At 43.1% G+C, this 72,089-nt stretch overlaps 1 protein-coding gene across 1 annotated transcript; it reads right to left on the bottom strand.

Annotated features, from left to right (window-relative positions):
• Nucleotides 1-39,107: 39,107 nt before the first annotated feature.
• Nucleotides 39,108-70,416, bottom strand: LOC118096324 (gamma-aminobutyric acid receptor subunit pi-like). Its single transcript, XM_035137989.2, has 9 exons — nucleotides 70,361-70,416; nucleotides 67,416-67,519; nucleotides 62,080-62,147; nucleotides 61,116-61,333; nucleotides 59,204-59,286; nucleotides 46,736-46,873; nucleotides 43,356-43,508; nucleotides 42,871-43,064; nucleotides 39,108-39,565 (listed from the first exon to the last, which is right to left on the bottom strand). The coding sequence occupies exons 1-9, from the start codon at nucleotides 70,414-70,416 to the stop codon at nucleotides 39,257-39,259; spliced, it is 1,323 nt and encodes a 440-aa protein (XP_034993880.1). The 3' UTR covers nucleotides 39,108-39,256.
• Nucleotides 70,417-72,089: the final 1,673 nt, after the last annotated feature.

Genomic DNA, 72,089 nt, shown 5'->3' with positions numbered 1-72,089 from the left:
ATGGTATCCATAATTTCAAATCTGAAGCTTAGCTGATTGTGCGATTATTGTGAACATGTGGTTGGGCTCAAAATTATCATTGTAATGGCATGAAAATGTCCTATGTGGGTCACACAAACATTTACTTTACATTCAGAAACACTCACTGCATTTTAACTCGCATGTGTCTCTCCTGGGAGAAATTAAAAATGAGGATGGTGAAAGCTGAAGGGCTTCTCTTTACAACGGAAGTGTTATTTAAGGTATTTCATGGGCTGCCAGAAGAAGTGTGCATAAAGGTGTGTCCGATATTTAGCTGCATTTGAAACATGGGGAAAAAGAAAGATGAATATTTCCACATTCGAATTGACAGTAAAAATAAAGGGACAGGAATAATCATACTAGCATAATGCGATAGGACTGTTCAGTCATTCAAGCTTTTATCCATTTCATTTTCTTTTCTCATTTTCTCTGTAGTGGCTGCAAGGCTCCAGTTGAAAGGACCAGGAAACAGGTGACCTCTGTCTAAGACAGTAAGAGTAGGCAGTACTGGCCTCACTGGATAAATATCCTAACCTGGTACAATGCAGCTTCCTATGTCCCTGTACAGTTTGGCTTGACATATCTACCTTCATATTTTAAAACAAACATTACTGAAACATGCTACGTCGTCCAAAGGAAACCAAAACCAGGTGGCGTTACTACACCTCCTTCCTACTTGAGGAAGTGGGGAGTTAATATTTTGAAATCTTTAGAAGTTAACCCCCGCCCGAAATCTTTCCAGCGCAGGGTTGGAATCACAATTCGGCATCATGTCCTTGGAATAGCCTATATGTGATGCAGATCCTCTTAGTTCTTTTCTCTCTCCTCATTTCCCTGCTGAAGGTCTATTGTTCTGTTCATTTATAGATCCTGTTTCTGTTCCATAACAACACAGTAGCGGCATTTAAAGAAAACGGCACATGCCTACCTTTCAAGTCGAATTTCAAAAAAGCGGGAACAAAAAGTAAGTAGTTCTGAATAATGCATGAAACAGCGCACTTTAAAAGGTTTTTTAAAAACGAGATAGTGATAGTATAGTAAAATATGATGCATAATAGATAATGGAAGGTCTCTTTCCCTTTCTTACATGGTAATTTTCTAACTTACAATGCTGTGGTGTCATAACGTGTTAAATATTAAGAGTGGATGCTACCAAACTGGGCTAAGTTCAAGGTGCTGGTTGCATGCAGCTTGGAGTCTGGATATCTGAAGGGCCATCTCACTCACTCTTATATGCTTAGTTGATTACTGCGATCTCATTGTATCAGGAGGTCTGTCCCACACAATATGGCAACAGGGCCTTTAGAGTTGTGGCACCTACCCTTTGGAATTCCCTCCTACAAAATATTAACCAGAGATGCTGTTTCTTTTGTCTTTCCATCAACTGCTGGAGACGTTTCTCTTTCAAGAACCTCTTTTTAAGTAAAAATCTTTCTCAAAACTAGGTTGGGTCCCACCTTGGTCAAAAAGAGGCACATGCTCAAATGGGGAAGTAGAATGCCAGAGGCAGCATTGGCAGACTGAGAGTTAATATTTGGAAGGTCATCCGTCTCACAGAGAAGTGTGAGAAGAAGCAGCCATCAGTGGTGGTGGTTGATTGCTGCTGAAGTTAACTGTAGTCTCTGGGTCTCAAGTGGTGTTGGTTTCAATGAAGATGTTGACCCAGGGCATGGCAGCTTAAAAAAGGCAAATTCCATGCCAGGGATCATCAGGAAAGGATCTGAAAATAAAGCTGCCAATATTATAACTGTTATACAAATCTGTGGCGCAGCTGTATTTGGAGTATTGTGTACAGTTCTGGTCATGTGATCTCAAAAAGGACATTGTAGAGTTGGAAGAGGTTCGGAAGAGGGAACCTAAAATGGTCAAGAGTATACCTGAAGGAGCGTCTCCACCCCCATCGTTCAGCCTGGACACTGAGGTCCAGCTCTGAGGGCCTTCTGGCTGTTCCCTCACTGTGAGAAATGAGGTTACAGAGAACCAGGCAAAGGGCCTTTACAGTAGTGGCACCCGCCCTGTGGAACGCCCTCCCATCAGATGTCAAGGAAATAAACAACTATCTGACTTTTGGATGACATCTGAAGTCAGCCCTGTTTAGGGAGGTTTTTAATGTTTGATGTTTTATCGTGTTTTTAATTCTATTGGGAGCTACCCAGAGTGACTGGGGAAACCCAGCCAGATAGGCAGGGCGTGAATAATAAATTATTATTATTAGTTATTATAAGAGGATAAAGTGACGCTCCTGACATGAAATGTGGCAGCTTTCAGGACATTTTAGTTCAGAAAAAGGCAAGTAAGAGGAGACATGATAGAAGTTTGTCAAAAATTATACACGGCACCAAGAAAGTGGATAGAGGAAAGTCCCTCTCCCCTCGTAGCACTAGAACTTGTGAAGATCCAATGAAGCTGAATGTTGGAAGATTCGGGACGGACAAAAGGAAGTATTTATGCAGTACATAGTTCAGCTATTGCCTTCTATCCCAATGGTGGCATTGATGGCCTCAGACTTGGGTGCCTTTAAAAGAGTAGACAAATTCATGGAAGATAAGGATATCAATGGCTACTGGTCATGATGGCTATGTGCTCTGTCCACTGGCAGCAGAAGTAGTATGTCTCTGAACACCAGTTGCTTTGGAATTTCAGGTGGGCAGAGAACTGTTGCGCTTAGGCCCTCTTTGTGAGCTTCCCATGGCATCTGGTTGAACTCCTGTGGGAACAGGTTGCTGGAAAAGATGGGCCACTGGCCTGTTTTTGGACTAAGATGACCCTTTGAGTGAGAGATCTACACTGGCTCCCAGTACGTTTCCGAGCACAATTCAATGTGTTGGTACTGACCTTTAAAGCCCTAAACGGCCTCGGTCCTGTATACCTGAAGGAGCGTCTCCACCCCCACCATTCAGCCCGGACACTGAGATCCAGCACCGAGGGCCTTCTGGCGGTTCCCTCATTGCCAGAAGTGAGGTTACAGGGAACCAGACAGAGGGCCTTCTTGGTAGTGGCACCCGCCCTGTGGAACGCCCTCCCAGCAGACGCCAAGGCAATAAGTAACTATTTTACTTTTAGAAGACAACTGAAGGAGGCCCTGTTTAGGGAAGTTTTTTATGTTTGATGCTGTACTGTTTTTAATATTCGGTTGGAAGCTGCCCAGAGTGTCTGGGGAAACCCAGCCAGATGGGCGGGATATAAATAATAAATTATTATTATTATTATTATTATTATTATTATTATTATTATTATTATTATTCCAACTTTACAGTTCTACGATTCTACGATACTATGATCAACACTCAGGAGTATAGACGGGGGCTGATTCATTGCCACTGGAAACAAACAGCAATCCTTTTGCAAATCAGTTGCTGGGAACCAAGCTTTGAATAATGCAGGAGGAACAAGCAGATGTACTACGTCCACAATATTAGCTGTTTTTCACAGAACAAATTCTTAAGAAGCAAACTTCTATTTACCAAAGTCTTTAACTCTTTTGATATTAAAAAAAGCAAAATAACAGGTATTCGATCTTCAATCAGTGGGGGTTAGCAATGCAGCATAAACACTTTCTCCAGAGAAATAGACCAGCTTTTAACAGCTGTAGCTTCTGCTTGATCTACAATATGAATGAAAATATGAAAGAAATATGTTTTTACTCTCCCCCCTCCTACTTTCACTTGGAGCTGGTGAAGAAAAGCCCTTAGAAAATTGCATGGAGATGAATATATACTCCACTTTCCAGGTAGACAGGCTTTATACCAAATATCTCAAAATGATTACCTGAGGAATACTTGAGATCTCATAGTGTCTAACTCTGCAATCTTGCACAAGTTTATCTGAAACCCTTCTTTGATGTGTCTAGATCTAGCCTAGGTCTCTGTTGGTTTGAAAAATTATACTGTTGTCTATTTTCAGAAATGGGCAGATTTTCCTTACAAAGTATTTTCCTCATTTTGAATAGCTATTGACTTTTCTTTCATCAAAGAAAAAAGAATCAACACTGCCATTAATTTTCTTTGATATATTTATGAACCAATAACGTAAATGAATCAAGAACACAACAGATAACATTTCATAGCCGTAATTATTAATTAATTAATTAATTAATTAACACAGTTAATTATTATTAATTGTATAAGCTTGATCCAGAGTATGTTAGTTGCACTTGGACCTCACTGAAATCTCTGTGAAAAGTTAGTTGTGGTTTAAATCCCACTGATTGCATAGGAACTATGCACAGCAAACGTTTTGTTCTTGTCGTCGTTGAAATCATTTATATTCCACCTTTAAATCGTAAGTTACATCGTAAGTTACAAAAGTGGTGTGCAACATAATAAGAAAATAAACAAAAACACATTAAACACCAGTAGGTTATACATTTTCATCTGCTGTATGTACCAGAGGAGCAATAAAATTGGATCAAACTTATCAAAGGCTTAGGACGGTCTGATGGAACAAATGCATTTTTACTAGCCAATGAAATATCAGTACCATTGTGCTTGCCAGATATCCAGGGAAAAACAGTTGCACAAGGTAGGTGTCACCACACAGAAAGTCCACCTTCAAGTGATCCTAGTGGACTGGTAGATCTATTCAGGGGGAGATGCTATTTCAGGTAGCATGATTCCAAGCTGTATAGAGAGCCTTAGCAGCAGTATCTTAAGACCATGGTAGCAAATTGTAGCCAATGAAATTCTTTAAGCATGGTAATATATGTGTGTGCAAGATGGTGTCCCACTTAGGTCTTCAGGTGCAGCCTTTTGCACCAACTGCAGCTTCCGATCCAAAGCAGTGGGTCGTTGCACCTAGAGCTCATTGCAATATGCAGTCTTTAGGCTACCAATACATAGATCATTGGAGCCAAGCTATCTGTGTCCAGGAATGGCTGAAGTTGGCATAGCATCCAAAGCTTGTTAAAGGCCCTTCAAATTACTGGAGCCAGTTACAGTGGGATAGCTCAGTCGGTGGAGCATGAGACTCTTAATCTCAAGGTCATGGGTTGGACAAAAAGATTCTTGCATTGCAGGGGGTTGGAGTAGATGGCCCTTATGGTCTCTTCCAACTCTACAATTCTAGGAATCTATGATTGAGGAGAATCTCCAAACTGCACTGCTTCTTCAAGGGCAATAGAATAGATAAATTGACCCATTCTTAGACCCGAGAGCTATTCACACACAGAGCCTTCATCTTCTCAGAATTCAGCCTGCAGCTTATAGCCTACCCCTGTGACCAGCACACACACAGAGTGCAATTGTATCTAGGGCTCACTCTATCATTACTCAGAGTAGTGACTTTGTCCCATGAACTCAGTACGACCATTGTGAGCTGAACCAGAATGTATGTACTCACCCTTAGTTCCATTTATTACTATGATGCTGTTACAATCAAATATGGCCTAGAGAAGCAAAACAATACTATATGAAGAAAGATTAAACACCAGCCATTTTCGAAGTTATGAATCTACTCAAGGCACAAAAGAAAGGGAGTAGGGAAATGGAGCCTCTTCTCTTTTTTTGCCACCAAAGCACAACTACAGAGTTTGCTCTTTATTTCATGGAATAATTCTGCCATTTGCTGAAAACAGCTTTGCCTTTTCATTCCGTTTTGTACAGATACCGCAAATAATATTTGCACTGCAATTTCTAGGTACTAAACAAACAGAAAAATAATCATCCTTCTAATTGCCTTTCTACTATACATACAGTACATCCTTTCTTCTTAAAATATGTGATGACATTTCATGAATGCCCACAGGAGTGCAAATTTATACCCTCGGTTGTTAATTCTCTTTCACGTTGTGACAACTTGCCAGTAAGTTTATTAATAAGGTGGTGTTTTTTTTTATATAAAAAAAAGATTGTTTGTTTCTTATGACTCAAAAATGTTTTGAGTATTGCAGAAATGTAAAAGCTTACCAGATAGGAAGAAAGAACAAATGAAAATGTACCGATTGTTTTAGACATAGGCATAGGCAACCTCGGCCCTCCAGATGTTTTGGTACTACAACTCCCATGATCCCTAGCTAACAGGACTAGTGGTCAGGGATGATGGGAATTGTAGTCCCAAAACATCTGGAGGGCTGAGGTTGCCTATGTCTGTTTTAGACAGAGGGAGATACAGCAGGAATTTTCCCCACTTGGCTGATTGTCTGGTGCCACTTGGGTTTCGCCTGCCGCATAGCAAATCGTCACAATTTGTAAGGTTGCGGATAGGCTCTAGTTCAGGTGATAAGGATGGGGGAATGCTCTCGCCATCCCTATGTGAAGGGTATCCATTAAAGGAATCCAGGGACATTATTATTATTATTATTATTATTATTATTATTATTATTATTTATTTGTACCCCGCCCATCTGGCTGAGTCTCCCCAGCCACTCTGAGCGGCTCCCAATTGAATATTAAAACAATACAGCATTAAATATTAAAAACTTCCTTAAACAGGGCTGCCTTCAGGTGTCTTAAAAATAGGATAACTGCTTATTTCCTTGACATCTGTTGGAAAGGCGTTCCATAGGGCGGGTGCCACTACCAAGAAGGCCCTCTGTCTGGTTCCCTGTAACCTCACTTCTCACAATGAGGGAACCACCAGAAGCCCTCGGCACTGGATCTCAGTGTCCGAGCTGAATGATTGGGGTGGAGACATAATGGTTTGGTCAACCCTGAGAGGGGTTGTGCCCGTGCCTGAGTCCAGGGGGACATCTGGGTGGTGGACATAGCATGTCCCTGGCTTTCCAACATTCCGGGTGTTCACCCTAGGCTGACCTATGCTGGTGCCCTGGGACAGCGTTACCTGCAACGGTGCAGGGAGCTAGTCGAACCAGAGCCTATGCAACAACTCACCTGATGTAATCAATAAAGTTGTGGCCTAAATTCTGCCAAAAACCAAACCAAAATTTGAGTCTTGTCTGAATTTTTTTAAGAGGGGAGGTTTAAAGGTCTAAACACGCAAAAGATTTGCTACTGCATGTGAAATTAAGGATTCATATTTCTGAGTCTAAAGCTGTTCATGAAATACAATCATGCAGTAACTGAAAGTTCAATATGTTCAACAAATCAATATGTTGAATTTCATAGGAACCATTTAGCAGATGTTGTCACACTACTCTGCCTAATTACTCTCCTCCCCACCCAAAACACAATGGTTTTAGAGGGAGGAAATGAGTGCAAACATATAAATTCAGCTCCCATTCTGTAGAGGGAAAGTGCACTGTTATTTTTGGCATCCAAGCAGGACTAGCTTGTATTTAATCTGGAACAACACAAATGGATATTCGGTGAAGGCTGTTGCTGATACCCTCTGGGTTTAGTCTTCACTTTTTTTTCAAATCAAGAAGAAATGTGCAGCATACTCCATATATACATCCTATTCAGTATATACAGTTGGGGAAGGGCCATCGCTCAGCAGTAGAGAACATGCACTGCAAGCAACAGGTCCCCAATTCAATTCCATGCTTCTCCAGTTTCTGAAGTAACTCCAGTAACTGAGCTAGCTGCTTGACTATTGGTCTGGATCAATAGAAGGTTCCAATTAAGAAATGAGACCTGTTGAAATAATTGAGGCATGCTTCCAATGTCATGTGCTGAGCATCAGAGTATCAACATAGAACATGGAGGCCTTTTTGTCCGGGACGTGGGTGGAGCTGTGGGTTAAACCACAGAGCCTAGGGCTTGCTGATCAGAAGGTCGGCGGTTCGAATCCCCGCGACAGGGTGAGCTCCCGTTGCTCAGTCCCAGCTCCTGCCAATCTAGCAGTTTGAAAGCACATCAAAGTGCAAGTAGATAAATAGGTACTGCTCCAGCGAGAAGGTAAATGGCGTTTTCATGCGCTGCTCTGGTTCGCCAGAAGCGGCTTAGTCATGCTGGCCACATGACCTGGAAGCTGTACGCCGGCTCCCTTGGCCAATAATGCGAGATGAGCACCGCAATCCCAGAGTCGGTCATGACTAGACCTAATGGTCAGGGGTCCCTTTACCTTTATGCAGGCCTTTAGGGAATAATGTTCCTTGCATCAGTGTTTTCCCCCTCTCATTCCCATAGGCACACATTGGTAACATTATCACCAATGCCCTTCCGTGTTCTTTTGCTTACTTACCCAACAGATATCAAATAACTTGGCCCTCCTCATCCTGCATGACTGATAGCATGTTTGTAATTATATGACATGCTGAGAATCTCAGCAAACGTCCCAAGAGTCAGGGGAAGTCTTACCATAAAGTGAGATAAAGCAGCTGTTTTGAAGAGCATATTCCAGGGGGAACTGGAGTTTCATGCCTCCCACTGCCATCTCTAGATGTTATTATCTAATAAAAGATAACACGAGGGAGAGAAATGCCTTTGGCTGCTGGTAGCAAGGATGCATATTAATTTAAATATTAAATGTAAATCAATAAAAAGGCTCTGGCAACTGTGTCCTAATTGAGTAACGCACACACTTATTCCGTTATTTCATTGAAGCATATCCAGATATTTGTGCTTTGCCTTGCTGCTTTGATAATCCTAACCATAATCATGACTGTGGGGTGGAGGGGTCCATTTTCATTGTTACGTTTTTAATCTCTTCCCTTTGCTTATGATGGTGCTTGGTGAAATTGTTTACTACTTACGCTTCTGCTTTCTTCGGTCACTAAGCATTTCATTTCTCAGACTTATAGCTGTACTCTCATGCTTATACATGGGATTTCTGCTGGGAAAAGGCCAAGCATGACTTGGAAAGCTGATAATGTCTTTTCGGCAAATATTCACACTCTGGAAATGCGTTGAATGTAATCCTGGCAAGAGCTGGATACTATGTCGTACAGGCATGTGCTGGGTTAAAACGGCCTCTTCATTTTCTGATTTGGGATTCCTTTTCCAGCAGGGATTGGAAACTGTCATGGTTTGGTAAAAGAAAATCATTTAGATGTGAAAACCTGGGCTGGACACTTTTTTTTTTTTTAATGGAGTGGTTCGAGAGAGAACTTTTTCCCATGGCATGCATGCCTATTTCTTTTGTCCTGCTGTCACCTCTTGTCAGACGCATTTGACAGATTTTTGAAACAATGCAAAATCCCTGTTAAACTTGTTTCCCAAAAGGAAAAAGCAGGACAAGCATTTGCACCACACCCAACGATCCTTCCTCTAGAGTGCCTCCGATTCTCTGAAATGAAAACTCCCATCTGGGCTGTGTCGTACTAACACTACATCCACTGAAATTAATAGACCTAAGGTATTCATGTTTCTAAATTTTAGTGGGACTGCTCTGACTACTAAGATCAGATATGGCCCTCTTTCTCCAGTGATACAGCCATTGCCTATCAGATGCCCTGTCATTCCAGCTACAGGGAGTATTGACCCTGTCTTGCAGCAGGATTCGACCATGTTGCAGCCAGACATGCTTTCTTTCTTTCTACTCAGCTCTCCCCCCCCAGTGCCTTCCCACTCTTGTCTTTTATACCCCGATGTTTCTGTTATCCCCCCCCTACTTACTCCAGCATTAATTTCTCCCTTTCACCATCATGAATTCTTTCTGTGGGATTTTGTCTGCACAGACCACAGGCAGGACCTTCTAGAAAGCTGCCGTTGTGAGTACACACTAGATACTGTCCCCTCCTTTGTCCAGCTGGCAAGGTGAGTGATGGCACCAGTAACCAACTCAGGCTTTATATGTTATTCTAACCTAGAGGCTTATGAGGTCTGTGTTAGACTGTTGAAGAATGTGAGAGAGCCCATCTTCTAATCTAGGGTAAGGATGGGGAACCTTCCTAGCCCAGGAGGTCAGGTCTTTGTCTCCTCCACCTAGAATCATAGAGTTGGAAGAGACCACAAGGGCCATCCAGTCCAACCCCCTGCCAAGCAGGAAACACCATCAAAGCATTCTTGACATATGCCTGTCAAGCCTCTGCTTAAAGACCTCCAAAGAAGGAGACTCCACCACACTCCTTGGTAGCAAATTCCACTGCTGAACAGCTCTTACTGTCAGGAAGTTCTTCTTAATGTTTAGGTGGAATCTTCTTTCTTGAAGTTTGAATCCATTGCTCCGTGTCCGCTTCTCTGGAGCAGCAGAAAACAACCTTTCACCCTCCTCTATATGACATCCTTTTATATACAGTATTTGAACATGGCTATCATATCACCCCTTAACCTTCTCTTCTCCAGGCTAAACATACCCAGCTCCCTAAGCTGTTCCTCATAAGGCATCGTTTCCAGGCCTTTGACCATTTTGGTTGCCCTCTTCTGGACACGTTCCAGCTTGTCAGTATCCTTCTTGAACTGTGAACCTGCCACAGATCAACTTTGACAGGGAGGTGGAACCATCTGCCTGTCAACCAGCTGACACCATAATGACGCCAGGTGGTTGACACATGTAAAAATTCTTCGGAAGATGTGTTCTCAGCACCAATCAAAGGGGGCGCCCTTTAAGCAACAATCAGATGGTGCTTAGTTAGAGGAAGCCCCTTTGAAGTCTCTGCAAAGGGGCAATTAGGAGGGGCAATTAAGAGCATTTCCCCCTTTTGCAGGGGCAAATGCTTCCTTTGGAGAGAGAGAAACTGGAAACTGGAAAGGACCTTGTGGTGCTTTTCAAGTGCTGCACAAGGGGCTTTGTAAGTCCTCTGTTTGGGCTTGCTAAGCACTTTGTGTCGTGTCCCAATTGCCCAACAAGCAGCTGGTTGTCAGCATGAGTGCTGCGCAAGGGGATTTGCAGGCACTGCCAGTCGACCAAGCCCCACCTGTACCCGCAGGTGGGCATGATTTGGCTGAAACAAGCTCACGGGCCGGAATATGCCCATGGGCTGAAGGATCCCCATCCCTGTTCTCATAGGAATGGATGAAATAATTTTATCTGTGTCTGTTGTTGAAGTCTCTTCCTATGTACGCTTAACACTTCATGGATTTGGGAAGCACTACGGGATTATTGTTATTTAAATAGCCTGGCTTTTGTTAACCAGGTGGTATGCTGCCTTCATACTTGCTTTGTTTTATTTGCTTGACATTTTATATATTTTTAATTGTAGTGTTCCTTGCTTTGGGATTAGGCAAGCTTAAAATCTCTAATGAAGCAATATAATAATAAGGGGTATGAAACTCTCTATGGGGTATTTCCATGATTCATTGTGTACCCTTTACCTGCTGTCAAGCGCAACCTTATCTTTCCTAATAAATCCAAGCAGATTTTTATTCTTTGAACAAATAACTTTTTGTAAAGTTTTGCTAGGAACGGGGCTGGCACATCTGCACCTGAGATTTTGAAAGTCACAAAGCAGGATGCAATTTTTCATCGGGAGTGCAGCCAAGGGACTTGGCCCAAAGCTTAATGAAAGTGTCAGACACAGAAATATATATTAATAAACTGCCTTTCATGATCCGTCTCTCTTTCATTTGACATCTCTGTTACCCGACAGAGACAGCTGCCTTTTTCCTTGAAAAGTTTTGGAGACTGCAATTAAACATATCATACGATGTAGATGCTTGTCAAGCCGCACCTCGTTAAGTTACCCCTGCAAAATGCCAAATATAGTCACATCATTACTGTATAATGGTAATGGGTCTGTTCATTTGGATTGCCAGGTATCATTCAGGAAAGTAATGCCACGGCTTCTGTTTTGAACACAAATCTGGAAGTGGAAAATTATAGAGCGCAAACTAATCGGAAGCTGAGCAAGCGGAGTTGGTGCGTGTTTAACAGTGTAACCTCTTGGTGAGCTGTTTCTCTTTCTCATCCTATGAAGTGGAGAGATTTCTTCTACAGTAATCTGCCTGATAAGAAACCCGAGAAATCAGGCAAACGGTCAAATGCCATGTGAAAACAGGAAACCCCTTGTATGTTCCATTAAAAAAAAAATAGCCATCCTGCTTTTCAGATGATGTTGGGCTCTAATTCTTATCAACCTGAACCATCATGGCCAATGGTCAAAGATGATGGGAAAGACAGGCCAACAGCACCTTGAGAGCCACAAGTTCCCTATCCCTGTCTAAAGTATCCTTCCTACATCAGCTATCTTTTTTTCCTATGTCTACGTTAGTGGTTCACAATTGGTGGTGCACAGACCCCAGGGGGTCCACATAACCCACCCAGGAGGTCCTTAGCTCCAATCACATAACAAAAATTACCATAGGGATATCAAAATTTTCAAAAGTAGGGGGTCCACAGTACTTAGTTAATTGGGAACCACTGGTCTAGGCTCTTAACCGGTGGGCCTTGGGCCTAAGAGCTTATCCACACTTACGATTTGCCCTGCTCTTTCTAGGCATAGGTTTTAAAAACTGGCTCTTTAATGCTGAAGTGCAACAAATGGCAATTCAAGTTTCCCGTGGATTCTGTGGAGCAAAAAAAAAAAAAGTGCTTGGACATGGAACTTTAAAACTTAGACCATGCCTTGAAAGCACAGAGGAAACAACTGTGGATAAGTCCTAAATTAAGCCGTGGAAAGCTTTATCATGACTACGAGATTGTCAATCTCAACCTTCTGCCAACAACCCACAGTCTTTTATATTGGAACAGTCACTTTGTGATTCCCAGTGCTGTAAAGAGTCTTGCTTTGTTCAGAAGGACACATTGGGCTGTGAGGCCAATATAAACACTAAATCCCCACCACTGTGGACCTCCAGCTGTTGCTGGACTACAGTTCTCTCTATTGGCCATGGTGGCAAAAGCTGGTAGAAGCTAGAGGTTTCCCTCCCTGGTGGATAAGTTTCTTGTCCCCTAGCAATGCAGTGATCCTATATACGGTATGTCTCTTCAGAAATAAAGCCCACTGATTTCAGTGGGGCTTGCTCCCAGATAAGTGGCTATGAATTTGCAACCTAATATCTCAGTATACTTTCAGTATGCGTGGTTAATTGTAGAGCTGAGTGAAAATACCTTCCCATATTTCTCACCCTGTTTTCAGGTGGTGAATTGGGGGTTATTTGCGTATTACAGAGGGATTAACAGGTAAGCAGGAGTTCTTCATTTCTTTTTCTAAACACTGCTTTGCAGTTTTGTTGTTTGTTTATCATCATGGTGTAGTATCAGTCCACAGGTGGAGAATAGTGGCAGCCATTCTGAGATTCCAGCCAGCAGTTCCTATATAAGAATCTATGGCTCAGCAGCATTCTTTGCAGTTCTTAGAAAGCGGGTTCTCCTTCATGGAGAGCGCGTGTTGCGGTAGGGTCTAGCAAGAGACCACATTGCTGATGGGTGGGGATTGTCTAGATGACCACGTTTGCATTTGGGTCCTTTTGGTTGCAGGGCAGATTTATGTGTTGCAATTTTTTGAGTGACAGCCAGGAGCTATAAATCCCTTGCTCTCAGTGTTTTGCTTTCTCTTTCGCTGAGTGCAACCCTCCCTTTATTTAGGCTGGTGCTTTGACCTTGCTACGCCTGTCATGGCATCGTCTCCTGTTGGGGCAGAGGCCCCGGTAGGAATTTTTCCATTCGGCTGATTGGCTGGTGCCACTTGGTTTTTGCCTACTGCGTAGCAAATCGTCACAACTTGTAGGTTGCGGTTAGGCATTGGTTAATAAATTGGTTGGTTGAGGGATCAGGATTGGCTGTGCTGCTGGTTGGTGGAGGGGCTAGGATTGGCTGTGCTGGCCCCTCCAATGCTGCTGCTACACGGGTGAATTGCGTTAAAGGAATCCAGGGGCTCGACATGCTTTCGTCCGTACCCCCGACAAGGGGCTAGGGCCATGCAAGAGCCCCTGGGAGCATTTGGTGGAGAGGTGAAGGGTCGGACCCCCGGCTCCATTCTCTCCTCAAAATGCTTTCCCCACACTGACTTCTGGAAGCGGGGGAAGTCAGTTCTGTCATAGGGACAGATAGATGGAACCAATGCCTAAGCAACCACTCACATTTTGCATTTAAATAAAGTTGTGGCCAAACTTATGCCAAAAACCTTAAACTTAATTTTCTGTGTGATGGTTACAGGTAGGTAGCCGTGTTGGTCTGGGTCGAAGTAAAATAAAAAAAATTCCTTCAGTAGCACCTTAAAGACCAACTAAGTTTTTATTTTGGTATGAGCTTTCGTGTGCTCATACCAAAATAAAAACTTAGTTGGTCTTTAAGGTGCTACTGAAGGAATTTTTTTATTTTTCTGTGTGATGTGTGATTTATTTGGGGTGTCTTGGGGGACCTCTACACGCAATGTCATAGATTGTGATAATAACTACATTTAATAGTACATGGCATCAAATACTATTACCATGAAAACATTCTAGACAGTGTTTTAAAAGTAGAATGGGACAGGTGTCCAAATTAACTAAACATTATAGTGAAGAGTGTAGGCATGTAATTTTATGTACATCTCTTGGTAATACATGTCATAAGATCTACATGACAGGGGAGGTAAATGCTGAAAGGACGAGAAAACAAAAACATGATTTCAAGCAATTTGGTTCTGCACACTCCTGTTCCTGTCAAATTGATCCAAGCAAGATAATAGCCAGCTACCAAGCAAAGCTAATTAGCACTTCAACAGCCATATTATATATCCGTTCTGATGTAGTTTTAGCTTCACAGCAGCGGCAAAGATTTTTTTTTTGTCTGAGCTGAGTGCATATTCTCTCCTGACCCCTGAGAATATGCTTTCCTTCCATCTTTGTTTCATGTTCCTCGTTGGTTGAAATAATTGTTGTTATTGTTTGGTGGGGGGCTTTCTTGCTTTTGCAAAACCGGAGGCTACATTTTAGGTATGAGAAACATGGTAGTAACTTATTGCTTGAAGTCTGGTTCTAGCCTAACATAGCATAAGTTAACACAGCTGTAGTATGCCAACATTACACCATCATTATGGAGCAGGACATAACTGGGACATGGGTGGCACTGCGGTCTAAACCACTGAGCCTCTTGGGCTTGCCGGTCAGAAGGTCAGCGGTTCGAATCCCCACGACAGAGTGATTGCTCTGTCCCAGCTCCTGACAACCTAGCAGTTCAAAAGCACGCCAGTGCAAATAGATAAATAGGTACTGCTCTAGCAGGAAGGTAAAAGGCATTTCCGTGCACTCTGTTTTCTGTCACAGTGTTTCATTGTGCCAGAAGTGGTTCAGTCATGCTGGCTACATGACCCAGAAAGCTGTCAGTGGACAAAGGGCCTGAAAGCGGGATGAGCACCACAACCCCAGAGTCGCTTTTGACTGGACTTAAACCATCCTTTACCTTTTACCTTTACCAGGACATTCTGCTGTTGCATCTGACTTGATTCAGCTGATCCAGGTGAGGTTGGTGGAGCTCTGCACAAGAGGAATAGTGGAGGCATCTACTGTCTTGTGCCTGACCTAAAGTTGGCAACCCGATAACCGTGACAACCGAGAAATTGTGGCAACTGCCGCAACTTTTTTCCGCTGTAAGGAACCATGCCCTTTCCTCCATGCGTTCATTTAATAATAACAGTAAAAAGGAGGAATTGTGAATAGTGGTATTAAGAAACTGTAGAATTAAATCTGGCTCTGGAATGCCGCAATGAACGACTCTGTGGGAAAATTATGTATTTCTGGCTGTGCAACAGTTGCCTTCCACCCTTCAAACTCTGCCTGCAATCTGCTTCTAATTAGCCTGCTAGACAACACATGGCGTGCGAGCCACTGGGAGCTGTTCGTCTTTGTGTAGCTTCCATTCCTTTATTGTTATTTAAAAATTAAAATTAAAGAAGGTATACTGCTTAATTGTCAAGACCTCTCTAAGCGGTTTACATAGAACATAGTTTTAATGTAGATTTTTATCAGTAAAAGTCAGAAGTTACGGACTAGTCAACCTAAAAATATCCCCTGTGTTAATAGAAACAGTAGTTGAAAATACACATATTTTTTAAATCAGCTTGCAATACCGCAGTGCCTTGTTACCCGTAGCGTGCTGTGATCACACTAAAACTTTTCCAGTTCCATCCTGACATTAAGAGTGTGATATCAGAGGGGAATTTTCACCAGGACTGTAGTGCAGGAGCAAAGAGTTAAATCTAACGCCTGTCAAACACACCCCCACCCTCCCCTAGCTGTTACTCTGGATTCTTTTCTTTCTTTTTTAAAGCCCACTTAATTTACACATGGAAGTCACTGCTTGATGCTACAAAGTTTCACACATCAATTGCCCACATTAAATTCCTGAATCCAGCCCCAAGCCATCAGTCTGAGGCTGATACATACTTACCTGGGAGTAATTCACATTGAATTCAGCAGAACTACCGGTACTTGCAAGCAGACATACATAGGATTGCATTGTAAGCGACCCACTCAAATTAGTTATCAATATGAAGCTAGGGAACAGCAGCAATCCACACAATCTTTGGAACTTCTTTCCTAATCTGAGAACACCTATATATATATATATATATATATATATATATATATATATATACACACCCACTACAATTTGATAAACCTATGTTGGTTGGTCGAAGCTACCAACATGAGTCTGACCAACCTGTGAGAGGCAGTGGAAGACAGGAGTGCCTGGCGTGCTCTGGTCCATGGGGTCACGAAGAGTCAGACACAACTAAATGACTAAACAACAATAATATTCCTTCAGCTGTTTGTCTTGCACAGAAGCAACGATGGACAGTAATGCCTCATTTGTCCATGACAACACATTTGAATAATTTTCAAGGGCAGACTTTGCATTAAAACAAAACGAAAGTGAATCCTCAATCATAATCTTTAGGTTGGTTTAAGACAGGGAGATAGAAAGCTGCCTTATGCCTGGTCATAAGATTTCCACATTTAGTCCAATATTGTCTACTCTGACTGACAGTGGCAGTTAAGGGTTTTGGAGAAAGGTCCCTTCCCATCTCCTTCTTCCAGATCTTTTTAACAAAAGATGCCAGGCAGGGATTGAACCCAGAACCTTCTGGAGGTGAGCATATTTTCAACCATTGATCTAGGGTCTGTGTTCCCCCTCCCCCCAAAAAACCCCTTCTATTATTTGTCTTTCATGTACCATATAAAAGATAGGCATGACTTGATTGGGGGAAAAATCATCATCTTTATAATGCCTCTTTATAGTGTCATACATCATTCAGTTTCCATACACCGTCTGTGAATAAAACCACATATAATTGTTGCAATTAAAATACAAATAGAGCATAAGGATTTCATAATGTCTCTTAATGTAAAAAGACTGCAGTTCATTCTGAATGTGATTAGTTTCTGGCACCATACCTGTAATTACGGTAATTAGAGCTAGGTGCAAAATTAATCTCAAACCAAGGTGAGTTCATTCATGTAGAACAGTCCAATCTACCTGATCTTCTTAACAAAAAAAAGAAATGAAACGGCAGTACTTTAAGACTATACGCTCCTTTATAAATAAATACCATGACATAGAAACAAATGGAAATACGAAGCCAAATAATTGTCTGTAAAAACAAAAAAAAACCACCCCAAACACCCACAATTTCATATCTTAGATCTCCATCTAGTGATCAGACACACGGAACGCAGGTTGAATATTTGTTGCCTCTAATAGTCTGATCTGCATATTTGGCTTCCTTTTGGGAAGCACAGGGTTGGCGTAGAAGGGAGGTTAACTAAACACAAAGGTCTACACTTCCATTATGGGTAGGTTATTGTCTCCTCTTCCCCCTTGCCCTGCTGCCACTATTAATTTGACAATTGGCAACTATTTCCTCCCTGCCTTCCTGCTGTGAATACATGCATTTTTAAATAAGCCTTAGTGTACTTGTCTCAGTGCACGATCAAGCAGTATCTGGACCATCTGCTTCACTTTAATATATATTACTATCCTCTATATGAAAAGCAAGTCTGGAGTGATAAATTCATAATTCAAGGCTTTTGAGAAACTCCTACAGAAATCCAATAAAATCAAAATGAAACGGCAGCCTTGTAACATATAATATCCCTAAGGATCTAAACTTGTGTAGCCAGCTTAATATCAAAGGATCACTTGGTAATATTTGTTATAAACCATCCAACACTTCAGCTCTGGGGGAGAGAGAAACACACCAAATATGATTTTTTCAAAAAAGGCCAAAATGAATACATATATATGGAAAAACATACACCTGGAAATTCTGACTAAAGCTCCACAAATTTGAACATCCTTAACAATGCATTGAAGTTCAATGGGGTGTTAGATTCAGGTCAGGGGCCTTCCAGTGCTACCACTCTACCTTCAGTAATTAAAAGAAACAACTGCCAATGTGAGTGAATGTTTTAAAAGGACAGAGTATCTGTAACTGTTTCTCGAGTTGCCATTTCTCTTGTGTGTGTATTCATGCTCTGTTGTCATTCAAAGCTGCAAGATGCTTGGGGATGCTGCATAATGCTTACATGGCTGGTTCATACAGAACAGTGCAGGATTAATACACCATATTTTATAAAACTGGGAATGAGTGTTTAGCTGATAACCCACTGCTGCTCCTCTCTCATGGACTGGTGGGAGGTACAAGCTGGGGAACCCCCAAAGGAAGAAGGCTCAGAACCCAAGGGATTGGTGGCAGGACGATGATGAATGGTCAGAGGGAGAAGCCTAGGAGAAGGAAGTGTCGGAAACCGAAGAGGTAACAGGGTTTAGTGAGCAGGCAGAGCCTGTGACGGAGAGTAGTCCAGAATCAGAATCAGAGGCGGAAGTGGGAGAAGAGGGAAGCTAAGAGGCAGAGATGTGTCAGGGTGGTGGGAAAAAAGCCTGAGCGTTTCCCCCTCCTGCTGTGACAAGCTCCGCTCCCCACTGGTGATGAAGAGGTAGGAGCAAAGACAGGCACGCAGACACAGTCTCAGATTGCTTGGGAACAACCCAGGGGAGGAGGAGATTTAGGCAGGTGTGGGAGGTGGAGACCTTCAGCCTCCACACCTGTCTCGCAGGGGCAAGACCTACCGAGAAGAGCTGCTGTGCTCACTATGCCTGGCACCCCTGAGCAGGCTTTGTTTCTACTACGGTAGTCAAAAGTTAACTTCACTTACTCCACGTGATTCATTGCTGGCTGATTCCCTGACATCCTCACGCACCAGATTCAAGGCTGTGATCCTGGTCTCTTCAGACCACAGTTTGTCCAAGATGAGAAGAGGTGTTTCCTGCTTCCTTCTCCATCTGTCCTCCTGAAAGGCATCCTTAAAGAGTTTGAAGGGTTGTCCTAAACAAGTTGGAATGGGGGTGGTAGGCTGCTGTGAGTGGGATGGGATTTCTTCGCATGAACTTTCTTAGGATTCAAGTATGATTTTATGCAACAGTCCATGCCCTAACAGCCCCCCACCCCACCCCTCCCTGACTCACCCCACATTGTTGAGAAGGTCTCCTGTCTTTTGGAGAGGCTTTTGGCGAGGGCCTCAAGTAGCTGCAGGAAGTGGAGAAAGGGACAGGAATCCTTCCTTCCATTAACTTCCTTATCACAAATTAGGATTTAAGCCTTTGTTTTTTTATGAGGTCTGCTTGATATCTGTTGACAATTTATATACATTTAGTCCTAGCATGGACCGACAATCTTCCTGTGATGAGTCAGTAGGTGGGTGGTGTTGTGACGTGGGGTTTGTGATTTCAGCTCTCTTGACAAAACATGCTGGAGACAGTTCTCTAGTAACAGCTCTTTATTAAAGTGAACAAGACTGAAGACTGAGGAGAGGAAAGCTACATTTATAGGGACAGGGGACTAGCTAGGAAGGGATACATTTTGGAGGGAACAATATCAAGCAATCACAGTGCTGCCTTTTGGAGGAAACCAATAAGACAGAGGATCCAAATACAGCAGCTTAAATGAACCAATAGTAGCTGTACCCTCTGGAACCAAAAGGCAGTTACTTTATCCTAATGCAAATACAGACAATAATAATACAGATATAAAATCCTTTGACTCAATACACAACACCCCTCCCCCCCTAGTGAGCACAGCAGACGTAATCCCTCAGGTACTGTGGGGTCCTACAACTTCTACCTGATCTCCTGACAACAGGTGTTGCAGGTTCTGGATTGGGTGTTACCTGTGGTGGAGGGGCTGCTATAGGGGTTTCATCAGGAACAGATGGAGTCCCAGACATCTCAGGGTCCCCGACCTGTACCTCGTCATCATGAGGACTAGCAGACCCTGGTTCATTTGCTGAAGCCCCTGGTGACTGTACCTCTGGACCATTTTCACTCTGGTCTTGCAGCTGTGCGTCATTAGCCAGGGATGAATTATCTGACTCCTCCCTGCTGAGCGCCCGGCGCCTCAGCTGATCTATATGTCTCTTCCAAACTTGCCCATTTTCCAAGGTCACATAATAGGACACAGGTCCACTAGCCCGGGTGATCACACCGGCCACCCACCGCGGACCTCGTGAATAGTTCCTCACCCAGACCAGATCTTCAGGGGCGAGATACCTTGTTGTGTCAGTCTCAGCCTGGGGGGTTGCTCTTGAATTACGGTTTGGCATTTTATCTGGGTGGACATAATCCAGCACCGTTACCAGTCTTCTACCTAAGAGCAGCTCGGCTGGCGACTTGCCCGTCGCAGTACACGGCGTCGCATGCTGCAAAAATAACATTCGCGCAATGCGAGCCGACCAGTTACCCTCCATTAAGCGCGCAATGGATTCTTTGGCTGTTCTTACCATGCGCTCAGCCTGCCCATTGGAGGATGGGTGAAAGGGCGCGGATGTGACCCCTCTTATAAAGTTATCAGCCAAGAATGCCCTGAATTCTTGGGATACAAAAGCTGCCCCATTATCTGATACAATGGTCTCAGGTAACCCGTGGGTAGCAAACAGCTGCCTCAACACCTTGATTACGGCAGCTGATGCCATGCTAGGGACCATCGCCACTTCTAACCATTTGGAATATGCATCAACGATAACCAAAAAGACCTTCCCTTGGAATGGCCCAGCAAAATCTATGTGCAGCCGGCTCCAGGGAGTCCTGGACTGCTCCCACCAGTGGACTGGTGCTCTGGCCACTTCTGGCCGCACCTCTTGGCATGCCTTGCATGTTCGTACCCATTGTTCTATGTTCTGGTCCATTCCAGGCCACCACACATAACATCGGGCTAGCGACTTCATCCTGACCATTCCCGGGTGTCCCATGTGAAGCGTCTCAAGAACCCTGTTTCTCAGTGGTGCTGGGATTATCACCCTATCTCCCCATAGGAGACAACCCTTATGCATGGACAATTCGTGCTGCCTTGTCGCATAAGGCCTGAATTTTTCTTCATGCGGACCACCTGGCCACCCCCTCCCCACCCAAGTGAGCACACGGGAGAGAACAGCATCTTTCCTAGTTTTCTCAGCTATATCCGTAGCTGTTACAGGAGCCCCCGGAAGTGTTTCTAGCATCATAATGTGCTCCGCCGGAGCAGGATCCTCATTGCTCCCGCCAGGAAGGGGCAATCGACTCAGCGCATCAGCATGGCACAACTGTTTCCCCGGCACATGGGTCAAGGTGTACTGGAACCCATTCAGGAATATTGACCAACGCAACATTCTGGGGGAGAGAATTTGTGGCGTTTGTTTGTTTGGGTTGAACAACCCTAACAGTGGTTTGTGGTCCGTTTCAATGGAGAAATGGCGACCGTACAAATAATCATAGAACCTTTTGATTCCGGACACAATAGCCAGTGCCTCTTTATCAATTTGAGCATAGTTGCGCTCTGTGGGCGACAACGTACGGGAATAGAAAGAGATGGGCTTTTCCGACCCATCCGGTTCCCTATGACTCAGCACAGCCCCCAGACCGTATTGAGAGGCATCACATGCCAGGACCAGCGGCTTTGACTCATCATAATGAGCAAGGACGCTCCTGCTACTCAGCATTCCTCGCAAGGAGTCAAAAGCCTTCTGCTGCTCCCGCCCCCATCGCCACACATACTTTTTCTGCAATAGTCTATGTAATGGTTCAGCTACCGAAGCTTTCTGGGGTAAGAACGAATGATAAAAGTTAATAAGTCCCAGGAATGACTGCAACTCCGTCTTGTTCTGTGGTCGTGGTGCCTCGATGATGGCCTTAATCTTAGCATCTGTGGGGTGGATGCCTGATGCATCAATTTTAAACCCCAAGAAATCCACAGTTGGCACCCCAAAACTGCATTTTTCTTTTTTCAGTTGCAACCCCACCTCCTTGAACTTGAGCAACACTGCACGGACACGCGCAACCAGTTCCTGTGGGTCTTTTCCAGCAATCAAAACATCATCAAAAAATGGCAAGACCCCCGGCAGACCTCTTAACAGGCGTTCCATGAGCCCTTGAAAAATCCCTGGGGCCACACAAACTCCGAACTGTAATCTGTTAACTCTGAACGCCCCTTTATGTGTGACAATAGTCTGTGCTTCCGCTGATTGTGGGGTTACTGGCAGCTGTTGGTAAGCTTGTGCCAGGTCAATTTTGGTGAACACCTTGCCCCCAGCCAGTTTAGCCAACAGATGTGATACGACTGGAATGGGGTATGAGTTTCCCCTGAGTGCCTTATTGATAGTACATTTGTAATCTGCACATATCCTGACTTCCCCATTTGCTTTAAGGGGTGTGACGATTGGAGTCTCCCACTTAGCAGAGTCCACGGGTGAGAGAACTCCCTGCTTGACCAATTTATCCAGCTCTGCCTCGATCTTGGGTTGCAGTGCAAATGGCACTCGCCTTGGTTTGAGTCGGATTGGAGCCACCCCGGGGTCCAACTCGAAGTCAACTGGGGGCCCTTTATAACAACCCAGTTTTCCATTAAAGAGACCAGCAAATTCCTTGCATAATACCTCACTCATCTCAGGGCAGGTTTGGATTGAATTAAGCTCTGAGATACTCAGTCCCAGGGCAGGGAACCAGTCAGTGCCCAGGAGACTGGGGCGACTGCCCTTCGCAATCACCAGTTTGAGTACAGCCTGTTTGTCCCGGAACTGTACTCTCACGGCACACATTCCCATAACATGGATGCGGCCTGCTGAGTACGACTGCAAGGTTGCCGGAAAGGGCTCCAGAGGGGGCAACTTACCCCTGGGGAAGAATGTCTTCGCGGTCTGGTCCGACACGATGGTGAATGCGGATCCGGAGTCCACCTCCATGTCGCACTGCTGACCCTCAATCTTCACCTTGACGTGTGCCTTGCCTTGCGCTGGAAACTGCACGGCCCTCCCGTTGATCTCCGTTACGTAGTGGCAGTCCTTTAGAAAACGAGTTGCTGTGGGCGGTCTGCGATGCTCCAGTCTAGGTGCTCCTGTCGCTCCCGACGCCGCCGATCTACAGACCCTGGCGATGTGACCCGTCTTTCCGCACGTCCGGCAGATAGCATCCCTGAAACGACAACTCTTCCTTTCATGGTTTCCGCCACAACCTGGGCAACTGCCTCGGCGATCTCTGTGCACTGTGCAGGCCTGACGCACCGACTCGACCCCACGGACTGGGCTCTGGCTCGGAGTAGCCTCTAGCTCGTCCATGGCATGCGCAACTTCTATCTGTGGCTTAGTGGCCTTGCGGCTGGCATCAAGCTCCTCTCTTTCATAATTCTCCGTGGCGGTGGCCTCTTTCAAGGCTGAAGCAAGGGTAACCTCTTCTTTAGCCACGATGCGTCTTCTGGCTTTCTTGCTGCTCAGACCACCAATAAACCGATCCAGGAGAGTCTCTTCCAGATTTTGGAAGCCGCAGTGCTGAGCGAGCTTCCGGAGTTCAGCCAGAAATGTGGATACAGACTCCCCAGCATGCTGCTGCCTCTTATGGAACTCCATCCGCCGGGCCATCTTGGTCTCAGTAGGCACCAAGTGGCTTGTTAGGCAGGCAAGAATATCTTTGAGAGATGTCTCACTCAGCTTCGCTGGAGCAAGTAATGCCTTGGCCAGCTTGAAGGTCTCGGGCCCACAGTAGCTCAGGAATGTGGCCCTTCTTTTGCTGGCATCGGTGATCCCTTGAGCCACTGCAAAGAACTCGAAGCGTTCGACGTAGTCTTCCCAGGTGTGGGGCTCTGATGGCTGGAAGGGCTCCAATACCCTTGGACTCTCCATTGTCCTAGCGGGCAGGGTCGTCTTCTCAGCTGGCCAGTGAGTCTTGTTCTCAGCTGCAATCCGGACTCTGAGGCAGGGTTGTGTTTAACCGCTCCTCAGCATTCCGGATCCCATCCTCGTCGCCAGTTGTTGTGACGTGGGGTTTGTGATTTCAGCTCTCTTGACAAAACATGCTGGAGACAGTTCTCTAGTAACAGCTCTTTATTAAAGTGAACAAGACTGAAGACTGAGGAGAGGAAAGCTACATTTATAGGGACAGGGGACTAGCTAGGAAGGGATACATTTTGGAGGGAACAATATCAAGCAATCACAGTGCTGCCTTTTGGAGGAAACCAATAAGACAGAGGATCCAAATACAGCAGCTTAAATGAACCAATAGTAGCTGTACCCTCTGGAACCAAAAGGCAGTTACTTTATCCTAATGCAAATACAGACAATAATAATACAGATATAAAATCCTTTGACTCAATACACAACAGGTGGCTATGACGTTCTGTACAGAACCCATGGATGTTATGCCTACAGTTCTGAGTGTAGCTGACTCATCATGTCTCAGACCTGTTGTCAGCCAATATTAAGGCAGTCGTTTTAGAGGAACAAATCAAAAGGCTGTGAAAGATTTGATTACGTGCAATAGAGCATGGCAACAAAATTATGGCTAGGATTCTACCTGTACACCACTGCCAGCTAATGAGACAACGGACTGTGCAATATTGATGTTATAAGAGATGTCATTCAGAGCGACAGATTACTCAGAACTGTAAAAAGTGACGTGCCTATGCTCCCTTATCAGTCCATGCAGAATCACAGAGTGCTAGGACAGACTGTGATTAAATATTTGCTCTTAAGCCCAGAAACATCCACCAATTTATTAAGCCTGCACATGTTCTGTACCACATGGTGCCATGGGAGTCATGTTTTTGAAACATGCCTCCATAACCATTTGAAGTAGGCTGCTTGGGATGTCCCAGCCTGGCTGCAAATGTCACTGCATTATTGCTCAGCATTTGGAAATCCCATAAGCTTGCTCCCAACAAGTTAACTGAAGTGTTGCATCCTTGAGAAAACTGTAGTCTGAACGTATTTAAGGGTGGAATTGGTATAGCAAGAGAAAAGTAGCATATGCTTCTCTAACTGCTGGAAAACCGATGCACTGGCATCGGTTAGACATGCATAGCTAACCTGAGCGTGATATGCCCAGCATCCGTCAACAGCACTAGAAAAATACCCCCCCCCCAGTCTTAATTTTCCAAGCAAATTACCATTTGAAGACAAACACATCATTACTTTAGAAGAAGACCATGCTATGGGGTGTTCTACAGTAAGAATATTATAAATCTTTATTTTATTTTTTTAGCACAGAGGGAAGAAAGAGAAATCATTTCAGGATATAAGTAAGTTGAATAATATCTCTTTGGCTAGAAATAAAGCCAGTTAAAAGAAAGACACAGGGGAAGTGTTTCCGAACCAGTTGGAAGCCTGCAACGGTTCGCTCAGTATCATGATCTATGCGTTTGTGCACAGAAGGAATTAAAAAGCAATAAAGAGAAGGTTGGGGAAGTTTCCCGTGGGGATACTTTGTGTTAAACGGTGCAGTAGGGAAGTAAATTCAAAATGGACCAGGCATGTAAATCTTTGGTGGTGGCAAGGGGGGCGGTCGAGAGGGGAGTGTGTGTGTGTGTTCAGGATTATATTCTGGGCAGTAAATGTCAGTGTCCTTTCACAGTAAAAGTTTGTGCACTCCTATGGTGCTGGAGTAGACTCTTGAGAGTCCCATGGACTGCAAGAAGATCAAACCTATCCATTCTTAAGGAAATCAGCCCTGAGTGCTCACTGGAAGGACAGATCCTGAAGCTGAGGCTCCAATACTTTAGCCACTTCATGAGAAGAGAAGTCTCCCTGGAAAAGACCATGAAGTTTGGAAAGATGGAAGGCACAAGTAGAAGGGGACGACAGAGGACGAGATGGTTGGACAGTGTTCTCGAAGCCACCAACATGAGTCTGACCAAACTGCGGGAGGCAGTGGAAGACAGGAGTGCCTGGCATGCTCTGGTCCATGGGGTCACGAAGAGTCGGACATGGCTAAATGACTAAACAACAACAAAAAGAAATAACAGTGTGTTTTGAAACCAGGCCACAGGTTCGTCATGAGGGGCAATACAGTTCATAATGCTACCCAGAGAGAGAAGCCCAATGTAGTGTAGTGGATTGAATTTGTACAAACCGAGGTTTGATAAATGTCAATATTACATAATCTAGTAACAAGTACATGTATACAGACCAAGTGAGATATTCAGTAACAGTAAGAGGAATGGGAAGGGGCCATTCCTAGTCACATCACACTCAATTGTCCAAACACTGAGTCGGTACTCTCACCAGTTTTCTGACTGGGGCTTTGCCAACAGCCCTGGTAGATAATCAGATGATAAACCAGCATGTTTGCAGTGACCATTTCTCCTTCAGCTGGAAATGAACAAAATTGATTGTCTGGACCTATTTTAGTATTATTTTATTGTATGTTTTATACCAGCATATAAACTGGAGTACCACTATGGGGGTAGTGTAAAAATGATAATATACATAAATTAAACAACCCATTGGCAATAAAGTTGACCAGGTATCCAGAATATAAAAAGGTAAAGGTAAAGGGGCCCCTGACCATTAGGTCTAGTCATGACCGACTCTGGGATTGCGGTGCTCATCTCGCATTATTGGCCAAGGGAGCCGGCATACAGCTTCCAGGTCATGTGGCCAGTATGACAAAGCCGCTTCTGGCGAACCAGAGCAGCACATGGAAGCGCCGTTTACCTTCCCGCTTGTAGCAGTACCTATTTATCTACTTGCACTTTGATGTGCTTTCGAACTGCTAGGTGGGCAGGAGCAGGGACCGAGCAACGGGAGCTCACCCCGTCATGGGGATTCGAACCGCTGACCTTCTGATCAGCAAGCCCTAGACTCTGTGGTTTAACCCATAGCGCCACCACAGCCACCAATTTTAAATTGGGTGTGTGTGTATGAAAACAGTACAGAAAAAGATAATTCCCAAGGAATAAATATTCTTTTACTTCTCCCAGTACTTTGCAAAGCCTAGAATGGTATTTTATTGGCTTCACAGACTTGGCAGGAAAGCATTGTTAGATTCCAGGTTGGCAACACTGCCGTACAGTTATTCTATCCAGACTGGGAAAGTGGGCTGTTTTCATTACTTGCCTGTGCACTCTCTTTGACGTTCCTTACACTCTTTTCCCCTTTAAATGTACCCGATCCCAAACCAACCATTGAAATTCAGAGGTAAAGATGTCATTTTAAAAATTCATGATCCATTAACCAAGGAACGTACCCAACTGTAATGGTATAAATCAATCAGACTGAAGTCTCCACTGCACCATCATTCTGTCAACCTTCTCCCCCAATATTCTCAGCACTGTGGGATGCCTGCCAGGGAAACATAATAAAACAGCTGGAACATAAATAAATAAAATAAAGTTCTTGACCCCAGAAGTTTTGGTGTGTTTTCCCTTGTTCTTTAGTTTTTAATCTTTTCTCTTTTCGCATCATCCCCCATTTCCCTTAACTTTGTGAGTTCAACCTTATTCTCTTGATATCTTCCGCAACACTCCCCGAGATCATAAGGAACAGCCGCTGTATTCTGAACTGCGTTATATATCTTGTCTAAATAAAAGAAGAGGGAGTGTGTCAAAATCCAGCTCTAGGTGACTAGCCATTTAGTTACCATTTTTACTATTACAGACATTATGAAAAATAAGTTCACCAGCCATTAGTAGGAACGCAACAACAAGAAGCTCAGATGCCATTGAGGAAAGGCACTAGTCTCTAACAGGCACAATTTTACAGTGAGGAATGAGAGGGCCTTCTTCGTGGTGGCTCTCTGGCTCTGGAATGCCCTTCCACTGGAAGGTCAGCTGGAGAAGATTCAGATGAGCTTCTGCCTGCAAGCAAAAAATAATATTATTCATCCAGGCACTTTGAATAATGAAGAGCAAGCTTTTAGTTTTATTGTTCTCCTGCTGCTGCACAATTGTTTGTTTTATTGGGCTGTTTCTACTCATGGTTGTATTTTATGTCGTATTGCATTTTGTGCATTGTTGGAAACTCCTGTGTTGATGTGATGAAGGGTGGGCCAAAAGTAGGGAAAGTAGACTACACTGGACTAGAATTCATTCATAAGAATGTAGTCTGAAGCCAAGGGAGCTGGGGTGTGTGGTCCAGCAACCACATCTAGCCTCCTTCCAAGCTTTCACCTGCAGGGCAGAAGTAGTAGAGGGAAGTCCTTTTCCACATTTTTCCATGCACCGGGAAGAATAGGAAGAAAATAAATAGGAATCAATTTAACAAGCTCCAGGGTTGGTGTGGTTTGTTCCCTGGTTTGAGGGTGTGGTTGGGGAACTGGGAAGGCATTAGATCAGGGGTCAGCAAACTTTTTCAGCAGTGGGCCGGTCCACTTTCCCTCAGACCTTGTGGGGTCTATATTTTGGGGGGGAAATGAACCAATTCCTATGCCTCACAAATAACTCAGAGATGCATTTTAAATAAAAGGACACATTCTACTCATGTAAAAACACATTGATTCCTAGACCGTCCGTGGGCTGGATTTAGAAGGCGATTGGGCCGGATCCAGCCCCTGGGCTTAGTTTGCCTACCCATGCATTAGATCCTTCAGATCAAAGCTTTTTCTCCTGCCCATCTGATGTTGGTATGGCAAGGGCCACAAAAATTTCCAAGGTGGTGTGGAGAAGGAATCTGACAATGCATCTCCTTCTCTGAGGTTCAAGCTCTGAAGTCAGAGATCCCATGCTTCCTGTCACCCTGGGGTGCCCCATCATGGGCCATAGGGTTGTAGTAAAGAAATAAAAAAAATTACTTAAAAAAGAAAAACAAATTTTGCTTGAATCCCTGCTTCAATATAACCTTCATACTACTAGAAGGAGGCATCCCACCACCTCATAGGATAATGGGGTTGTAGAGTTGGAAAGGACCACAAGGGTTATCTAGTACCATTCCCTGCAACGCAGCATAGGAATCTGCTCTATGCCTAGTAAGACATTTGGTACATCTAGCTCAGTATTGTCTACCATAGTTGGCAGTGGTTCTCCTGGGCTTCAGACAAGAGCCCTCCACAGCCCTACCTGGAGTTAGAAGGCCTACATGGCAGACAAACTGGTTTATTGGTAATTTTTCCCCTCAGAGAAACAACTGAACTCTAGAACAGGCATCCCCAAACTTTGGCCCTCCAGATGTTTTGGACTACAATTCCCATCTTCCCCGACCACTGGTCCTGTTAGCTAGGGATCATGGGAGTTGTAGGCCTAAACATCTGGAGGGCCGCAGTTTGGGGATGCCTGCTCTAGAACCTCTTTTCCACACCAGAGCTCAGTCTTGAAATGGAAAGAATATCCAGGTATCTGCCAAGTAATCATAACCTGCCCAGACATACTTAAGTTTCAGAAGAGCAGCCAGAGTAGAGGATGTAGGCTCTAGGCAAACTCCAGCAACCACCCCCATGATGTGAAAAACCTAAATCTGTTTAGATTCTTCATGATAGGCAGCTGTTAAAGGCATGGAAGAGAGCCAGCTTAGAACAAAACTGGCAATATTGGGGACATTTCAGAAAGTGGGTTAAACAATGGCTGGTGCATTTTAGTCCTCCATAGTGTGAATATTGAATAAAGAATTACTGTATCACATAATTACAAAAACCTAACCAAAATACACACAGAGTTTAGTGAATGGGCAAAAATTAAAAGTGTTAACTTAGATAAGGGCTGTTTAAACCTCTAGCAAAGCCATAATAAAGGAAGCATAGCAAACAGCCAATTATAGCTAGCCTCCTTCATTTGGCTATTTCTACTCGCTAATCTGTGAAGAATTGTTACAGGAAAATTCATTCACTTCACCTCTGAAGCTGTGTTTCTTCCTAAGGCAACATTGCAGCTTCTCTATTAATTAGAAAATGGCAGCACATAAATGGCATTTTGTGGGCTTCTCATTATGCTTCTGCCAGATTTCTTCGAGGCATAACACAATAGATATGATGACTAAAATTATTATAATCCTTTGAGAAACTAGGCTGGCTGGATTTCCAAGGTAACGCTGGGAAACAACGAATGACGTACTCAGAGACCAGACCAAGCATACATTTGAGGAGGAACCATATTCCACGGCTGGTAGAACGCACATTTCACATGTTTATCAGTTCAGCTCAGTCCCTGGTCTCTATAAAGGCTGAGTCAAGGCCAGGAGTCAGCCCTGAGGGCCACACTAGTCCTGGCTTAAAGAGGAGAGAGCCCCACAGGGCGGTGGAAGCAGCGGAGGAAGGTGGGTGTGCGGAGTATGGGCCGCCCCAGGTGTCATCACTGGGGGGGGGGGACGGGACAAAATGACAAAAATATTTTTTAAAAATATATATATATAAAAATGGGCTCAGAAAACTTTTTAGTTCAGTCAACAAATGTAACAAAACACGGCTGGCACTGGAGGGGTTGGCATTTACTGGAGGGCCTGCAGCATCCCTGAGCCACGCATCTCTCCTGGGAGTGACTTGGACACCTGCAGGCTCCACGCTGCCAGAAACGGCAGCATGGGACTTGCGTCTGCTGAGGGGGAGGCAGTAGAGAGGCTCCACGCAGCATGCCCTGTGGGCGCCTCGCCCCATCCCCAGCTGCAGGACGTGTGCGCTGTACCCGGCACCCGAGCGGCTAGCTATGCCTCTGCCCCCTTGTCTAGGAGAACCCAATGGCTGGGTTACTCCTGAGTCTGAGAATACCTCACGGCCAGGAAGATGTTCCAAGCTGTCAGTTCTGATCAGGGTTGTTGCCGGCAAGCACAGATGTGCCTGGTTTTAGCACTAGCATCCCCGGACTCTTTTTCTCCCATCAAAAAGCTCTAAGGTAGCAGGGCTGGAAGTAACCGCCCACCATCATTCAGTGTAGGTAGCACTGGATTAAGCTGTTCAATGGTCACTAATAAGGGCATGCAAACCTTTTGATTTGCACATCTTGAAAGGAAAATCCCCTTTTGCAATTCATATGGAGAACTTTGACACAATCACAACACGAGAGCAATGCATCATGCAACAGACATCTTTCTCTTTGGTTTCATGGGAGTCTTTAATTCTAAAGTCAGATTTAGTCAGATTTAATAAACTTCTCCAGCCAGTTAAGCTAAAAAGAAAAGAAAAGAAAAGAAAAGGGCATAATCACAATTCAAGGAAACTTTCCAACCAGGCAAAAAAAAAAAGTATTACTCAAGGATTGTGCAGAGAGAGGCTGGCGCTGGTATATTCTTGCAAACAAAATGCTTACATCCACTGGGGAGAGAAATGAAGCTGTGTAAGTTGAAGGTTAAATTGCATATACAAATTTGATTTGGCCGTATAACACTTGTCCTAACAATGTTTACTGTTAGCCACTTGAATAGTGTTTTTGTCTCTCCCCAGTTTTCTTAGCTCATTCCTGTGGATCATTGCAGCAAACTTAAGGTCTCTAGAGGAGAGTCCGACTCCACTAAATAAAGATGATCTGGGTGATTATGGTGCATAGCAGCTGCAAAGCAACAGCTGGCAAAGAGGAAAGAGACATGCTGGCTGTTCCAGTAGGACTCCAAAATGTGTGATTCATAAAAGCAAGACATAGAACGAAGAAGCAGTCCATGACTGGGTGGCCAAACTTGCAGAGCCTTCTGGGTAGAAAGGGCATATCAGAAGCAGTGAGTGCTAAACTGGAAAAGCCTAGTGTTAATGATGAAGACAAGATGTTGAGTATGTTTATGATTTCTGCCACTCTTTGCCCATAGAAGTAGGAGGGCAAGCAAAATATTGCTGAGAGGGCAATGATATTTCTTAAGCAGCCAACAGCTCAACAACCTCAGTTGCATTACAATTTCAGAGGAACTCCTTGGAGCTTAATGAAGGTCAAGGATTAGCAGTGGAGCTCTCGATGCCTGCATATGGCATGCTAATGAAATGCTGTTGAACATGTGCAGAGTATCTTGCACTCACTATACCTGAAGTTGGGATATGGGCTGCCTGGCCAGATCAGTTATATATTTAAAGGAACCTTAGTCTCTGGAATAAGGCAGTGAATAAAAGGGCTTTGTTAGGTGAGGGGCTAAGGAATGGGAATCACAGGCATTGGCTGGGCATTTGATCAGTGTATTTGTGGATGGAAAAAGCCAGGAATGTCACGGAGGAATAATTATTCAACTGTATGGAGGAACAGCTGAGGACTTTGGGGTTCAGAGTGAGATTTGGTTGCTTATGGACAGAGCTTCCTTCTTCCTGTTTGTGGTTGTTGCTTCTGGACCTATATCCCAGCTGAGTTGTCCCCGTCCCCCTGCACCATGTAGCTGTTACCTTTGCTGACATCTCGAGTTGGGAATAGACAAACCCTGTGTGTTTTCCATACAACAGCCATTTTAATATGTTGTACATTGTAATGAGATTGGGCTTAGAATAAATCAATTTTTGCCACCACCTCTTTGTGAAAAGAGACTGATAAAGTTTGATTAGCTTAGCCTGGCAAATTTGTTTGTGCAGCAGGGAGGGCCATTGCATTGGAGGTGGCCAAGTATAGGTGATCTGTTGCCACGTAAACTAAATAGGGGACATGCCTTTCGTTCCCTTCCTTCCCCTGGCTGGAGGTGGTGTTACCTGTGTGAAAGAGAGCAATAAACTGGCAGGCCCTGAAAGTGGGGTCTGAAAAAGGCAGAAGCCAGACTCACTTTTCAAAAGAATCAAAAGCCATGGCTTTGGTGGGTTCCCTAGAAATCTGATAGGGACCAGGATATGGTAGAGTTATGAAGCATCTGGTGCCTTCTACTACAACTCCCATCAACCCCAGCCAGCAGAGCTCATGGGATTGATAGTCCAAAACAAATGGATTGGCAAAGGCAAAGGCATATATATATATATATATATATATATATATATATATATATATATATATATATACTTTTAGCCTTATGCTCAGTCTGTTAAAATATGTGCTGGGCCTGGGTGCTGGGAACCCTGAAATCTCTTAACATTCAGAGATTGGGGTGTGTGGAACAGCTCATCATTTTCCATCAGAACTCTGACCGGCACACACAGGAAAGCCTCACAATTATTCTGTAAGCTGTTTTAGCTTTTACTTTTTAAAAGGCGGTATACTTAAGAGCAGTGCTTTTTCCTGGGGAGATGCAGGGATACGATTCACATTTTGTGAACCTAAGTTTGGCATCATTGAGGGGCAGTATTTTAACACGAGTAGGAAAATGAGAGTACCTCGAAACATTTTTTTTAGAAAAACAGCACTGCTTAAGAAGCTACCCTTGGTGGACCTTCTACTTGTAATAGGGCTCTTGGGAGGAGGTGGTCTCTGAGAGATATCAAGCAAAAAAATCTCTAGGATATAAAACACCATCTTGTGGCTGTAGAACAACAGGGAGCTGCTGAAGACATTGGAGCAAAATGGAAGTTTTCAAAAGCAATAACATTGATGGGCAGATGAGCTTCAGTCTGTGGCATATTAAAAACTCAGAATGAGCACTTTCCACATTTGCTTAGCTTTGGTATTAAGTGTCAGCCACTATATGAATCCCCCTTTAGCTATGCTACAGTATCATTTGACATAATATTAATGATTCAGTGTATTTTAATAACAGATATTGATTTTGTTCCAGGTTGCTATGCTGGGATTATTTTTAAAATGCTATGCTGTTTCATCATTAGATGGATGTTAATCAACTTCTATTGTTGCCTGTGCAAACATAAAAGCAAATTTAATTGCTGTGGGTAGGGAGGCCTGTTCCCTCAAAACCCTCTTTGTCTCCAATACTTCTGCTGCTCACTTCCTACCCTTAACAGCACAAAGGAATCTTTGTGAAAAGCAAATACACAAATTAGTTGTGATAATGACAAAGCCAGATTCATTGGTGGGTATAAAATAAGCGAGTTTTCCTCAGGACTCTGGCAGCAATGCACAGCTAAAGAACTAATTCAGTCAAAACAAATCTTTCACTCACAATGTAGACTGAAAAGAGAGGTTGCAACATTTAGTATATGAAAAGGAGGCAACTTGTTAAATCTAATACTTAGCAAGAAGAAAACATTCAAGGATGTAATACACCAAGATGAAAACAAACCACATCTACATAGCAACAGTTGATCCGAGAGCGCCCTCTTCTGCTCTCGGGAGAAAACTGTTGTTTCTTTTTGAGGCAAAAATATTGATGAAACATCATTCTTTATTAGGTGTGTTTTCCCCAAAAGTCTTGCCATTTGGGGGCGGGTGTGTGTGTGTGGAACAGACAGGCATTCAATTCATAATGCACTGGTAATCCAGAGACTGGATTATACCACTTAATGCAGCAAGGGGAGATATGCTCATATAGATTCATAGAACTGTAGAATTGGAAGGGACCATGAGATTCCTCTAGTCCAACTCCTTGCAATGCAGGAATCTTTTGCCCAACATGGAGCTTGAACCCATGACCCTGAGATTAATAGTCATGTTCCATTGAATGCCTGTCCATTTTTAAAAAATCCATTTAGAAGACTAGCTATCATTGAGAAGGCTTGCCTAATACCTCCCTCATTAACATGTTAGTTTTCTATGTGAGGGATTCATGTATGTGTGAAGGAACATTCAACAACTTGGGAGTCTGAAGTGATGCGGCCCATACATTTAGTTTTTTAACCACCTCGGTGAAAATTCAGCTGAAGCTGGTCCTGAATGTGAAATTCTAGTTTATTTATTTAGTTTGTTTACATTATTTATTAGCTGCTCTTCAGCCAAAGCTGTCATGGTAACTTATGAATAAAAACATAACATTATTATTATTATAATAAAAAAACCCCAACACATTGCAGAAGACAGTTCAAATTGCCAAATTGGACAAAAACACACTGTCCAATCTTCTGCCCCCCCCAGCAGTACATGTGGGCTCCCATTTGGCTCCTCTTTCCCTATCTGTGGTCTAAAACACTGAGCCTCTTGGGCTTGATGACCAGAAGGTCGGTGGTTCGAATCCCTGCAATGGGATGAGCTCCCGTTGCTCTGTCCCAGCTTCTGCCAACCTAGCAGTTCGAAAGCATACCAGTGCAAGTAGATAAATGGGTATCGCTGTGGCGGGAAGGTAAATGGCATTTCTGTGTGCTCTGGCACTCATCACAGTGTCCCAGAAGTGGTTTAGTCATGCTGGCCACATGACCTGGAAAGCTGTCTGTGGACAAACGCCCAGCTCCCTCGGCCTAAATGTGAGATGAGCGCCGCAACCCCATAATTGCCTTTGACTGGACTTAACCATCCAGGGGTCCTTTAGTTTTACCTTTTCTAGCCTAATCTCATTCTGGCTACATTTCTTATTATAGTCACCATGAAATAGCAACACTCTGCCCACCTCTATCTTTATGTGCCTAAGCTACAGCCGATATTGATTGTATGCCTGTGCTTTCGCATCAAGCTGTTGATCTAGATTCATTGGTATAGATTTTTCCTTCAAAACACAATAGAGTGTATTATGGCACCTTAAATAAGCAGATTTATGGCGACATAAGATTTATAGACTAGAGTCCACCAGAAACAACTTTTCTTTTTTGTTTCAACTTTACGTACAGCTCTGCTTCATTGATCACTGCACATTTGTAGTCCACCGGTCAGTATGCCATGCCCTCTGTACATGTGAATGTATAGGAATGTGGTTCCTTTGACTAGTATATTATGCCACATATTGCTTTTCCTTGCACAGGAGATTTATACTGGTATCAGAAAAAGAGAATGATCGAAACATGAAGAGCCATGCATGATTTTCCCCGGGTATGAAGCCCAGTCTATAGATGGAATGGTGCAGACACAGCCTTTTCACACACAAGACATTCTCCACCGGAGAAAAAGTAGCACATGCAACAGCCCTCTGTATACTGGATCCATCAGATTTCCTTGTAAAAGTGGCAACACAAATTCTTACATTTCTTTGCAGATAAGAATGCAACTATTATATCATCCCCGTGCAGCACAGTAAGGAGATCGTCTTTCAATTATTCACCAACGATATTGCAATAATTAATTCATGCAACAACCTGTTTAATTAGCCAGGCAGATTTTCTGCTGTTCACAGCAGGACGTTCTTCACAGGAAACCCCACAAGATGCCTTGAATTGTCTCCTGGCGTTAAGCTGATCCTACAAGTGTTGCCTTTTTAGGGACAGCAATGTGCTAAGCTTATCATAAAATATATCAATAATTGACCCTGTTACCTCAATAACACAGCTAGAATATTCAGAGTATCCACTGTGATATTTTGAGTATGAAGTCATCAGAACAGAGTGGACTGAAAAGTAACTCCCAAGTATTTAAAAATTTTAACTTGTTCTTTTACAGGTCTTTCCAATAAACCTGCTATAACTATATATTCCTTTAACACCCCTGTTTGAGAAGATCTCTTGCAAGTTTTTAGAATTTAGATGGTGTGTACTGCACTAATGTAAGGTGCGTAAGAAAACACTCAGTGCTGGATTTTCTCTAGGCAGATAATTGGAAATGCACAAGCAGAATTAAGAGGACAATACTATCTCACAGGGTTATTGTAAGACAGTGGTGGCCAAATGGCCCTCCAGATGTTTTGGGACTACAATTCCCATCATCCCTGGCCACTGGTTCTGTTAGCTAGGGATGATGGGAGTTGTAGTCCCAAAACATCTGGAGGTCTGAGTTTAGCCACCACCGTTGTAAGACTAAAATGGAGAGTTGAGAATCAGTGTTATGTCACCCTGAGCTCCTGGCAGGAAATGTGGATTATAGATATGATAATAAAATTTAAAAATAACAATTTTTAAAGCCTATTGTAGCAAAGTCTTGTGGAAACAAAAGTGAACAAATGCATTATAGCAGGCATCCCCAAAGTTCGGCCCTCCAGATGTTTTGGACTACAATTCCCATCATCCCTGACCACTGGTCCTGTTAGCTAGGGATCATGGGAGTTGTAGGTCAAAACATCTGGAGGGCCGCAGTTTGGGGGTGCCTGCATTATAGCATTTTGCAGACCAGAGTGAATCAGATGCTAGGGTTAAATAAGCATTTTACCAGCAGGCTCCATTGGCTTTCTTGGAGGAGGGTAGAAAGCCAAGATGTGAAATTCTATTAATTACCTGAAACTTTATTACCACTAATTATATACTGGTAGTTAAAATAATAGGTACGGTAGTTAAAATTATAGGATTCACCAAAGCACCCATCTTTGACCTCTTCATTTCAGGGCATGAATTTATTTGGTAGTGCTTAGTACTTCCTTCCAAAGACACACTGATGATCCAAAAGGCAAATATTTATTAGGGGGGGGGGGCAACCAATAAAGGCAATGCACACAATTTTCAGCACAGTAAAACTGCTACCCTATTCAAACCTACTAGTAAGTAAGCCTCGTTGAATTCCATGAAACTTATTCCCATATAAGTGAATATAGGATTGCAATTTAAATCACTTGATCTGATAATGCCTTGGTAAAGGTAAAGGGACTCCTGACCATTAGGTCCAGTCGTGACTGACTCTGGGGTTGCGGTGCTCATCTCGCGTTATTGGCCGAGGGAGCCGGCATACAGCTTCCAGGTCATGTGGCCAGTATGACAAAGCCGCTTCTGGCGAACCAGAGCAGCACATGGAAGCGCCGTTTACCTTCCCGCTTGTAGCAGTACCTATTTATCTACTTGCACTTTGATGTGCTTTCGAACTGCTAGGTTGGCAGGATCTGGAACCGAGCAATGGGAGCTCACCCCGTCGTGGAGATTCGAACCACCGACCTTCTGATCAGCAAGCCCTAGGCTCTGTGGTTTAACCCACAGCGCCACCTGCGTCCCGTAATGCCTTGGTACATCTTTTAAAATAATGTTTAAAATTGTTTCTGATTCAAGAGATGCCATGGTCTGAATATATATGTGTGTGTGTGCAGATAGATGATAGATAGATAGATAGATAGATAGATAGATAGATAGATAGATAGATAGATAGATAGATGATAGATAGATAGATAGATAGATAAAAATAGCAACAGTTTCTTAGTAATCCTATCAACATTGTGACAATGTTAACTGCTCCATCTAAATTGTTTTGGGAGATGTGCCAGTTTATAAAACAGCCTTCCTCCAGAGTTGTCCTAAATAGATAGGTTTTCTCATTTAAAGCCACCCACACATCTAACCAAGAAGACAGAATAGTTAATTGCCTCCATCCATAGTGTATAAAAGGAAGGGGCTCAACAAAAGTGCCAGTAATTATTCTAATATTTTCTTCCACTTGATAAGGTAGGCATTTCAAGGTCTCAGAGAACAATGGTGGTGGTATCTTGAATGCTGTATGGGTAGAGGAAGCCCTTGAGATATTATGGTCCTGAATTCTGGCCTGGTGTTGTTGTTGTTTTTGCTCCAAGCCACGATGATAAGCCAAGGCTTGTTCTTGGCTTACCTATCATGGTTTCCTTGAGCAAAGCAAGCAGTGACCACCAAGCTGAATATAACAATGAGCCAGGGATTGTGGTTTGCTACCTCTGGGTGCTAATGTGGAGGGGGAAACAGCCATGGTAAATGGTTAACTATTGTTTACTTTGACATGTGAACTGGGCCTGCAAGTATGGGGGACTGAGACCATCAGATTTAAAATCACAGTATAGAAAAGATGCAGGCTTAAGCCTTGTGGAGACTGCATCTAGGAAAGGCACCCATTTTTAGTATCTTCTTCACCAAAAGCCATCCCATAATTCTTCCAAATATTCATTAAAAACAAGTCTCTTGAAACTTGGAGTAGTTTTCTACAAGGATTTAGTGTGAAATTCCGTATTCTGCTGGTTGCATTCATAAGTTCAAACTTTAACATAGTGATTTTTACTGTTGTGTGAAAACATTTAATTGGCACTGATAGAGCTTTGTTACATAACATCCTTGAAAGTCTATGCATTATTGACAATGCCAAAGGCAATAAGATATTGAAACTAACCAGGTGGCATGGGGGCAGGATAACACTTCCTTCTTGTTTTAATTTTCAAACATATTAATCATCACAGTTTCATACTAGTGTTATGCCAATTTCAATTTTACAAAGCTTTACAGGTAGTTAAAAAAGTGTTGTGCCATTCAGTAAATGTTACAAACAATAGGAAAATGCATGCTAAAAATGAGGTCAATTTTAAAAAATACAGTCATTTAACAGATGACCAGCAATAGATTTTATACTACAGTAGTCTTAACAGGTGGACAGGAATTTAACCAGAAACTCAACAGAAAAACTACTCAATAAAATGACAGTCTTCTTTTGATATCGTAATGCCCTGCATTTTCCCTGACTTAACTCTGTGCACCTGTTCCCGTTTGCTACACTTGCCACACTATTCCATGAGAGGTTTTCAAAAGCTTAGAAATACAAATAATAAACCCAGTAAAAAACATTTATTATGATAAATGATAATGGGAAGGAAAGCCGGGCATAATTGTCTATGTGGTATGGGTTTTTAATATGAAAGCAGTCAAATATACAGAAGAGTCTCTTCATCACTGCCATTGGTGAGTGACAGCGGCTGTGTTTACTTTTCTCCTCTTTTCTGCCTCCAGAGGTTTTGGTGAGCTTGTCTGCGTCAGCCTTGTTAATCTTATCAGCCTTGCAACTGTTGGCAATTGCTGACAGGACTCCATTGATCTCCTCTTCAGCCTCGTCATCCTCCTCCTGGTAAGAATCACAATTGGACAAAACCACTTGTTCATCAGTTCCATAACACACATCCTTTAAATATCAGCCAACAATCCATTTTATCTAAGGGCTACAGATATACCAGTGCTTGGAACAAAACTAGTTCGGTTTAATAAAGTTCACTGAATTCAAAAAGCTCTGAATTACACCTGAAACTAATGCCCATATTTGCCTGCTGAATGGAACATGTATTACATTTGTTTGGGGGCAGAATGATTTCTAGGTCATCTTCAAATTCATTCTCTTACATGTGTATTTTTTCTTCTTCTTTACTCTTTAGACTCTTTGGGACTTGAAGCTTAAAGATTATAATTGTGGGGGAAAGTAAATGAAAACCATTCACATTCCACTGTGTGTGTTTCAATGTTTTCTTAAGCTTCTTAAGGAAAAAAATTACACTTCAGCTCAGCAGGTTTTCTGGGCACAGTGGTGGAGTGGATAAGGACCAATAAGCTGGGTTTGAACCCTCCCCACAAGGACTTCTCCATGCACAATGATGAAGAAGGCAAATCTACATGTGCCTTCCTTTACAAAAAAAGGGGGGGTCTTTTCTTCCTATTTGACATGAAAGAAACATCTACAACAGGCATCCCCAAACTGCGGCCTCCAGATGTTTTGACCTACAACTCCCATGATCTCTAGCTAACAGGACCAGTGGTCAGGGATGATGGGAATTGTAGTCCAAAACATCTGGAGGGCCAAAGTTCGGGAATGCCTGATCTACAATGACCTTTGATGTTCAGGGAATCTCATCTTAGTCATGGCAAGTAGGTTTTGGATCTGGCCAGATCTTCCCTCAGCTATTTAATTCTGCATTTTATTCACTAATCTTCTCAACATTAAAGTGGATCAGCTTCACTTGTGACTTTTCATTACGGCATAAACAATAATGTTTACATTGCTTAGACACTGGCACCGTTACTTAGAAAATAAAAATACAAAATGCTAAGGGAAGCAACCTCCTTAACACTCATTGTAAAGGGAAATGATATGGATGATCATCTATAAACTTTTATGGACCCATCTACCTGGGTTGTGTTGGGGTTTTTTTTTAGAATGCATTTTTTTCAGTTGGAGATATCGGGTTTTTTATGCTGAAATGATTTTTTTTTTTTAAAAAATTGTATTAAGCAGCAGGTTTATTGCACAGCGGGAAAGGATGCTAACCACACATTCTTTTTTCTTTTCCGGTTTTCTGAAACTTGTTTGCAGGTGGCTGATGCTTTATCAGATTGCTTTTAGCTCCTTTATGTTCCCTAAGAGGAAGCTAAACCATGTGTGAAATCCAGCATCTGGCATGACAAGTTATCAGCTTAGTGTCTGTATGTTAGAATACGCTCTTCTCTAAGGAACCTTAACAAGATGCGTTTCTAGCACAAGTTTACTTATCCTATTGCCCTAGCGAAGAGAAGAAAGAGAATCTGTAATAGAATGACAAATACCTATCTGCTATACAAAATGTAGAGTATCAGGGGACATTTAAAAGACTGCTGAGGGGCTCAGAGAGAGAGAGAGAGAAAAGGGGAAATTAAACAGTTTCGCATTATGAAAATCAACCTTGCATATCAAAAGGGAGCTCAACTTTGGAGCGTATTTTTAAATACTAATGCTATTTACTCTGCTCTCCGTTTCTGCTCCTAAGGAGAGAATAGCAAGCAGATGGCAATATCAAAGGATATAAAAATCAGTTGCAGGATCTATGGAAAGCAACTGTACAGCAGCTGAAACCTACTGGAAATGGCATCTGCTCCTGCTTCTTGCTTCTATTAATGGATGTGTTTGTTCGAATCCAACAGTCCACAGGATGGAGAAAAGAGGTCGCTTTTGTGGGAAGTTATCCATTTTCATGGTTTTCTATATTGTACTGTCTACTAGAGAGCGCCACAACATTTATTAGGGATGGGACTTGTCTGTAAGGGCTCTACACTTCTTACAATCATTTTCCCATTCCTCTTTTTGTCCGCTGTAAGATTTTGGACGGTGCAGGCCAATGAATTGCTAGCAGCTAGAATATATTTCTCAGGATTCGTTTAGGACTGAATACAGGTTTCTCTTTCTTCCCATTTTACCTTCTTTTGCTCTGGATGATGGAAGCACAACATAAAGGCACGATGGCATTTCACACTGCTCGGTGGCACATAGCAGTGCTAAAGTCCTTACTGGTAGCAGAACAGTGTATATTCAAACCTCTCAGGGCCCATTCAAACTTTACAGGGCAATCAACAAAGTTACTTGTCAACTGTAGTTCTCTCAGTAAAGACCTGTAAGACCAGACGTGTGCCTGTAAACACACTTGTCTAGCATGTCTGCTAGTTCACACAGAAAAATATCCCCTACAAAGCCCCAAAGGATTCACCAGGAGACCTGGAAGTGCCATGTGGCAAACACAGAGGTTGCTGTCGCCAACACCTGATCTACCTGTGCAAAACAATGAACCACGGCAGTTCAGGAGGGGTGATGCCAGTTTTGATTGCACTGAGCTTCCTGCAAGTAAAAAGCAAAACAAAAGCTAACAAACTGGGGAGAAATATTCTACCCCAGTCTAAGCCCTGCTGTGCTGGTTTTTCATCTGCAAAACCTTTTTTTTACATCAAGAAACATTCCGAAATGTGATGTCCCACCACAGTCTGAAATGACACTCTGTTCTACCATCTCATTCTGTTTCACGCTGGATCAAGACCATTGTGCTCCTGAACCACACAATAGTCACAATAAGACCATGATTTATTTCAGCTTTTTAACACCGCTTTGGGGGCACAGAAACGGCCTCAATGCAGTAATGACCAATAAATCAAAATAAATCAAAAACACAAATTAATACCAGACATTAGCTATCTTTAGCAGCAGCACATGAAAAGCTCAGGCGATGAGACAACATTAATAATAAAGACAATCTTTCATGGTCTTTCTGAGCATTGAAAAGCAAATGGTCCTTTATGCCCACTAACTGCTGATGGTTTACAGGGCAGAGCTTTCCCTGATGATCTCACCTAGCATTCTTTTAAAAGTGCTGGGTCCGAGCCATATAGGATTTCAAAGTGATGGTCACCACTTTGAATCGAGTCCGGAAAGAAATTGGGAACCAATCTGCAGTGAATAATGGCAGAAGCAAGGCGAAACCTGGTCATGCTACAGCAGGCGGGGAATGTACAGCATGTTGTAAAGAGCTGCTAAAAGTTGGAATCATGATGTGCTTTCATAGCAGAGGAAGCAATGGACAGGAGGGATTGAAGAGAGGCTGTGGAAGTCAGTAAATGGGGGAATTAAAACAAAACAAATACCTTTGTGAGTTTCTTCATTCCAGATCGATTAAGGGTGCAGAAATGAGCTACTGCATACTCCAGTAATGCGCCAAAGATAAAACTAAAGCAAATACCCAGGTAGACATCAATTGCCTTGATGAAGCAATTAGCATTAGGAAGTGATGTCCTGGCTCCCATCATAAGAGTTGTCATGGTGAGCACAGTTGTAACACCTACAGAAGCAAAACGAGACATCAGAGGTGATCTTGCATGACTAGCAAGCAACACCATCTCCTGCTGCCTCTGAGCAGAAGCTGCTGAACATTTACTTGACGGTGAGGTCTTCTGTCATCTCATTTTAACCCACCTCATTTGAAAGAAGATGCAGAAAATGTTTAACGTATGAAGATTTTGAGGTGTTCAGACTACTTTGGATAAAGTTTAAGGTAAAGTTCTGCACCGTGGTGAAAAAGGAGCAGAGTGTTTTATTATTGCATCTCACCTATTACATTATTGTATCTCACCTATGCAGATTCTGGCTGGCACTGATGACTGGCTTATCCAGAATGACACCCAGGAGAGGACAACCAGCAAGCTGGATGGCACATATGTTTCAAGGATAAAATACAGAATGTTCCTCTTGAGCTCAAAATGGAAGACTAACTTTGGATAGTGCCCTGTGTAGTGAATAAAGAGAGACATGCAACAAGTCATTTAGATTTCTTGACAATTTCTTCTCCATGTACAAGTTTAAAAAATATTTTAAAGCTTCAGATCAAATCTTTATTATTATGACCAGCATTAAAAAAGGTAAGAAGCACACAGAACACATTATTTTAAAGCTTCACAGTTTTTTAAAGCATACAATCACCAACTTGCTAGTTCACCCGTCATACTTATATCTAATTTCTATTTAGTGTTTGCCCATCACTCTAAGACAAACCATGGCTTAGCGCATATGTGTGAATCTGCTGGCCTCTGAAGAGGAGGCAGAATTCACTTTGTTTCTCCCCATGCTTTTCAGGTGAGTGAAACATGGCAGCTAACCCAAAGTTTGGCTTAATGTGGTCTCCTGAGATGGTCTCCCCCTTAGCCACAAGGGCTAAGCTGCCAGGAGCGCCACGGCGATCCACCTAGGGGGATGCCACAGCGAGCTGCCCACGGAGTCCGCCTGGCAGAAACAAGCCCCAAGCTGCCGTTTCGGACAGTGCAGGGCGCGAGCCACTGCGTCACTCCCAGGAGAGACTTGTGGCTTGGGTGCATTGCAGGCCAGGCCCCACGGTACATGCCGTCCCCCACCGTGTGCCATTTTGTCACCCCCTACGGCTAGACACCACACACCCCTTCCTACACTCCTGTAAGCTGCCCAAAAGCCTGGAGATACAGCAGAGCAGGTACAAGTTGCTCCTCTGGGGCCTATGACTGCCCAGCTCAAGGAAGGACTACCACCCTGCCAATTTCATCTGATTGTAAAAAACACAAATGTGAAATAAGATTTGCCTACTGAAATCAATGGGAAATGATTTAAATAAATTAATAAAACCTTCCCCTCTCTCTCCCCCACTCCAATCAGGCACACAGTGAAGAAAATGGCTGAAAAAAGCCATGGAAATTAATCAAGCCACCAAAGGAAATAATGACATGAATTGTAATTATTAGCACATCCTTATATTTTTTTAAAAAATCCTGGCTATACTTCGTTTATTGTTAGAAAATATAATCCTATATAAATGAGAACAATGGCCTGCACTTTGCTTTTCTTTGTGTTGTTTACATATTCTCTCCCTGAAACATTCAGAAGTGAACATGTATTTTATTTTGTGATGAGTGAACAGGTTCTGCTTTCTCTCTGGGCAGAGCAGCAATATGGAATCATTAGCCTTCTTTGAGCACGATGGCTAGCCTGTAGCGGAAGCAGCGAGGAAAGCAAACAGATGCCACTTATGTAAGAAGCAAGATACTGTCTGAACATGAAGTCAGCTAGTGGAGATCTGTATTTTTATACCTATTTATAGGCATTTGCTGTTTTAATGTGAGTTAGGACTTCGAGTCATCTTTAGTGGAAGGCAAAAGATTTATACGATCTGAGCAGAAACCAGAGTATAAAATAAAAATGGCATAATGCAAAAGCATATTATTGAGTTGTGAATCACATATGTAATAGCTGAGGTGGTATGTAAAAGAAGCTCTATCTTCCGTGGAAGAGCAAATGTGTGCAGCATCCAGAAGGAAAAGAATAATAATAATTCAGTGCATCGGACTGTTCTTATCACACTGAGGCATGCAACCCGGGGGGGGGGGGGGACTGGCAGCCTTCAACTGTGAGAACCAGGATTTGCAGAAGATGCAGCTCAGAGAACCTATTAATGGTTCCATCATCTAACAGCGTAGTGGCCCCTGCAGGGAGAACATTCTTGGTGGTGGCCAGAGGCAGAGCTTCATGCTCCACCACTGGGGGCGGAGAGCAGGTGCACTGCCCCCAGGGACATGGCGTGCGTTCTGGGGGTGCGGCACGCTGGTGCGCTGGGGCGGGGTGCACGATTTGGGGGCGTGGCGTGGCAAACACAGGGGTGGGGCGTGCGTTTTAGGGGCAGGGCGGGGAGCCGCAATGGCGCCCTTGGGGTCATGCTGCCAGGGGTGCCCCACCCCACCGCCCCTATCTTCCTACGCACCTGGTGGCGGCCCCCAAAGGATAGAATCAGCGGCCTGCCAAATCCTATCAATTTCAGCTTTTAAATGAGCTTTAAAGACATATTTATTTAGTCGAGCTTCTATTGTTTAATATGCTTACTTTATTTCATTTAGTTTTACTGGTTGTTCTAATAGATTTGAGGGGTTTTTTTGGGGGGGGTATTCGTCTTAGCTTGAAAGTTATGTGCAGATGTTCTCCTAACCATAATAATATACTGCTAACAGAGACTGTAATCCTGTATACATTTACTTGGGAGTAAGCCCCCTTGAACTCAGCAGGACATCTGAGTGGGCATGCATAGGATTCAGATGACTTGGTATACAATAAAGGTTTTTAGTCAAGCAGTCAAGGTCCAGCAGCACAGCCAAGTTTTTAAAATTCATCATCATCACCATCATCACCCTAAATTTATTTAATAAACTCAAGGTGGCATATGAAAGATATTCCCATGCAGTCTGCCATCCAGACACTGGCCAGATCCAAACTTAGCAGCAGCATCTCACTATTCAGCAGCAGCATCTCACTATTTCATGTATTTCACTATTATCTTTTTATTCTGTTTGAATGCTGTGACATCTTTTAATTGCTGTGTTTTATATGCTGTTGGCCATTCTGTGTTTTTTTTTTTTAAGGTATAGAACAAGGATGTTCAACAGGTCAATCGTGATCTACTGGTAGATCCCCATGATGTTTTGGTAGATCGTGGCTGATCTCTGGCTCCCTTTCCTCTACGTCAGTAAATCTGACTCCTGCCCTGCCCCCTTGTCCCGCCCTCCATTGTTTGAACTCAGGAAGGGAATATGGAGCTCCCTCTGTGTGGCTCATTTCATCCATAGTGGTGTTTTTGTGAGTGAGTTAACCTCAACTTCCCTTGCCTTCCTCCCCCCAAAAAACAGCACTCCCCTCTCCCCAAAGAAGCCTGCACCTTAAAACCCCAAAACCTGTCTTTCCTCCTCCCCCAAAAACCTGAAGAACTTTGAGCTGAACCCTAAAAAAACAGGGGTAGATCACTGCCAGATTTTAATTCTGAAAGTAGATCGCAATCTCTTGGAAGTTGGCCACCCCTGGTATAGAATATGAGAAAGAAAGACAGCATCATCATCTGCCTTCAGACCATTCCCAGCTAGCTTTATTGAAGTGAACTGGAAAAACAGAAAGGTCAGGAAGTAAGTAGGATTTTGACTGTAAATGAACTCTTGAAGAGTTACCTACCTGTTTCATAGACAGCTTCAGAACTAGAGGTGTAGTGGTCTTCTACTGTGTACTGCGCCAATCGAAGGGTTTCTAAGCCTTTAACGGAATCATTTCCCCTCGTCCAGTAAAACGTGACATCATTTATGTTATAACCCCCTGGGAAGAGAAGAAGAGAGGAATTTTACTAAATATAGAAAATGTGTTTGTTTCCATATATAGTATATGTCTTCTATGTTCTGGCAAAGCTTCTGTTAATTTCACTTCATTTACTGGTTTCCCAGAGAATCCTGGACTTTAGGATTTTAGTAAATGCCTAGAAAATACACAACAGGAAAACAAAAATCAAGAAATAGACCTCAGCCTCTAAATATTCCATGCTTCACACAGCTGCACAACAGATTGTTTCCATTTTTAAATCCAAAATTCACCTTCACAGCTTAAAGTCCCCATCCCTCACCTTAAATGGAGATATTTCATTTAAAGATCATCTGAAAGAGCTTGTGTGGCTACCTGTCTAAATTCGCGTATGAATGCAACATTCACTTATAAATAATATGACTAAACTTAAAATGTACAGATCCAGAGGTCGGTTTACACTCATTTTTAATATGTGTAAAATCATACAGGCTGGCACTCTGCATGGTAAAAAAAAGGGGGGTAGATCTCAAAATCCCCCTCCCATGTGAATAAGCCAGAATGCTTGCATCTCTTCACCAACAAAACACCTACACAGGGGGGAGTGTTCTGCTTGTGTTATCAGTGTATGTTTTATGCTGGAGGCATGTCTTGAGTTCTGGGGGCAAATCATGACTTCTGTCAAAACCTGAATATAGGATTGCTCTGCTAGTAACTTTGTGAAGTGAAGAAAGGTAGGATCCTGTGCTGGCAATGCAAACACTATGTTATTATGAGAGTAGGGCTGGGCAAATATGTCCATTTTGGTTCCTCTTAGTTTCTCATTTTCCCAATCTTAAGTTTGGTTCTCCATATTTTCACATGAGAGTACAGCTTTTTAGAAAAACAAACATATATCCTGATGAAAATTCATCAGCATTTTAGTGCAAATTCCTCATATACACATTTTTGCAAAGCGTTCCCCCCCCAATAGAATGAGGTTTTCTTTGTTATTTTCACTAATACATGCATTTATATGCACACCTTACCCTGGTATATGTTTATTTGAACACATTACTTGGCTTGAGAACTGCATTGCAAAAATTGGAGAAGTGCAACTTTCAAAGGGTGGCTCTGTTTCAGTTTTGTATTGTTTCAGAAAGTGTGACTCATGTAAGTTCACCTGTAAATGTGAACTAAACTGAATTTCTTCCCCCATTGTGATGTGAGAGTTGATCCTGTAAACCTCACAGTGAAATACTTCCCACTGAAAGCTATCCATTTGGGCAACTGCAAAGGAGGTCATATTGTTATATTGGCCTATGAGAATACTGCCCAGTCTTCACACATTTCGCCGCAGTGAATATACAAACAGTTGCTGCAGCAAATGTTAATTATGAACATGAATATCAATACTGTTCCTTGGTGTCCTGCGATGTATACTGAGGTCTGCAGCACAATGACATTTACGCTGATGCGCGAAACAGCTTGAAGTGTCACATTAAACAGATTATAAAATGTTTCAGTTTCAGCCCCCCCCCCCCCGCCCGCCCGCCCGCCCAACTGTGCAAATAGCCAAAGGAGAGCAAAGAATTTCTCTGAAGCCCTGGAAGACTAAAGAGAGTGCTACTCATCCATTTGGCTTCAGTAAGCCCCCTCTGCATTCTAAAGAGCAAAGGCAAGCGGAATAAAGAGGGGATTTACAGGATATTCTGCTGCGAAAACAAAAACTGATTTGTAATTTTATTAATTCCCTTTGTGGCTGCAAAGGTGGTTTTAGGCGCACAGGCAATGTGAAGTTCCTTCTTTTCAGAACTCTCCTTGGAAAAGGCAGAAGACAGGTGTCAGGCTACTAGAATCCAAAGAATTGGCTAGTTAGTGCAAATCAGTACACAGGATCGCCAAACCTCATTTTCCCGCCCCTGGCACTCCCATCTTCTCAGGGTTCAGCCTTGGTATATTCACCCCATCCAGTCAATCACTGCTGCCAGACTCCAACACCTCCACAGCCTCCCCTGATTCCAATGGAATGGAGAGCTAGAGCTGTGTGCCATTAGCTTACTGATGACCCTGCGCTCCAAATTAAGCCTGTGCTCCATGGCTCCCTCTCTCAATATCTCCTCCTTGCCTCATTATCCTATTTCCTCTGCCCATTTTAAATAAACAAATGAGTTATTAGAACAGACTTAGGAATAGCATTCCATTCCTTCACAAAGTTTCCAGAATTTAAGTGGCTATCTGGCCAGACAAACCTCTAAAATATTTTTATATTCATATAACCCCTTCTTTCAGCTTCCCACATCTCTGCCTGTTCCCTGTGCCATAGAAGGTTCTGTTTTAATTGTTGTATCCCACCCACAGACCTTAGGGTGAAAGGTGGGGAAATCATCGCCATCATCTCTTGCCCCAAGGATTGTTGTTGTGTCAGGAGACAATGGAGGAGTGTGCCTTTGTCAGTGAAGTCAAACTGTTAGAAGGTTACAGCACCTGCTGGGGCTGCAGAGACCAATACAGGAGAGACATGTTTCGTTACAGCCAGGGCAGATGAAGGCATCTGGTTGTCCTGCTGCAGATGCACCACTCCTCTCTGCACTCCTCCCAGTGGTCATTCCTCCTCTGGTCACTGCTATGGATGCATGACCTGACTGTCTCCAGGAACTGCACTCATCTGCCAGGGATTTCCACACGGTGGGGTTGATGTTGCCAACCTTCATGTCATGTTTGCAGACATCTTTGTAATCCAGAGTTGATCTGCCAACAGGCCTGGTGCTTGAAGCCAGCTCCCTGTAGAGCACATCCTTGATGGGGATCCTGCCATCTTCCATTCTGTGGACATGACCAAGCCAGTGTAGACGTTGCTGAACCTCTACCATGTTGGTCTGTCCTCCGGTTACTTCCGTCCTTTCCACCTGTTAATCCCTGCTAAACCAAGTGTCCTTGTCCTTCACAGAAGCTACACTGAAGATATTCTGGCAACTCTGATCTCCGAGAAGCCGGCATGTCCATGCACATTCTGTGCCATAAACCCAGTTCAGATCATTGGTGTCAGAAGCTTTCCTTCCAGCTAAGGTTGTGCCTGCATGGGAACCTCCTGCTTTTTAATGTCTATGGCCTAGAAGGTCATGAACTGGCAGGATGACGGTGAGGAGGAAGAGGATCCTGGCAAGGGGGGATAGCCAGGACTAGGACACACCAGGGCAAGCTGGGTGACAGATGGTGAGGGGATGCAGGACAGTAAACAGTAACCAGAGTGGCAGGACCCATCCTCAGAGCCAGAGGGCCCCCTGTCCCCATGAACATGGTGGTCTCTGAGGCATAGTGAACAGCAGGAGTGGTGCTCTAGGAGGCTGAGGCAGGCAAGGGCCCACAGCCCAGCTCCCTAGTTGGCCAGGTGGGGCTCATTGGCTCTGGGAGGAGGGGTGTGATTACTCAGCTGGAGCAGACTCTGAGCAGGTGAGGGTCACCTGCCTCATCAAGCCCAGGTGCTGCAATCAGCCTGCACAGTATGAAAAGGAAGCAGAGCTGAGGTGCTGCGTCCGCCTTTGTTGATGGACTTTGGCCTGGATGTTCCTGGGCCTCTGCAGGACTGTGCTTTGAATTTGGACAGTCTCCTGAGTGGAGGACTTCAGGCTTCCCTACTTGGATTGACCCTGGACTGCATTTCCTGGCCTTTGGATTGCAGGCTTTGGGCTTTGCTTGTATGGTTGACCCCCGGGCTTTGGACTTCGAACTGGACATACTGACTTGCGGCCAGGTAGGCCCAGGGGTTCAGGAGGGCTTCCTAGTTTCTTTCTCTTCACACTGGTGGAATTTCAGACCCACCTTATTATTATACATTAAAAGCCTGCCTCAGGTTAACTAAATATTTAGAAATGAAAAGGGGCATAAGAATATTTTTCTGCACCTGTTTGAGTGGCCACACTGTCAAGTGTGTAATTTATTTATGCACACACACACACACTGGTAGCTTTCCTTTCCATGTTCTGTTCTATCACCACTGCCTTACCTGCTGATAAAGGAAGAAAGAGAACTCTGTGTCTCTACAAATCCAGTGTGAAGGGTATGGAGAGAGAATGATGCCATCTGGACACTGATTGCAATGATTACGGCTAGTATCTAAAGAAGATGAATGATATACTATTGAGGCTTTTGCAAGGATAATTATAATTTGTATTTGTTACAAATCTGTTGCACCTGCAACAGATCTTGTAATCAAGAGTGTTATAGTTATTGGTAGTATAAATGTGCATATTTTTAAAAACATTGCCCCCGAGGATGCCTCAGTAATTGTCTATAGCTTAGATCTTGGAAGGAAGGAAGAGAAGGTTACATCTGCAATGCAGGTGCGATTAACATGGCAAGGGAAGAATTAAGAGGGTGCACTGGATCCTTCCCAAACAGCTCATGCAACTGTTCCTTTCAGCTTGGTTCAGTCCTTATGCACATATTAAGGCAATATGAAATTGTGTGAAATTTCTGTACAGGTTATTCTAGTTTATTGCTGCCATTCTAGAAATTGGCTGTCATAATGGCCATTACTGCAATCAAGTCTGCAATCCTGAGGCTGCTTGCTAAATCCTGCACTCAGCGGCTACAAATGTTGCCTTTAGTCTTTTCCAAAAGCCTGTTATAATCCGCTTCTAATTGAGAGCCCTTTGGCGATGTTATTTGTTTTCCTCCAGATGTACACAATATTTCCAGTTAACAAGGGTTTGTTTGCTTTTTCGGTGCTAGAAACTTTGCGTATTCATATTGACTGTTTTGACAAGGGCACACTGATATTTGCAGCTTATTTTGAGAAGACAGCACTATTTATCCAACAACTGTTAAAACTGAACTGGAGAGGATGGAAGTGCCACACAGATATGGACTGGGTCATTATAGATTGCTAAGTCATTTCTGACCTTGATACTCCTACCCTAGAAAGTGAGCAACAAATGTCATGTGATCCGTTTTTACTGCATGGCTATGTTTTTCTTTCATTAATTCCAGAGACACTTGTGTGCTTGTTGAATGGCAGATGGTATCATTCAGAAACCCTTTGTTTTCAGGTGCATAAGGATTTATTTATCTATTTTGCTTCCTGGGGGAAATGCATAAATACAGGGCTTTGTTGATTTGTATCTCTTGAAAGTCATAATTGTAACTGTTTCCACAATTTCTTATTTTTACTGTTTGTTACTACAGTTCTCACCTGGAGGGGGATTTTTATTTATGCTACTAATTTTAGTTTATTGTTCTCTATATTTCAAATTCTTTTATGGAGTTCTCCACCTCCTTTCTGTAAACCACCTTGAGAGGGGTTGTCGTTTCGCCTCGTAAAGCTGTATAAAAATACTTTTTAAATTGTGTGGAGGAAATAGTGGATGTAAATACATTGTACATCACTTAATAGTAAAAAAAAGACGATAGCAAACATTGCAGATTCAATATGGTGCAATCCATCAAACACTGTTTCTATGCAAGCCTCACTGAATAACAAAACCAATCCAAATTTTACAAAGCCAGCATAATTTACATTGGGATAAATTATGCTGGTGTAATTTACCCCTGTTCCAAACTCCGCTCAGGAGCAGGGTTAATGTTGGCTGAGCCAGCCTGAGTGGGGGGAGGGAAGGAACAAAACATTTGTTTTGGCTTGTTTTTAATACTGTGTTTTAATGCTGTAACCCTCCCTGGGACCTTAGGATGAAGGGCAGCAAATAGTGTTTGGCTTGCAGCACTCTTTTGGCTATTATAACTTCAGCTGAGTTACTAGGTTCACATGACCGAGCTAAACAAAGTTTGGAATAAGTTTCCCTCTGACCCACCCCTGCAATGCCCTTGCAACTCCCCTGGCACACACTTTTCTTTCTTTCTTTCTTTCTTTTGAGACTTGCTCCTGCCTTGGCTCAACTAGCTTTAGAAGAGCCCTGGCTGCCCCAGGGTGGAGAACATATGCAGGTGTATCTCCTGCAGAGCTAGGATGAAGTGCTTCAGGTGATACAGCACCAGCTCAACCAAAGGTCTGCCCATTCCAAATTCCACCCATCCTGGTAGAAGTTGGATTTGGATTGCTCCCTAAGGCTCCAATCCTACCTCGACTTCCTTGAGGGTTAGTCCCACTGAACTCATTGGGGGTTGCTTCTGAGTAGACATAGTTAAGATTGCACTGTTAATCTTTAACGTGTGATAAATTACAAACCTCATATGCCCTCTGCAGCCCCATACCCATCCACATTATGGTATTACGGCCTTCTCGGTGGTGGCGCCCGCCCTGTGGAATGCCCTCCCATCAGATGTCAAAGAAATAAACAACTATCTGACGTTTAGAAGACATCTGAAGGCAGCCTTGATTAGGGAAGTTTTTAATGACTGGTGTTTTAATTAACGTTTAATCTTTTGTTGGAAGCCTCCCAGAGTTGCTGGGGAAATCCAGCCAGATGGGTGGGGTATAAATATTATTATTATTATTTATTATCATCTTCTTGTACTCACATAACTGAAGACCATTATTGCATGCAAGGTAGAACAGATTAACCTGTATGTCAAATTAAAAATTTAAACCATCTCCTGCTTCAAAATAATACATATACTAGAGATGGATCTGTCCATTTCAGTTCTGTTTCTTATTTTCCCATCTTAAATTCAGTTTTCCAAATTTCTTTAGCAATTTGCAATAAAAAATAAACCCCATGGAAAATTTTGGTGCAAATTTCTCCTACTAAATGTATTTTTTGACTAAAGCACACATTTTTGTAAGCACCTAACATAATCGGCTAATATCCTAACATAATGCATTTCATTTCCACAAGTGTGTTCACTTTTATGTACACTTTCCCCTAATATATACATTATTATTTTTTTTAAAAAAAACACTAATTGGTTGGACCACTGCATTGCAAAGTTCGTGTGAGGATGGCTGTTTCCGTTCTCATGTTTCAGAAAGCGTGAATTTGATAGATTTGCCTTCAAATGCAAACTGAATCCCCACCCACCCCTAACACACAGAGAGATCTGTTTCAGCATTTTAATTAATAGAAAAGTCCCAGACAGCAGGAATGAGCTTTGAATGCATCAGAGCATGTTTAAAATAAGTACATGGGAGGTATAAACAATAAATAATCTTGTGGCATCAGAAAGATTAACACATTTATTGTGGGACCTGCTTTTGTGGACCGGAGTTTATGGCAAAATAAATGAACTCTTCTTTAAAGTGCAACAAGACTTTTCCCTTCCACCCCCCCCTTTTTTTTCTTTTTTTGCTGCAATAGAGTAATGCAACCATCCCTCTGGAAATTCCTGTAATGAAAAAGTATATTTCTGTGTTTGGTGATATATTATTAAATTGGGTTGGAAATCACCAATAAAAAGAATCCCACACTTAATCTGAGCAACTAATGGTGTGAGATTTCAACCAAAAGTAGGACTGTATAGTGTTGAACAATAATCAAGCAAGAAATATACCGTACTTTTCTGTGTATAAGACATGTTTTTCTCTTTAAAAATCATGCTAAAAAGTGGGGGTTGTCTTATACATGGGTAGTGCATAGGGTGGACATTTGATTGGTTGCTGCTGTGGCTGTTAGTGGCTATTGTGCATGTTATTGGTTGCTGTGTCAATGGGTGGTGTTGATTGGTGACGCTGCGGCAGTTGGTTGTGTGATTGGCAGCTTCTGTTGGCGGATTTTGAGACGTGCAGGTGAGCAATTTTTGGCAATCCCCCTAAAAAATGCTCAGCAACCCTGGGTAATCCTGCCCCCAAAAGCTCAACAACTCTGTGCCATCTCCCCCATTTTCTTAAATTTGAGTTCCCAAAAATAGGAGGTGTCTTATACACAGAAAAGTACGGTAAGTAAATAATAGGGTAGCTGTAAGTGTTCGTTTCAGTTATTTATGCTCCACTTATCCAGGCAAAAAGTCTTCACAAAGTGGCTTGCAATACAGCTAATCTAGTATAAACAGAAGTTATACATACAATTTTAAAAGAATAAAAACTCATTTAAAAAACTTTTCCTCTTTCAATATTGTGACTAAAGATTCCAATTCATCATGAAATACATTAGAGAAATTTAGAATATATAGGATCCTGATTCAGAGTGAATATTTGGCCTGGGTCATCTTTGAGAAGTAGCTTACGATGATGTGGTCTAGTCATAACTGAGCATGTAACCTACACCATAGAAACTGTATTTTATCCACCTCTCTAACATTGGAAACATTTTTTTATTCTGGTCATTTATTTTATCACCCACTAGGCTATGTTTATCAAACTAGGCAATGCCACAGCTTTTTATTTTAAGGGGGAACATCAGGATCATTTTATTTCCCCAACAAATTTCAAGTTCCCTGGAGGCATCTAATGTTGGTTTGGAGGTTCTAACAGCTATAACAGGGCCAATTCTGTTAGAATAAAGTCAACAAATATTTGCTCGGTTTTAGAAAATGAATGTGTGGCCCACTTTGTGAATAATTGTGCAATTGAGTTTTGCTTGCATGAATGGTGTCAGAAGTTAAGACTGAGCCGGCCCATTCAGATGCTTTCAGACAGAAGAGTTTCCAATACATACTCTGGAAAACATAGACTGCTGTACAAGACTAGGGCACAGCTTTATAGAAGAAGAGAAATGTGGCTTGAATGGTCAGAAGTCTTGAACTGAGACTATTTGGGGAGGTGGAGAGAAGTTGCCTTTGTGGCTATAACCCTGCACAGATTTATTAATGGGAATTAGGCAGCCTGGCTGTGCAGAGAGTGGCAGTCAAGAACTGCACTTGTAATAACTTTGCCTGACTGTAAAGGCTGATGTTGGGAAAGATGGAGGGCACAAGGAGAAGGGGACGACAGAGGACGAGATGGTTGGACAGTGTTCTCGAAGCTACCAACATGAGTCTGACCAAACTGCGTGAGGCAGTGGAAGACAGGAGTGCCTGGCATGCTCTGGTCCATGGGGTCACGAAGAGTCGGACACAACTAAACGACTCAACAACAACAAAGGCTGAAATGTGAGCCCTGGCCTTGCCAATCACAGACCCTCCAAGCGTCTGTTTTCCAGGGACAGTCCTAGATTTCCAGAAGCTGGCCCAGTTTCTGATTTCATTCAAGGATGTGCTGCTTTTCTTTAGAACATCCCTATTTTCAATGAAGAAATGTTGGAGGATATAGAGTTATCCGACCTCCCTGAACCACCCGAGTGGCTGGGGGCAACCCAGTCGGATGGGTGGGGTATAAATGTTGTTTGTTTCTTGCTTGCTTGTTTGTTGTTATGGAGTAGGAGAAATGTTGGAGGGTATGCAGTCAAATACACAAATCTACCTTATGTGTATGCAAAATATACCAAATAATTCTGTATGAAAGCGAGCAAGGAATTGCTCTTCTGATTTAGATACTGTATTTATTCAGTCTTATTTGTCCACAACATTCCTTGAGACATTCTAAGGCCTGGTTGAAACATCATACCATGGCTCCCAACTGTCTGTGCTTTGTTAGAACAAGAGCAAGCAATGAGCTCAAACACTCCTTCCTCCTCTCTTATGCAATGACTTAATGTTTCCCATAGAATCTAAACCAGAAACTTGTGATTTAAGTGTGCCTAGAGGCCAAACTATGGTTTGAATGTAGTTTGGAAACCAGGACTGTAGGTAGTGCTTAAACCATAGTGCCCCTGTTTGGGTATCATATAAAACTGATCAAACAAACCAGGAAGCCTCTTCTCAAGCTGGCCAGATGACAGAGCAGGAGGGCTGAAGAGCACTTCAGTGGCTTTGCTTGCATGCCATACGAAACCCTAGTTTGTAACAAACTCATGTTTAAGGTGAATGAGCAGTGTGCTTCTGCATACTGCTCCAAAGCTCCCGGATGTTGCTGCAGACAAAGCAAGCCAGGGTCTGGCTTGTCATGTGCTCCAAACCTGAGCTCGTGGTTTGCTTCGCTTCACACAAACCACAAGCGGTAGCTAATACCTTTATCCTTACCTCGCTGTTTGTTTTTTGAGGGGGAAGGAAACAAAAGCATGAGCCCGGGTTCAGAAGTCACAAGAAGCCAAACTCTGGCTTGTTTTGGCTGCAGGATGGCAGCATCAGAAAAGCGGGTGCCATATTAAATTTTGATCAGCATGCACCAGTACATTATAGTTAGTATTGTCCCCATGCAAAACTGGTATGGGCCAGATATTGATGGGTCTAGCCAACCCTATCTCGGCCTCATGTGAACCTACATGGGTTAAAAACCAGAAAACATTAGTATTAGTGAGGTACAGTAGTTTTCATTTCATTTGAAATGTGCGGAATTATCAAGGCACCCAGCAATGGGAACGAAACAAGTACATTCTCTATATCTGCACAGATTCTCAGGCCCAGTGCATGTTTTATTACTGTGCCGCTGAGCAACCTCTTCTGTGTGGTCAGAGGTCCAGCTGAAGTACAGTGGAACCTCGGTTTATGAACACCTCGGTTTACGAATTTTTGGTTTACGAACGCTGCAGACCCATCTGGAACGGATTAATTCACTTTCCATTACTTTCAGTGGGAAAGTTCGCTTCAGTTTATGAACGCTTCAGTTTAAGTACTCCGTGTTAAGTACTCCGTGGACCGTCTGGAACAGATTAATCCACTTTCCATTACTTTCAGTGGGAAATTTTGCTTCAGTTTATGAACGCTTCAGTTTACGAACAGACTTCCGGAACCAATTGTGTTCATAAACCGAGGTACCACTGTACTTCTGTATGCTAGAGGCCATCATGCTGGTTGCTTAGATCTCACTGGATACTTTCCACATCTGCTCCTGTGGAGGCTTTGCACTGACATGGAAATATTTCAGGGGACGGGGGGCCTGCATGGCTGCTACTCGTTAAGAAGAGAAGAGCCCTGCTAGAGCAGACCCAAAGGCCAGTCTAGTCCAGCATTCTGCTCTCACGTTGGCCAATGAAAGCCCACCAGCAGGGCCTGAGCAGAGTAGTTCTCTCCCACTGTTTCTCTTCGGCAACTGGTACTCAGAGGCGTATTTTTGAATGCTGAGCCTCGGCTGCAGAGGTTTTTTTTAGCAGCAACTATATCACTAACTTCTAAATCCTGCCTCAACTGATTATTCTAGAGCAGGCTGAAATCCTGCTGTTGATGGGCAGGTCAGCAATAAAACACCCAGCAAAGTTAACCCAAAGAAACCCAAAATCTGCAGGCCTAGTGATCGCAGCAACTCTTCCCTGTAGATCTTGTTCCAATAAGGCAGTTCTGAGGACTGAACGTCCCACCTTCCCACCACTCTCCAAGACTCCTCCCCCATCCACCTGAGGCTTCTTCGTCTTGTCTTCTGCCCTCTTCAATCCTCTCCCTGTCCTTGGAGACCAGGGGAGTGTTGGAGATTCATTCCCCGTGTGCAGTCATAGGTTTGTTGTCTGTCATATGACTGTATGTGTTTTCATTCCACCGGAATGGGGTGTGACGTAGACAGGGTGTTTGTCTTACTGTGTTCCTGAAGTGGAACTGTTGTTCTTTGTTCATTCTCTTTGCTGTCTGATACTAGAGAGAGAGGGAGCCACGTTGCAGTGCTCCATGTGTTTATATGTAAATAAAGTAGATTGGCCAAGGTGCTGTGCTACTGAGTTCTGTTACGCAACTGCGCAACGTCTGCGGATCCGTGAAATGTGCTGATGTCTTCTGGCATCAGTCACTGTGATGTTCGGGCTGGAGAATGCTTAAGAAGCTCCCGAACAATCGCCCAGGAGGGAGGGAACATACCAGTCGGGTGTGTGTCTGTGCCAAGGTTCTACTTGTGAGTAGGATGCCTCCTGACAGGGAGAAGGGGAGCTGGTCACAGCAGGAACAGGGGAACTCCTTAGCTTCTTCAGCAGCTTGCCCCCACTCCTCTCTAGCCTCCACTTCGGCTTCTGATTTTAAACCACTCTGCCCCACTAAACCCTGTTGCCTCTTCAGCTTCGGACACCTTTTCCTCCTGGTCTGCTCCCTCTTCTCCCTCTGACCCCTCAGTGTCATTCCACCACTAATCCCCTGGCTCTGAGACATCTTCCCCTAGGGCAGGCACCCCCAAACTTCGGCCCTCCAGATGTTTTGGACTACAATTCCCATCTTCCCTGACCACTGGTCCTGTTAGCTAGGGATCATGGGAGTTGTAGGCCAAAACATCTGGAGGGCCGCAGTTTGGGGATGCCTGCCCTAGGGGTTCCCCATCTGCTGCTTTCCACCACCCCTCTGCATCCGGCCAGCCCACGACACCTATAGAATCCAATGGTGATTTCTCTCGGGTAAGTGGGCTTAGGATTGCAGCCTAGCACTACCTGGGAGCTTCCTCTGTAGCACCCTCTCTCCAGTGTCCCTGCAAATGGGCCCCCTTCCCCACCCCCTTCCCCTCTCTTTGTTAAAGGTAATAAAATCACTTACAGCTTTCCAGTTGCAAGGTGCACGTCTGTTTGTCCATAGGGTATTTAGTCAAATCCATACTACAGGCAACAGTTGTAGTTATCCTTTAAAAGCAAAGTACAGATGGTTACCGTCCATGCATCATACTGAGCACTGAAAATAGAAACAAATTATCCTACTTATTTGAGCTTCTTTTTTTTAAAAAAAAAAGGCAAAACATATGGCTAGGGGGGAAAGATCGGCTGATGTTTTTTGTCAAGAGACAGCTAGGGAATAAAGATGTGAAATTATTAACTCCTTTACACCCCACTTCATTCTGAATCTTAGCAAAAATGAGACAGTGGAAAACAAAAATGGTTAAAAACAAGTGCAGTGCGTGAAGGTAAGAAAACAGCAGTACAATTGTAAGTTAAAAGGAGTAATCGGCAGCCAAAAAAAATGGAAGAATTATTTAACATCAAGGGTCAACAACAACAACAACAAATGCATGCTGCCCCAGGGACTCTGGGAGGCTTCACCCAGAAAAAAAATGTATTCAACTCGCATCTGGAGGAAGCCTGATAGATCTTCACTGGGAGAGCATTTAATAATGTTGGCACTACTGCTGAAGACCCTGTCTCTTGGGCCCACCTCACAATGGTCTGAGTGCTGGGAGACCAGGGTTCAAATCATTGGGTGACCTTGGGCCAGTCACTCCCTGTCAGTCTAACCTGCCCCACAGGGTGGTTGTGGGGATGGAATGGGGGGAGGGCAAACCATGCTCACCACCTTGAGCTCATTGGAAGTAAAAGGTGGTATATAAATGGAATAAATAAAATAGAAGCCATGCAAAATTACAGTACAGTCACCACCATCTCCCTTTGCCTCGGCACCCTACTGCAGCTTCTCCCAATTTGGTGCTCACCAAAAGTTTTGGATTACAACCTCAGGAGACTGTAAGTGTGGAGAATGCCCAGGAATGATGAGAACTGTAATCTAAAACATCAGGAGGGTTGGGAAAAGCTGATATACTGTGACTGCTTGCGTGTGCAATTGAAACAACAGCATATTTTCCTGTTTATCCCTGGCTTCATTTCCCTTTCTATGTTGCTTTGCTTTTTGTCTATAGTAAATGTATTTTTAAATTAGTTGAATTGGGACTTACTGGATAGCTATAGATTAAGCACTTCAGTTGGAATTGCCACTCTTCCCTTTTTAGATCCTGAAAAGGGGTACCCCAATTGTACAGAAACAAATTTTGAAAATAGTTCATAATATTTCAATTCATCTGCTCTGGCCATCAAAGTGAGAAGGAGGGCAAGGCAACATAGTCCTCACTATGAACTGCCTTCCTGACATTATCAGCTAGTCAGATCTTACTGGCCATGTGACATTGTCAATTATCATCACACTAGCTATGTAATCGCATATTGTTGGCTTCGCATATGCAACATGAAGCAGTCCCTGTTTTCTTCCTTTTAAAAAGATGGTGCCAGAGGATTTACTGATGAGGCAGTGAACATCTGAACTTGAAAAGAGGTGAGCAAGGGATGGTGTAAGCCAGGCATAGGCAAACTCCAGCCCTCCAGATGTTTGGGACTACAATTCCCATCATCCCTGACCACTGGTCCTATTAGCTAGGGATGGTGGGAGTTGCAGTACCAAAACATTTGGAGGGCCGAGTTTGTCTATGCCTGCTCTAGGTGAACATTTGACACAGCTGTGATATGTATAAAGCTCTCCCAACAAGTATTTCGTTAATTGTGATGGAGGGGAGAGCAGCTGTGAAAGTATAAAACAAACAGCTGGATCAGGAATCTGTCTGGTCTAGTATCGTATAATGATTATCGACAACATAGCTGGTGAAAGAGGATCCACTTAAAACGGTCACAAATCATTCTAATCGATCTCAGAAGAGCTCTTTGAAAAAGCATTCTTTTGGCAATGAACATACCTTATGGCATAAAGGACTGTTCCATTAGGATATATTCTTATTAGACGGTTTTCAACTGTGATATCATGAAGAAAAGACTTTTTTGAGTCCACTATAAAGGTGTCTGGTACCCAAAGCATCTCCACAAGGCGGCCATCTAAGCTTAAGCTCTTGTTACCCTCAAAACAAAGGCGTTCATCAGTCCATCGTTGTCTTAGGAATATAGTAGCTGTGTAATCCTAGGAAGAGAGTGCAGCTTGAAATAGACGGCTAACTAAATATATTGTAACACACATACCCCTTTTGTTTGATCTGCTAAATGTATGGAAACAACTATTATTACCGTTAACTCATAGCAGTTTCAAAAGGGATAGGTTCTCAAAGGAACCCCCCTACATGCTCTCACACAGCACTGGATACAAGCTTAAAGGTAAAGGGCCCCTGACCATTAGGTCCAGTTGTGTCCGACTCTGGGGTTGCGGTGCTCATCTCGCTCTATAGGCCGAGGGAGCCGGTGTTTGTCTTCAGACAGCTTCCGGGTCATGTGGCCAGCATGACAAGGCTGCTTCTGGCGAACCAGAGCAGCGCACGGAAACGCCGTTTACCTTCCCGCCGGAGCGGTCCCTATTTATCTACTTGCACTTTTGATGTGCTTTCGAACTGCTAGGTGGGCAGGAGCTGGGACCGAGCAACAGGAGCTTACCCCGTTGCAGGGATTCGAACCGCCGACCTTCTGATCAGCAAGCCCTAGACTCTGTGGTTTAACCCACAGCGCCACCTGGGTCCCTACAGGCTTAGCTGTATGAATTAAAATGGCCATGTTGCCCCAAAGTGTTTTGGTAAGGTGCTTTGGTTTTTTTAATGATGATATTGGTTCCTTATTCTGAAAGTCAAGCAAAGATGCTGGAAGCAAAAGGAGAATGAAAGAGTTTCCAGTTATACTTAATACACTATGCAGTAAGAAAAGAAAAAAATACTACTATACCATGTTTATTTCCGATATTGTGTCAATGCTTGCTATATCCATACTCATTCCTATGGAGACAGGGCCATCTGAAATAGATGCACAAACATAGCACACAATAAAATTAATATTCAGTCTATAGTAAGTGGTTGTGGTCTTTGTTTTGGTACTGAGAGTTCATCCCTATGCTGTGGCAGATTACATGAGACTGGAGCTAAAAGCAGGTTTCCAATGTCAGTTTTCCTGAGGGAGAAAGATTAGTCTCACAGGAGTTTCTGCAGACCAGAGGTGGTCTCGGAGCAAACATGTGAAGACAATTGAGCACATTTTGGAGTTGTTCAGCCAGCTTTAGCAGTTTCACTGGGTAGGGCTTCCTGGATAAGAAACAGTGCATAAATCCCTATATCACAGAAATAAAGTGCAATGTATCCATTTGGAAACAAGAATGCACATCAAAGATTGGACATTAAGGACAAATGTATTTTTTAAAAATAATACTGATGTTAATTTAGCAAAAATGTTTAATATTAAAATCATATAATGACTTGGGGGGCGGGGGTCTATTTGATTCAATCCAGCAATAATTAATTTAGTCCTGTTCATTAGTTTCAGTGTGGGTCTACTCTGTGTAAAACATTCGGTATATGCAGCTTTCCATGTTTGTGAAATCTTCAGCAACCCTGCTGTTATTTAAGTAGTTCAAAGAAATGCTGCCCACTTTTCTGGAGTTTTGGAAATGATACAAAATTGACGAAGCGAAGCTGCAGCGAGGGTTCCCTTCCCTCGGTGACTTGCATCCTTCTGCTTCGTCCAGATGTCCATTGATGGTACAATTGCTTCTGGGTTTGGCATGTGAACAACTTGCAAATGTGACCGAAGAGTTAGTCTTCAGAGTTTAGTCTTATTACAGAAGAGGTCTTTTCAAATTAAGTCCCAGCAATTCACCTTAAGGTGGGAGGAGTGGATACTGTTTGAAAATTTCCAATATTTAAAGGAAAAGAAAACAGTTTCCGCACTTAGTGAAGCTAAATTGACTTTGCATCTCGATAGATAAGATTTCCAGGTAAGTAGTCATTCAAGTCAGTTGCAGCAAAAACAAGACAGGCCTCATTTGAAACTACAGCTTTTCACTATAGGAATGAGCTCAGGCAAACTTTGGGTTCCCCTTCCTTCTTCCTTCAGCATGGCCACTAGGAGGACACTGAAAGCTTCCTCATTTTTTTACAAATCACAATTTCCCCTTTTGTCCAGATCTGGGCAAACTCTGGTTAGATTTAAGTTGTTTTAATGAAACAATCCAACTTCAAACCTTGGTTTATGGAGCTGGTTTATTCCAGTAAACCATAGCTAAGATCAGTGGCATGTGGTGAATTTTTTAGTAGGGGAACAGTTAGGGCCAGAGGCACCAGCTTGCAAGGGTGTGTGAACATTGCACCTCCTTCTCTAAGTTGCGCAAAAGCTTCCTGGGCTTTGGAAAGAAAGCACCAGGAGAACATTTAGGGGACTAGCCTAGTCCCACTAGTGCATTGATCTCACACCACTGGCTAAAATCAACCACATTTTAGGGTGAAATGTTCCAATCTCTTTCCTGGAGAGAAGGAAGGGGGAGGCATGCATGCCAGAGACTTACCTGGGCTCATTCCCATGACAATAAACCACATTTAGCATTATGTCTAGTCGTAACCACTTTAAATACATAATCATCTTCACCAAACCTTTATTAGGCATTACAAATATGGGCTATCATAAAACATCCATATATAAAATTTTAAAATATATACAAATAAACAGCCATGTAAAAATATGTAATAACGAGGATTTTCATTGGAATGTCTTCCTGCTAAATAGTGCCATTCACCACTCTTAAGAGATACTGTTGATAAAAACTCAGCCACCCTTGTTGTTGTTGTTGTTGTTGTTTGTTTAGTCATTTAGTCGTGTCCGACTCTTCGTGACCCCATGGACCATAGCACGCCAGGCACTCCTGTCTTCCACTGCCTCCCGCAGTTTGGTCAGACTCATGTTTGTAGCTTTGAGAACACTGTCCAACTATCTCGTCCTCTATCGCAGTTACTTCTGGGTTAATGTCAGACAGATAGAATCTGATATTTTCATTGTGCCGTGATGTTAGACTACCGAAAAAGGGGATAGCTTGCATTTGCGTACCTGGTTGTACAATAGACAGTAGAAAAGAATATGTTCTACTGTGTCTGGCACATTCAAAGAACATCCGCAATGTCTATTTTTTCTGGGGATGTTTCAATATCTGCCCTTGACAGAAGCTGAGGGGGAAATGTTCAGTTGGGCTAACGTAAAGGCCCTGCGTTGGACTGGAATTAATTAATTTTGAAATATAAGTGACCCTATTATCTGGTGTATTTAAACCAGGCATCCCCAAATTTTGGCCCTACAGATGTTTTGGACTACAATTCCCATCTTCCCTGACCACTGGTCCTGTTAGCTAGGGATCATGGGAGCCGAGTTTGCCTATGCCTGTCCTACGTAACTGTAGGCCACAGAATCATGTCCAAGTGATGTCTGAATATTGGGGTGCTTAGCTGTTTGAGCACACCAGCTCACAGTTGGATGTTTGGAAGAGAGAGCAGAGGAAAATAGGGTTGAGAGGGCTGCTATTTGAAAGTAAAGTATACCTGGAATTATTAATTTTGAAATACAGTGGTACCTCGACTTACGAATGACTCAACAACCGAATTTTTCGACTTACAAATGGGGCAAATGGCTGCACACTTACGAATTTCTCGACATCCGAACGGAAACCGCAGCAGTTTTTGATACGGTTTTTTCGACTTACGAATTTTTAGATGGGGTTGCTTCAAATTTTTCCGTTTCTAATGCATTCCTATGGGAAATCATATTTCCAATGGCGCTTTCGACTTACAAATTTTCGGGACGGATTAAATTCGTAAGTCGAGGCACCACTGTATAAGTGACCCTGTTGTCTGGTGTATTTAAACCATAGAACTTGGGGGAGCAAATTTTATTTACAGCTGGCTTGATGTTTTGTTTTTCAGTGTCCCTTACCTTAATCTGATTTGAATATTTATTTGTGATAAATATATTGCTCACTTGAATTATACAAGAGTTCCAAGTCAATACCGATAGATCTGATTTTGCCATTTAAGAGCTGGAACCATCTGAATTTATAAGAGTCCTTAAGTAAGTCAGAGAGTAGACTCAAAGGTTGGCAAAGGAAATGGCAACGCAACCACAGTATTTTATAATGCTAGCCTACACCCAATATTCCATCATGTGTTGCCCCTTACTTTATTGAACTTGGGAGCCCCAGGACACCTCTCAAGAAACTTGACTGCATCTTATCTAAATCACTATTATATGCTTGTATCCATATTGGGATCCCAAAAAGTATCTGGGATGACACTTTAGCTTGAAAAATTTGAATAGCAGCTGGTATAAATTGGTTACACTTCTGAAAATAAAAGCAAGCTATTGTTGAAGAGGTCCACTATGCCTGTTTTATAACACCTTAAATGCATAATAACTGTTGCAAGTCTTCAATACTCTTTGTTGTTTCTGATTGATAAAATGATTTAATTTTTGTAATGAAATAACCAGATAACATATGCATGATTTATTCCTCTAATGGCAAACTGGTAAAATTTGACCAAATTGTAAAAAAGATTGATCCCAGTATCCTTGATCTTACCTACAGCATCGTTAAGGGAAGTTTTTGAAATTATTCTTGCCTCTCTCCAGTAGATGGCAATAGAAAACTATTCCCTTTTTCCATCTTTGGAAGGCCAGAGGGTTAAACCAATAAAGGTTAAATATCTTACAATATATGAATGCTTTATTTTGTAATAAATACTGGATTAATATATATATATAAACTGGAAATAATTACTTTTATTCAATATAATGACTGTAAGCAGAGCAACAGAGTTTTGCAATGAAATATCATTTGATGAGAAACAAGGATGCATTGAATGCAGTAAAGCTCAACTAGAAATTTAACATATTTTACTCAGCAAGAGCCAGAAGTAACCATACTAAGGTTACCTCCGATGCAAAGAATTCTGTTTTATGCCATTACACATCACCAACTTCTTCAAACAGCTCAATAAAATATTAGGCAATGGTGATAAGATGTTTAGAACTGAGTATTCTAATGTAGCCATCTGCTTCTGCAACCCACACTTTTAACTTCTTGTTTTAAAAACTGAAGGTGAAGAGCCAACAGTTTCCCATCCAAAGTTTCCACGAAACCAGGGATTCTGCTGTAGATTCTGCTTTGGCAGCAAAGCCAGCCAAATCTTGAAATTCATTATACCCTGAGATGCAACCTGTTCAGCCTGTGGTGCATTTTGTTCCATATTTCATTCTCTGTGTTCAAAGCATCTGTCTCCCAGAACAGGAGGGAGGAAAATCAGCACTAAAACATCTGTCTCTACTTTAGTCTAACTCATTTCACAATTATTTAAAAGGAGGGGTTTAATGTGGAGCCCACAGCATCCCTCAGAACTGCAGTAGTTGTAAATGATGTTCAGCAACCCACTTTAAAGTAAACATACCATTCTAAATTATTAACTGGGTAGATGGTATAAAACTGTATTCCACCAGCATCTAATACCTATATGAAATTTGATCATTATTTATAATTATGCATAATGCATAATTTGGAGCATATAGCAAGGATTTTGTTGTTGTTTGGAGCTGCTGCTGCACAGCTAAAGAAAATACACATAGAAAAGTGGGTTCTTTTTCAGCAAACAGAAAAAAAACAACCTCTGGTTCTTCAGCATTTCCAACTATTATTTTTACTAGGCACTCTGGTGCCACTTCAAAGTGCACAAGGAGCCAGTGGTGTTCCCTAGAGATGAAAAAGTATAAGGCCACTGATCTAAATTATGAAACATGTCACTGTTATGACAGGGCTGTAGAGGTCATAAGTTAACACCAAAACAGTCTCGTATGGACGATAGCAGACAACACATTTCCCTTCTAGCACATGACTGGATTCCTTCTGATATCTGGATCATCTTAGTTAGTGGATGTGTTCTTTGCACCACAGGCTCCTCAATTCCTTCTGCACTTTGCTTTTGGGCCACTATAAATAAGAATCTTGACTATACAGGCCAGTCTGTGACTTCTGTTAGATATGGCAGATCCTAGTTCGGTATCATAGGGAAAGAGCTAACCTTTCAGGTTCCTTCTAAACCCTGCAGCTCGGGAGATAGAACATCCTTTTAAAATGACACGATGCTGCCAAAGATACAGGACTGAAAAGGCTTTAATTGTGGTTTGATTTCTCATTTTTCAGTTGCTGTCTACTTCTTAGAAGAGCCTATTCCCGTCAAAAACTCTTTTTTTCTACTTACTGTCAAAAAATGGTCGCAGATACTTGTTATATCCTTTCATTATTTTCTGTATGGTTGGAGGAAGAATTTCACCCTTTTCTTCAGCCAGAGAAACTTGTGTTAATCTAACCAGGAAAAAGAACAATGACTTTATTCTCGGGCTATTGTCGCAGACAAAATGCTGTGCCAGATTTCTAACATAGAAGTTGTGTTGCTTTTCCATCTCAAAATGTCTACATGTAGCAAGATCATTTCCCAAAATGCCAGACTTGATAAAGCTTTAATCCCTCAAGGAGCAGAATCTGCCGGTTTTATATCTTGCCCAAATTTGGTACAACTGCCCTGATAGCTGAATGAATTTCTAAAGTGTTCAGTGTTTGCTTACCATTTCGCTCACAATATATAATAGTAGGTAGGCTTTTCTCCATCTGATAAAATGAAGTTTATTTTTATATACCATGAAATCTGCTTAGTCAAATTTCCCCAAGGGATAAAATACATCATAAAATATTTTTGCATGCCACAGCTGTTCTCTGCACCCCAACCTGGTGTCCTCCAGATGTTTTGCTCCACAGTTCCCCTTGGGCCCAGCCAGCATGGTCAATGGCCAGCAATGATTAGAGAGTTATATGCCAAAATGTCAGGAGACCACAAAGCTGAGGAAGGCTGGTCTACAGTTTCCATTTCCAGAACAACAATGAATTTTGTCCTGGTACAGACAAGTTACTACTGTATAGTGATCAGGTATGAGTTGTGGCAAAACTAGGCCTCATACACTCCCTTAGTTCAGAGTTTCCCAAACTTGGGTCTCCAGCTGGTTTTGGACTACAATTCCCACCATCCCTGACCACTGATCCTGCTAGCTAGGGATGATGGCAGACCCAAGTTTGGGAAACCCTGCCTTACTGTATAATAGGAAGAGAATGAAAGATTCTACCTGCAAACCAGGATCTATATTATGTTCAAACCCAGATATCTGTGGTTTGTTCTGACTATAGTTAATTAAAGCAAATGATATCCAAAAGTTCTTTAAGAGCCCTGCTGTTTATTTCAATGACATAGTATCCATGTGTATATTTGGGGGAATAGCCCATATGCATGTGAACCTGTATGTGTACTGATGATGATCACATATATATATAAATCTATGGTGCAAATTATGATACAGGAAGTGCAAATATACCTCTGTGTCCTCTTTGCACTGAACTTAGGCAGGCCAGCGAATCCAATTGGTTCTCATGCAGTAAAGATATCACCTTTGCAACCTGGTGCACAAATAATATGAATCTTAATCCCATAATCCACTTGATCTGCTGGTCTGTCTATTGAGTGGGCCCCCTGAAAAACCCGCCCCCACAGTTGCCTGTGCAGGGATGATGTTCCCTATCACAACATACAAATCAGATGCAATTATTGTTGACAGGTATCTGAGGATAAAAATTCAAATGTGATAAAAAATCCTGCATAGTTTATGAAAGCAGACAGCTGCTTTGAAACACAATCCTGCTCTGAAACCATTTCATTCACTCGCAAAGAAACTTAACGTGTGCACCATGGAATGCATGGCTGAACAGATTTGATTGTTTCCAAATTAGTTAGTAAAATTCTTTAGGCAGGAACCACTTTACTTTCCATGTTTCTATAGCGACTAGCATAGTATATTCAAGCAAAGGTGCACATTGCAGATTTCCTGTTCTTTTTTCTTTTTTACTTCAGCTATCATTAACATTAGATGTGTAGAGTTTAGTTATAAAGGACAGGAGCAGAATGATAACAAAGGCAACCAGTATGGATCCGTTGCCAAGACTGAAAGTCCCCCATCTCCCCACAGCCATCTATATCCTCTTCTCTTCGGGGCTTTCCCCAAGCAATCAGAGACTGTGCCTGCATGAAGCCTGCCACTGCTCTGCCCATTTCAGCCATCTTCTGGAGATGGGGGGAGGGCAGCTTGTCGCAGCAGGAAGAGGAGACACCTGTGACTCTTCACCAGCCTAACTCATCTCTGCCTCCCTCCTCTCCAGCCTCCCAGCTCACTAAGCCCTGTTACTTCTTCAGCTTCAGCTTCTGACACCTCTTCTCAGTCTCCTCCCTCTGACCACTCATCGTTGTCCCACCACCACACCCTGGGCTCTGAGCCTCCCCCCCCCGGGGGGTTCCCCAGCTGGTTCTCCCCACTACTTCTCTGCGTCCAACCAGTCCATGACAGCAGCAGTGATGCTAGCCATACAGAAACCAGGTATGCAATGCAACGCCACCTTTGTTGCTCCACCAAACACTACTGGGCATAATAAGAGCCCCACTGAACCAGACCAAAGCTTCATCTAGTCTGTTTCCCACAGTGGCCAATCAGATGTCTATGGGAATCCCACAAGCGGGACGTGACAATTAACAGCTTTCTCCGTAGTCCCTCCCTAGCAACTGGTACTTACAACATATCCAGCATGAGTAATAGCTGGCATTGCCACAGCCCATGATGGGTAGACATGAAAACCACTGTCCCTCTGTTAATGGAGACATCAGCTATGCAAAAGAGGGAATCGCTTATTAGTTTGACTAGTGAAAATAATGGGATTTCCTGACCACCTTTCCCTCCCTATTCTACTAGTGAATAATAGAGATGCAAGGTGGAAACCTGGGGAAGAACCCCCCCCCCCTCTCTCTTGGAAAGCCCCAAGGGAGGATCCTGACACGACTTCTCTTCCTCTGCTTCCCATCCTCCGCATCTGCCTGTAGTGGGTGAAAATGAGCATCTTGATGGGAGGGGCAGGTGGGTGATGGGGGTCAAAGGAGGACCAAGAGAATCTGAGGGTGCAGGCCTGATCAAAGAAGCTGTAGAGATAGGCAGCCCCTTGCAAGCTCACCACCTCCAAAGTTTCATTGTCTTGAAATGGCCCAATAACCTTTTGCTCCCACCCCAAATGATTCTGCATGCACAGAGGAAGAACGCAACAAACGCCATCTCTTACCTGCATAATATCATTAGGGAAAGGGCTTTGAAACCCCAGCTCGAGGTGTACATCATTGGAGCTGGCTCCAAAAAATATATCTTATTCTTTCCTAAAAGCAAATGAAGCAAAAGCCTTACTCGCAGAGCACTGTGAAGAACACAGAGAGTCTTAACAGGGTTACATGAGGTTACCAAGGGTGACTTAAAATTTAAAAAAAGGATCATTGGGGAAATTGCAGATACGGTAGTAACACTACTTAATCCTGACAGAGTTCAGAGGGGATTAGCTTAATCCAATTTTGCAGGTTTGTGTTTTACACTTTGGTCCTAAAGGAAGCAATTCCCTTTTATTTAAGTTGAACTTTAAAGCAGGAGTGGGAAACAGCTGGCATGTGGGCCATATGTGGCCCTCCCCACCTGAAATGCATTATTCCCTCCTTGCTCTCTCCCCTCACTGCAATTAGGCTTGAAAAAAGGTTTCTACTGGAGTCACAGTTTCCCCCCCCTCTCTCCCCCTCCCCGCCAATAGTAGTGAGTAGGAAGAATGGCTGCTGTTTTGTCTAACCCATGGGTAGGCAAACTAAGGCCCAGGGGCCGGATCCAGCACAATCACCTTCTAAATCCGGCCCGTGGACGGTCCAGGAATCAGTGTGTTTTTACATGAGTAGAATGTGTGCTTTTATTTAAAATGCATCTCTGGGTTATTTGTGGGGCCTGCCTGGTGTTTTTACATGAGTAGAATGTGTGCTTTTATTTAAAATGCATCTCTGGGTTATTTGTGGGGCATAGGAATTCATTCAGTTGTTTGTTTGTTTTTTCAAAATATAGTCCAGCCCCCCACAAGGTCTGAGGGACAGTGGACTGGCCCCCTGCTGAAAACGTTTGCTGGCCCCGGGTATAACCGCCCTGATACTCCTGCAGTTGGGAGACTCGAGGCTGATTCTGTGTTGTCCTTTAATGAAATATCCTCAGGGCAACTAAAAAACACACACCCAAAAACCTGAAACATCATCTTCTCAGATGATAAGCAATCAAATATAACACAGAATAGTCCAATAGCATCTGGAGTGTCACAGATTACCTTCCCTGATCTAGTCCAACATCCCCCACTTGGTTGTTGGCAACAGACCTCTCATTTGACCACAGTGTCTGTTTAGCAGGTATATGCTGCCTTTAATTTCCCTATCCTAGATAATTTCCCTATCCTAGATAATGCCTTCCAATAGATCTATGCTTCATAAATTTGTCTAATTCCCTTTTGGAGCCACAGAAGCTACTTGACTAACATCTATAGCTCGACCTCAATAGCTGCTTCTTTAAAATCATAATAATAAAATACTGGTGTGACCTTGGTTAACTTGCAGTCCTCCACATAAGGACTTGATTTTACTGACAATTGCATTTTTCGTTGGAAGACCAACAATTTCACCCTCAGGTGTAAGAAGTCCCTGTTCTAGCAACTTTTACGTTTTTGCCTTATTAGCTAGCCAAAGAACACTGTCTATTTGACAAGGAGCTAATCCTACTCATTTTTAGTCAGAAGATCGGGCTTGCCGAACAGGTCAGCGATTTGAATCCCTGCGACGGGGTGAGCTCCCGTTGCTCGGTCCTTGCTCCTGCCAAGCTAGCAGTTCAAAAGCACGTCAAAGTGCAAGTAGATAAATAGGTACCACTCCAGAGGGAAGGTAAACGGTGTTGCTCTGGTTCGCCAGAAGCGGCTTCATCATGCTAGCCACATGACCCGGAAG

The sequence above is a fragment of the Zootoca vivipara genome, chromosome 5 (genome assembly GCF_963506605.1).
Source record: "Zootoca vivipara chromosome 5, rZooViv1.1, whole genome shotgun sequence".
Taxonomy (NCBI): Eukaryota; Metazoa; Chordata; class Lepidosauria; order Squamata; family Lacertidae; genus Zootoca; species Zootoca vivipara.
This window is presented reverse-complemented; position numbering and strand designations above follow the sequence as displayed.

Excerpts from the sequence above, each read along its gene's own strand:
- LOC118096324 (XM_035137989.2), bottom strand. The coding sequence starts at position 70,416 with ATGATGTACACCTCGAGCTGGGGTTTCAAAGCCCTTTCCCTAATGATA. Across the intron at positions 62,148-67,415 it reads TCTGCGACCATTTTTTGACA|ATGGCCCTGTCTCCATAGGA; the intron begins GTAAGTAGAAAA and ends CATCTATTTCAG. Across the intron at positions 46,874-59,203 it reads CACCTTGCAACTGGAAAGCT|GGGGTTATAACATAAATGAT; the intron begins GTAAGTGATTTT and ends TTCTCTTCCCAG.